Source organism: Impatiens glandulifera, chromosome 1, assembly GCF_907164915.1.
Source record: "Impatiens glandulifera chromosome 1, dImpGla2.1, whole genome shotgun sequence".
Classification (NCBI taxonomy): Eukaryota; Viridiplantae; Streptophyta; class Magnoliopsida; order Ericales; family Balsaminaceae; genus Impatiens; species Impatiens glandulifera.
This window is the reverse complement of record NC_061862.1, coordinates 24,980,232-25,052,320: the sequence shown is the minus strand read 5'-3', so window position 1 is coordinate 25,052,320 and position 72,089 is coordinate 24,980,232. Positions and strand designations below refer to the sequence as shown.

At 28.9% G+C, this 72,089-nt stretch overlaps 7 protein-coding genes across 8 annotated transcripts; 3 read left to right on the top strand and 4 right to left on the bottom strand.

Moving 5' to 3' along the window:
- The first annotated feature begins 4,770 nt into the window (after nucleotides 1–4,770).
- On the top strand, nucleotides 4,771–8,798 carry LOC124921519 (meiotic recombination protein DMC1 homolog). Its single transcript, XM_047462193.1, has 15 exons — nucleotides 4,771–4,779; nucleotides 5,662–5,779; nucleotides 6,223–6,314; nucleotides 6,384–6,455; nucleotides 6,547–6,585; nucleotides 6,718–6,775; nucleotides 6,863–6,908; nucleotides 7,010–7,055; nucleotides 7,401–7,462; nucleotides 7,559–7,625; nucleotides 7,702–7,794; nucleotides 7,888–7,956; nucleotides 8,036–8,114; nucleotides 8,194–8,360; nucleotides 8,453–8,798. Exons 1-15 carry the CDS (start codon nucleotides 4,771–4,773, stop codon nucleotides 8,495–8,497), a joined length of 1,062 nt encoding a protein of 353 aa, XP_047318149.1. The 3' UTR covers nucleotides 8,498–8,798.
- On the bottom strand, nucleotides 8,685–9,847 carry LOC124920955 (transmembrane emp24 domain-containing protein p24beta3-like). The gene is made up of 4 exons (XM_047461546.1): nucleotides 9,566–9,847; nucleotides 9,271–9,457; nucleotides 9,079–9,186; nucleotides 8,685–9,000 (listed from the first exon to the last, which is right to left on the bottom strand). The coding sequence occupies exons 1-4, from the start codon at nucleotides 9,773–9,775 to the stop codon at nucleotides 8,867–8,869; spliced, it is 639 nt and encodes a 212-aa protein (XP_047317502.1). The 5' UTR covers nucleotides 9,776–9,847; the 3' UTR covers nucleotides 8,685–8,866.
- Nucleotides 9,848–19,269: 9,422 nt separating this feature from the next.
- Nucleotides 19,270–28,076, bottom strand: LOC124920966 (dymeclin). 2 transcript variants are annotated; one of them, XM_047461558.1, is made up of 18 exons: nucleotides 27,596–28,076; nucleotides 25,994–26,233; nucleotides 25,364–25,427; nucleotides 25,155–25,284; nucleotides 24,935–25,079; nucleotides 23,377–23,622; nucleotides 23,210–23,294; nucleotides 22,990–23,092; nucleotides 22,338–22,463; nucleotides 22,147–22,260; nucleotides 21,300–21,418; nucleotides 21,075–21,159; nucleotides 20,907–20,999; nucleotides 20,164–20,253; nucleotides 19,953–20,072; nucleotides 19,768–19,859; nucleotides 19,640–19,697; nucleotides 19,270–19,560 (listed from the first exon to the last, which is right to left on the bottom strand). In XM_047461558.1, the coding sequence occupies exons 1-18, from the start codon at nucleotides 27,777–27,779 to the stop codon at nucleotides 19,486–19,488; spliced, it is 2,169 nt and encodes a 722-aa protein (XP_047317514.1). In that variant the 5' UTR covers nucleotides 27,780–28,076; the 3' UTR covers nucleotides 19,270–19,485. The 2 variants fall into 2 exon arrangements, with proteins under 2 accessions (XP_047317514.1, XP_047317513.1); XM_047461557.1 differs by having other exon boundaries at nucleotides 19,270–19,568; nucleotides 19,642–19,697.
- Nucleotides 28,077–33,384: 5,308 nt separating this feature from the next.
- On the top strand, nucleotides 33,385–34,506 carry LOC124921508 (GDSL esterase/lipase At2g30220-like). Its single transcript, XM_047462183.1, has 3 exons — nucleotides 33,385–34,002; nucleotides 34,060–34,258; nucleotides 34,337–34,506. The coding sequence occupies exons 1-3, from the start codon at nucleotides 33,385–33,387 to the stop codon at nucleotides 34,504–34,506; spliced, it is 987 nt and encodes a 328-aa protein (XP_047318139.1).
- A 229-nt stretch (nucleotides 34,507–34,735) lies between these two features.
- Nucleotides 34,736–38,044, bottom strand: LOC124921436 (VAN3-binding protein-like). Its single transcript, XM_047462098.1, has 7 exons — nucleotides 37,654–38,044; nucleotides 37,337–37,435; nucleotides 36,417–36,849; nucleotides 35,987–36,235; nucleotides 35,843–35,892; nucleotides 35,516–35,570; nucleotides 34,736–35,373 (listed from the first exon to the last, which is right to left on the bottom strand). The coding sequence occupies exons 1-7, from the start codon at nucleotides 37,939–37,941 to the stop codon at nucleotides 35,159–35,161; spliced, it is 1,389 nt and encodes a 462-aa protein (XP_047318054.1). The 5' UTR covers nucleotides 37,942–38,044; the 3' UTR covers nucleotides 34,736–35,158.
- Nucleotides 38,045–44,810: 6,766 nt separating this feature from the next.
- LOC124920744 (pentatricopeptide repeat-containing protein At1g63330-like) lies at nucleotides 44,811–48,183 on the bottom strand. The gene is made up of 3 exons (XM_047461296.1): nucleotides 45,830–48,183; nucleotides 45,172–45,283; nucleotides 44,811–45,079 (listed from the first exon to the last, which is right to left on the bottom strand). Exon 1 carries the CDS (start codon nucleotides 48,150–48,152, stop codon nucleotides 45,924–45,926), a length of 2,229 nt encoding a protein of 742 aa, XP_047317252.1. The 5' UTR covers nucleotides 48,153–48,183; the 3' UTR covers nucleotides 44,811–45,079; nucleotides 45,172–45,283; nucleotides 45,830–45,923.
- A 2,055-nt stretch (nucleotides 48,184–50,238) lies between these two features.
- LOC124920010 (40S ribosomal protein S3a-like) lies at nucleotides 50,239–51,899 on the top strand. The gene is made up of 7 exons (XM_047460396.1): nucleotides 50,239–50,325; nucleotides 50,403–50,450; nucleotides 50,553–50,658; nucleotides 50,848–50,985; nucleotides 51,067–51,252; nucleotides 51,371–51,571; nucleotides 51,658–51,899. Exons 1-7 carry the CDS (start codon nucleotides 50,315–50,317, stop codon nucleotides 51,751–51,753), a joined length of 786 nt encoding a protein of 261 aa, XP_047316352.1. The 5' UTR covers nucleotides 50,239–50,314; the 3' UTR covers nucleotides 51,754–51,899.
- Nucleotides 51,900–72,089: the final 20,190 nt, after the last annotated feature.

Here is a 72,089-nt window from a genome sequence, read left to right as displayed (position 1 = left end):
GGTTGGTATGACGAGCATTTGAAAGTGTGAGGTCGGGTGATGGGTTGTTTGTCGAGTGTGAGGTCGAAATTAGTGGTTGGTTTGACGAACATTTGAAAGTGTAAGGTCACGACGGGTGGTGGATGATTTGTCGAGTGAGGTCAGAATTAGTGGTTAGTCAAACGAGCATTTGAAAGTGTGATGTCACGAGATGAAGGTCAGGTGTTGGAAAGTTATTCGAGTGTGAGGTCGGAAATTAGTGATTGTTTGGCGAACATTTGAAAGTTTGAGGTCACGAGATGAATGTATGTTAATATTAAAATTAAATTTAAATTTTACAAATTAAAACTAATTTTAAATTAATTAAATTTAAATAATATTAAATTTATTTAAAATATTTATGAATAAATAATGTTTTTTTATATATTTTTATCCGTGCTTTCATGTTAGTTAAAATTAATAAGCCATATATTTTATTTTAAGCCATATATTTTATTTTACTTTATTTTATAAACATAATATATATAATTAAAATTAAACCTTCTAAATTAAATAATTCAAATAAATAATATACACTAAATAAAATATATTACATAAACCTTTAATATTATATATTAAAATAAAATTTATTATATAAATATTAAAATAATATATATTTTATTTTTACTTAATTTTATATATAAATATAATATATAATTAAAATTAAACATATTAAATTAAATAATCTAAATAAATATTATGATTTAAAATAAAATACCCAAAATAAACCTTAAATAAATTAAAATAAACTAAACCTTACCATTATCAATTTTATTTTGAGGTTTATATAACTCATTTTATTTTTAATATATAATAATTAATCAACTTATCATAGGTATCACTCCTCCCTAACCAGATCTCTCCGTCCAAATAAAACACTTTAAATAAATAAAAATCATAATTCATTAATATATTAGCTTTTAAACATTATCCTTTAGTATTTTGTTAAATATTTTATTGGAAAAAAGCTTACTTAGACGTATGTACTTGTACAACTAGCTCACTTAGACGTATTTACTAATAAAATGTCATTCAAACATATGTACTATCAAAATTTGGCTCATTTAGCCTCTTTTAGTAACCATGATTAACCTTTATTTTTAAATTTATATATTTATTAATTAAATATTAATATATTTTCTCTCTCTTCTTTTCATTAATTAAATTAGGTAATTTATTTTATTTTTAAATTTTTTATTATTTTAATATTAATTTCTCTTTTATATTTCATTTTTTTTATTAGTTTTTTTATTTTTTATATTTCTTAAATTCTTGTTTTATTGTAATATTTTTTTAAGGGTTTTTTCTTATTTATTTTAATATAATTAAAATGAAAAAGGGTTTTTTCTTATTTATTTTAATATAATTAAAATAAAAAAGGATTTTTTTCTTATTTAGTTTAATATAAATAAAAATGAAATTAATAATTTTTTATTTAATTTTTATTCACGACTTATATTAGTAGTAAATGAATTGTTTTATCTAATATTTGATTATTATTCTTTGGTGTTTGATGAATGAGTTTTTATTATTATTCAATTCTTAATTATTAATTAATTTATTTTTGTGTTGAAGGATTTTTATTGTTGAAAGAATTTTCATTGTTATATTCAATTATTGGGATCAAACAATTTTAAAATAATTAATAATTAATGTGAATATAAAAAAAATATATAAAAAAGAAGAAGAAATATAGAGTTAAAATAATTAATAATGAATGCTCATATATATAAAATAAAATTAAAATAATCAATCATAAATACTCATATATAAATAATAAAAAAATTATAAAAAAGATAAAAATATAAGTGGAATTTATTTAGCTATTTTTTATTTTTTTAGAATTTATTTCAAATATTCAGAATTAATTAAATTGGAATTCGACATTGTTTTCAATTCAATTATTTATTTTTATTTCCGTACCATTAGTTGTATAATTATTGTTTAAAGAGTAAAAGTTTTTTCCACGAAATTATTTTCTAATTATAGATTTGAGGTAAGAAAGTAGTGTCTACAGTAATCAAATAATCTTTATTATATCAAACAAGCTGTTAATTGTTCAAATAGTTTAATAAAACAAATGATGATAATAAGGTGTTAGTTTGATTAAAGTTAATTATTATTATTGTGAGAAATTTATTTCTCTTTTTTAATTAGGGATGAAAAAAATTATCGAATTATAAGTATATCAAAAATACAGTACGTAATATATCAAAAATATCGATATTTTTGATATACCGAAAAAATGTAAGGTATGATACCGATACCAAAATTATTGATAAGGTAAAAATATGATATTTTTAAATTTTGGTATATCGAGGTATACCGAATAACAAAATAATATTTATAAATTAAAATTACATATTATATAATACATATAAGGAAATAAATAAATTTGATATTAATTTAATTACATAATCATAATTTTTGAAAATCAAATCAAAATATAATTATATTACACCCGAACCTGGGTGATCTATCAATGATCAGAATGAAGTTTGGGTGAAATTAAGTGGAGGTCCGAACCAACTGATGTTGGACTAGCTTAGTAATTTTAAACTTAAAAGGTCCAAAAACAACTCAGAACAGAAAGTGCGACTGATCCCCGTAAAAGGAAGAAGGTTTTAGGAAATCCCCACAGAATGCGCTATAAGGAAGAAGCCCCTTTGACAACTATACAGGGCAAGGCAGGCCTCGAGGGTTGGGAGGCCCAATGCAAATTTAAATCTTGTGCCCCTAAAATTAAAATAAATATAATAGTTGTACATTTTATCAAAAACATATTAAATATAAAAATTAAAATATATATAGCTAGATTATTGATTTTAAAAAAGAAAAAAAATACATATGGTGGTAGATATTGATATGTTTTTGATGATTTTGAAGCTTTTTTTAATAATATTTGTGATATATTGTGTATGATTTTCTATAATGAAAAAAATATGATACATATTTTAAATTGAGAAGAGATTATGAAGATAAACATAAAAATAAGAACAAATAAAAAAAAATTAAAAGCATGAAAGTGTAAGGATAAAAAACTTTAAAATATTAGAGATGAAAAGACGGATACAATATATAAATAATATAATTATGATTAGTGATGTAAAAGAATTATAATAGAGATGGATAAAAAATAAGTATAATATTAAGGATAAAAAAATACTATAAAAAATAAAAAATCTGTTTATATATAAATAAAAAAATTAATATATTATTATATTAAATATAATATGGAGAGAGAAAATAAATTAATATATTATATATATGATATATAGAGTAATAAGTAATATATTATTATATAATATGGGAAGATAAAAAAAATATTTTTATATATAATATAGAGAAAGTTAAAGTATTATAAAGAAATAAATATATAAAATAGATACTTTATTAACCTTTTTTTAAGTAATTATTTTTTAATTTAAACATATAAATTTATATTAACATTATTGGCTTGCAAATTATTTTTTTATAAGGAGTGAAGTACATGTAGAGAAATTTTATTATTTTTTTTTAATTTCATCTTTCTCTCATTTATTTTTTTCTTTCAAATTCACTCCTCAATTATTTCTCAAAAAATATATTAATTTATCAAAAACAAAAAGGCATAGGAATTATTTCAAATTAATTTATTTATGATTCTATCTAAATGAAAAAACGAAAATCGATAACTGAACTGATAACTTATCAGTTTCATTTTACGGTTTATCTGTTCTAGTGGTTCCGGTTAAATTATTTTAACTATTAAACGTTTCGGTTTTTGGATAAACTATTTTTCTATCGATAATTTTAAATGCATTTTTAGTTATTTTGGTATTACAAGTATAACTAAAAGTGATTTTTAATTTATAAATTTTATTTTTAATTATTAATTTGGTTATATATATATATATTAATTTTATATTTTTTATATTTTAAAAATATATTATTATTTATATAATTAAAATGATAATATTATACATAATCTCATATGTATATTTGAGACTTTTAATACTAATAGCATTATCTATATAATCACAATATTACCAACTTGTTCTTTTCTAGGTTTGCCACAATTTAAATGTTAAAGAATCTCTAAATAAACTCTTTTTTTTTTGTTAGTGTGAATATTCTATTTTATAATATTTGTTACATTTTAATTATCAACTTATTAAAGGAGGAAGTAAATTAGAGGATATTATAATTCATAATGAAGAGGTATTTATTATTATTTTTATTTTTATTTTTTTGGTTAAGTTTGTTTGATTATAAATTTATAATTATTTTGTGTTACTATTTGATTGTGCAACTTTTTCGCCTCATAGTCCTATGGGTGAGAAAACTGAAAATTTAATGAGTCCCACACACTATATTGATAGTACACTATATTTTTTTTAATTAAACAAAAATATTTTCTTTATAAATGAAATTGATGTGCCTAACATTGATTGTCTATATAAAATCACTAGTAATACACAATTGAACATCATTAACACTTTGATCTTTGATGTTTTTAATGTAGTAAAAATTGACATTATTAATTATATGACAAAAAAGGTAAGAAGATTTTTTATTTCTCATCTATTTATTTGCTTATTATCTAAGACTCCATTTCATTTTTTTTATTCTGAATTGTTAATTAACTTAATTTTACAATTTGGATTTCATCTTGATGAAATTAAATATTTGATTTAATGAGTCATCAATGAAACTTTTTTTCTCTTAATACAACTCTAGATTCAAAACATTTAGTCGACTCATTTAACAATTATGATATTTGTAAGTTTGTAACGATATTTTATTCTTATAATTTCACAAATCAAGACATCATTGTTTTAGAGTATAAATTAGTACATTAAAAACTTTATGTGAGGCAAAATTTGAAGTTTCTATTGTTGAGGTGCGTGAAAATTTTTATCAAAAGTAGACGATCAAAATCTTACGTTAGTTTGGCTAAATTGATTTATCTTGGATTGACATTATATTTTTATACTGTTATTATTGAGCGAACATTTTCAGCCTTAAAACATGTAAATACGACACTTCGCAATAAAATGGAGGATAATTTTCTAACCCTCTATATTCAACATAATTTAGTTAAGAATATGAATATAAATTCTATTAGTGATAAATTTTATGATTTAAACTATTGTAGAACTTAATTTATTTGAATTCTTCACCTACTCTTTCATTCAACTTATTTACTAAAACATTTTCAATAAATATTTTGGTATTTTGTTTTTTTTGTTGAAGCAGATTTAATGGTAAAAAAAAATATCAAGGAAGTGAATTTCTGCCTCCCAAAGAATAATCGAGGTGTTATCGGTAATAAAAAAAAATTAAAAAAAATAAATAATTGAAACTGTTTCTAAAATGTTTAGGCGGGAAGGGTCCTAACGGACTCCAGTTGTTATTTCGTTAATCGCGGATTCCAGGTTCATTATATAGAATAATTAATAACTGTCATCAAATCCGCCCTTATAAGTAAATCTGTTTCTGCAAATACTGTTATACACGCTTAATCATCGACATTCATAAACTCGTCCATCTCTCTCTAAAGCGGGAAATATTCTCCTCAGTGAAAATGCTAGCGTTCAAGTAAGTTACTATGGCTTCTTCGTTCATCACATACTTTGTTCAACTTTGTAGATTAGCATGTAGCATTTCTCCAATTCTCTACTTGTAATCGGCTTCAGGTCTGAAGAACACAGTCAGCTGCAGCTTGTCGAAAGAGAAGAAATAGAGGACGAAGATGACTTGTTCGAAGCGATTGACAAACGTACTACTCAATTCTCTCGTAATTCAGTCTTCTATGTGTTATTGATTATCTCTTGTTGACATTAATTATGTTCGCTTCGTTGTTAATGAGACTTATGATGTTCGCATAGTGATATATATGAAGAATTTGCTTCCGATTTATATTAGGTTCACTTGTGAATAGTAATTCAGTTTTAATGTTGTTATTCAAAATTATATCAAGTGAATTGAGTTTTAGTTGCTATAGTTTAGATTTCTGTTGATTTGTCACCGTCTATGTGAGTGTGTTTGTGTCTCTCTCATGCGCGACTGCTTGATTTTCCGTTCTGCTGTTTTTGCATTGCATCCTAGACAGGCTTCTTAGTTCTTCTGCTTAAGAAAACTGAGTTGGATGATCAATATGAGGTTACTGCTTTCAACTCTCAACCAGTTTCTGAGAGGTCATTTTGAATGTGATTATGACAGTTACTACTCATGGAGTCAATGCTGGAGATGTGAAGAAGCTCCAGGATGCAGGGATCTATTCATGCAATGGCTTGATGATGCATACAAAGAAGGTACGCACTGTTTCTACTTCGACTTTCTTAATGTTTTTGGACTGTATTAAGTCAATTTTCGTTCCTCAGAGCTTGACTGGAATCAAAGGATTGTCTGAGGCAAAAGTTGATAAAATATGCGAAGCTGCTGAGAAGATTGTGGTTAGAACTTCAATAGCCACTTATATGTATAGACTTATTGATATTGTTATATCTATTCATTCTTTGACATTTTAAACACAATTTGCTTCAGAATTTTGGCTACATTACTGGAAGCGATGCTCTCCTCAGAGTAAGAACTTCTGATCTGTTTCTTCATAACACTACTGCAAGTCCAGGAAAATAATGAACATCTGCGTGTCATCATAACTATGAACTAGAGATTTTTTCTTTTACATTATGTCATATTATATGTGCTATACAGAGGAAAATGGTGGTGCGCATCACAACTGGAAGCCAGGCTCTAGATGAACTACTAGGCGGTACATTTTTGTAGTCCTAATTAATGTTTTGGTTATTTTACTTGCTATTGAAAGTAAATTTCGAACTTCTTGTACCTCTTTGTTCAGGTGGGATTGAAACTCTTTCAATAACTGAAGCTTTTGGGGAATTTCGGTGAGAACAAACAGTATTGACATGTTCCATTAGTTCCACTAGGAACACTACTTGTTTGAAGTAATTTTATCTGATAACTTGATTTTATACATTCATTTCAGGTCTGGAAAGACACAATTAGCACATACTCTATGTGTCTCTACACAGGTTTGACCTTCAGCCAATTTAGAAAGGAGATCGGTTTGTCGATTCAAATCTAATTGCTATAGGCCCAACATAAGGCTCTAGAACTTGTTAGAGAACTAGCTTATATTTTCTCTTCTCCTCAGAACATGTATTCTATTCTGACACATTTGGAATCATCAACTTATTACACTATGTATTGGCATTAAAGATGCTTAATCTGGAATGCAAATGTGCAAATACTGTTATTATGAAATGTCTTTAGAGAGCCATTCCACAGGGTTCAAATTTATGGATCAGCTTACCTAATGATCATAAATATGTGTTTTGACTACAAGCATATAAAGCATTAAATCTCCCTTTCTGCAGCTACCAACAAGCATGAAAGGAGGGAACGGAAAAGTAGCTTATATCGACACTGAAGGAACATTGTATCCTTTTTTCAATTTAATGGTAGGTAGTTTAGTTTTTACCTATAAGTATGTTACCTCAAACTTGTGAGCTCCTGAACTAAATTCTCTCCTAAGCCGTCCTGATCGAATAATCCCAATAGCTGAAAGATTTGGCATGGATGCAGCAGCTGTTCTTGACAATGTGAGGATTACTTTTCCCTTTTGAAACTAATAGTTTTGTAATAAGTGTAAACTGAGGTGATTAATTTTCATGTCAGATCATTTATGCACGAGCATATACATATGAGCATCAGTACAATCTGCTTCTTGGTTTGGCAGCAAAAATGGCTGAGGAACCCTTCAGACTTCTGGTAGGGATTTTTACTGCCCATCATCTCATCCATGCATTTGAATTTCATCAGTTAAACTGAACTTTTTCTCTCAATTGGTGGTGTTCTACTTAGATTGTGGATTCTATCATTGCTCTCTTTCGTGTGGATTTCACTGGAAGAGGAGAACTTGCTGACCGTCAGGTAGTAATAACTAGATATATCTAACAGGCACCTTAATTAATTCATAATAACATCATCTACCTGTGAATTGCCATTTCAGCAAAAACTGGCTCAAATGCTCTCTCGATTGACCAAAATTGCTGCAGAATTTAACGTTGCAGTTTATATGACCAACCAAGGTAAATTTAGTCAGTTCAACGCTACTTTAAAAACCTTGAAAAGCTTACTAACTAACTAATCAATATTGGTTTGATGAAGTTATTGCTGACCCGGGGGGAGGAATGTTCATATCAGATCCAAAGAAGCCAGCAGGAGGTCATGTTCTTGCTCATGCTGCCACAGTTAGGTTAATGTTCAGGAAAGGTAAAGGAGAACAACGCGTCTGCAAGGTCTTTGATGCCCCTAACCTCCCTGAGGCTGAAGCAATATCCTTTTACTCTAGTTCGCTTTTGCTTTTGCTCTTGCTTTGCATGAGAAATACCTGTTTTATTAGTTTCCCTTGACAGAAGACGGGCACGTATTTCAGATAACTTCAGGAGGAATTGCAGATGCAAAGGACTGAAAAGTATGTCTCTAGTTTCTTTTGCTACTTAATGAAATAACTTACTCATATAGAGAGAGACCACCACCACCATATTAGACAGGTCCTAGAGTCTTACTTAAGAGAGCCTGATATAATTTGATTATAGCTATAATCTTGGCTTTCCTTTATGGAACAGATATATGAAATATTATTTTGCTTTCTACCATAATGAAGAAATGATATATCTATCATCTTGGCAATGAATAAACACTGATTCCAAACAACTACAAATTAGTATAATCGACGGAACATTGTGTTATCATGAACATCAGTTAGACAACTATGATCCTTGACAAATTAAAAAAAAAAAAAAAGATCTTCGAGGAAATAATATTGGAGTAAAACGAATCAAACCCTGTTGTAAGCTACGGAATTACTGAATAGGTGCTTTATGTAGATTCCCTGTAGTGCACTTGCAGCGGCTAACATAATGTATTCACCGATGGTATAGGTTAGAACGCGTTTCCTGGTGCTTTCATTCGCTACATACAACAAGCGAAGCAGAGAGTGTTTAAAAAAGAGAGCTAATAATAATAATGAGTTCAATTATAGTTGCTTACTGTGACGATGTCGAGTGTCGCGGGCAGATAGATACTTCTGCTCAGCTCTAACAGATTCTAAAGCTTCCCTTAGCTCAGCAATTTTGACATTGATAGGGTCCAAATGCTCTGCAGAAGAAGCAGAATAGCCACTAGTAAATAAATAAACATTTAAGAAGAATTAGTAAGAAAGAAAGAAGGAAAGAAAGAAACCGTCTTTAGCTAGGTCATGTTGGTTGGTTATGTGGCCAACGTGTATGTAAAAGGAGACAGTCTCTGGAGTGGAATATGAATTATGGAAACAAAATTTGTACATTCCATTTCTTGGAGCCTTGAACTCAAACTTATCCCCAGATGTCCCCTTTAATGTATGGACAACATTACCAGCTGGAGATGTAACCTGTGTATTGTATTGTATTGTATTGAAATTAGTCTATATTGGAGGAGATGGGCAATTGAAGAAGGTAAATTTTAGGTTTAATAAATTAGAAGAAGAGAGAGATCTTACAGTGAAATCAATACCAGGATGATCAGAACCCCAAAAGACATCGTGATCGACAACTACGAAGTTTCCGGAGACGGAATCTCCCTCGTAGAGAACGTATTCATAGACGCACTCATCTTCAATCACAGAGACCGAAAGGGATGATATTTTAGCCACAAAACTCAGCACCAGCATCACCACCACCAGAAAGCTGCATATCTCTCCCCTCTTCATACTTACTACTGCTCGTCTTCAACTTCCAACTTCAAAATCCCTTGGAAGGAAACGAAGCTAAATTTAATGAATGTGCTTGCTCGGAAGAGAAGAGAAGAGAACTAAAATTGTCAAAAACGCTCGAAACCCCCAAATATTCTAAAATTGATCCCTATACTTATCCCTCATATTTCAATCTCACCCTTTCTCTCAAAATAGTACAAATTGTTCCCAAAACCTTTTAAAAAATACTAATATAATATGGTTGGAATTTAGTTAGAATTGATCAAAGAGAATTTTATTTATTTTAGTAACATGCTTTACTAATGTAAAAGTTATCTCTTACCAACTAACTCATTTAAACTCTTGTGCAACATCTTTTTATATAAATAATATATAACATTTAATGATTAGGCATGTTTTTAATTATTCTCAGGATATTCTTTCTTAATCTACTTACCATTTAAGGGTGAGCGAGGATAAATTCAATTCGTATTACCCAACACATATTCAATCCATATTAAATTTAAATTTAGTTAACCTAAATTATTTATTAATATAGATTATTTATTAATATAGGTTGGGTATGAGTTGGGTGGCGGACACATAAATAATTTTTCGGGGGCTAAATTAGTTATACTTGTACTATTTTTTTTCGATTAAATAAATGTATTCACTAATTAAAACTTTACAATGATAATATAAATCGACAAAAATATCTTAATAAACACAATTATAAAGTTATTTTTATCGATGAGTCGGTATAAAGGAAGATAATTGTATTGTACGAGACTTCATTCGTTGAAAATATTGCAATATTTGTTCATTTTTAATTGTTGAAAACATATATTTTTCAACATAAACTACTAAACTATCATTCATCCATTCGTCTCTCATTCGATTAAGCAAATCAGTCTTCACAGTCTTTATTGCAGAAAAAACTCTTTCAATGGATGCAATTGCAACTGGAAAAAATTAAAATCAGCTCTATCAAACGATAAACCAATATAAAGACTAAATGTTTTTTTGTTACGATCACTGTTTGAGCAAGAATTTCCAAGTCTTTAATTGAAGAAAATTGAAGATCATTCCATAAATTAATAAGTAAGCCTGAAGTTATTTTTGGATATAAATGGTCATTTAATTGATATGGACCTCGAAAACATATTCTCTTCGAGCTTGATCTTGAATAGCAACATTCTTGAATAGCAACATCAAAATTCTCAATTGATTTCATAAATCTCAGATCATTGATAATATCACCTAAATTTAATTCTGCACGGGATTGATTTTTTACTTGTTCAATAACATTATGTTCATTAGTAAGCTCATTAGATGATAGAGGAGGCTCAGGTTGGGAATGAGAGGTATTAAGTATGAATTCGTTTATAAAACATCTCAATATCCTTTATCATATGGAGATTAAGGAGATTTTAGATAAGAGACCAAATTTCCTTTGTCATATGGCAATCCAAGAGAAGATGGTTGATTGTCTCCTCAGAACTTTCACAAAGAACGTATATATTTGCCAAATGGAATCCATTGTTTTTTAGTCTGTCTTGTGTAAGGATGCCATCGTGAATGGTTTATCATTCGAAGAACGTGACTTTCAACGGTAACTTAATTTTTCATAAGTCCTTCCAACGGAAAGAAGATGGATTGATGTTGTTGAGGGAAGAGTAAATATGACTAACCTCGAAGTTTGGAGAGTCGATGAGATTATAGGAGTCATGGACAACGAATTTATAGTAAGTTTAGAGAGAAAATATTTAAGTAAGTAGGCTCTTAGGTTATCGGCTGTTGAGAGACGGGATGGAATTCTCTAAATGTTTTGATCGTTGGATGAAGTGTATAAATATAAAATCTTGATATCTTTTTGGGGATGAAAGCCGAGAAAATGTCGTGAAAAGAGACTGCAAACTTACCATTAAGGAGCCATGAGTCGAGCCATAAGTGGATCATTCTTCTATTTTCCACTTAAAAATCAAGAAGAGGGTGAATGAGGGTTCAAAGTCTTGATGATATATCTCTAAAGATTATTATCGATATATTTTCTTCTCGTAAGGGCGTCAACTCAAAAATCACGATGGTCATACTTTGTAATCAATATTTTAGCCCTAAGACTAGCATCATTTTCTTGAAATCTCCACCACCATTTACACATGAGTGAGGTGTTGTAAAGGGTTAAGTTTTTGAGATCAAGTTCAGCGTTATTTTTGCACAACTTAATTGTATCACATTTGACCAAGTGTCACCTGTGAGGAGTTAGAGCTGTCCCACATGAAATTTCGCATAATAGTCTCCATTCTTTTTGTCGTCGATGAAGGGAGAGAAAAATGTGACATTGTGTATGTAGGAATGGATGCAATAGTGGACTTAATGATGGTCATTCTACCCTATTTGGAGAGTAGTTACTTTTCCAAAAAGCTAATATTTTCTCCGTCTTTTCAATGATGGGATTCCAAATATCGTGACTTTTGATTTTTTGTCATACGGAAGATCTAGATATTTGGTTGGAAAATTTTCAACTTTGAATCCTATGATATCAAGGAGGAAATTATGATATTGGAATCTTTCTAATAAAGAAAATTTTAGACTTATCTATGTTGATCTTAAGACCCGAGCAAGTCTAAAAATGATAAGGATTCTTCTAAAATTGGAAATGTTTTCAATTGACGGTTCTACGAGATAAAGGGTATCGTCGGCCAATAAGATATGCGTAATAATATGGGGTTGACTTCTAATCGTTCCAACGTTAATACCCAAGAAGATGCCAAAGCTGGAAACTTTTTAAAAGAGTTTAGAGGGTGCTTCCATGACGATGGTGAAGAAAAGCGGTGAAAGAAGGTCACTTGCCATATTGCTACCAAAGAAACCGATAACCTATCCATTAATGATGATGGAGAATTTCGACTAGAAAATGCATTTCTTAATCCACTTGATTCATGTATCTCCAAATCACATTCTTTTTTAGCAGGCAGAGAACAAAGTTCCAACTAACGTGGTAAAACGCTTTTTTGATGTCCAATTTGCAAAATTAACCCACAAATTTCATTTTAATAATCGAATCATGCTCTCATTGGCAACTAAAGAAGCATCGGTGATTTGTCTGCCTTGAACAAATACCATCTGATTGGGGGAATAATATTTAGGAGGAGAATCTTTAATTTTTTTGGCAAGAGTGTTAACGAGAACTTTGTAAAACTTGATACAAGAATAATTGGTTTATAGTGTTTTAATTTGATGGCCCCCTAAATTTTTTTAATAAGAACAATAAAAGTTGCATGTTAGCTCTTTTCAAAAGAGGCAGTGTTGTGAAAATGTTTAAAAAATATCAAATACTCGTTTTAAGAAGATCCCACGATCATTTGATAAAGGTCATTGAGTAACCATCGGGACCTGGTACCTTATCTCTGTCACAATCATTAATAGTGTTGAGAATTCTCTCGACATATAAATTCGGTTCGATGATAGCTCGTTCCTTAATGAAAATATCGTCAAAATAGATGTCGTCAATAGTGGGTCTTCATTGGCTAGTCTCAATAAGAAGTTCCTTGTAGTATGAGAGGGTGGCCTTGCTAATAAAGTTCGGGTCCTCAATATTTTTTTATATGATACTTCTAATAAATAATTTCATTAACTTAATTTTAAATAAGTATGAACTTAATATAAAACAAATCATTTTATTTATTGAACTCAATTATATTTATGTTTTCTTAATTATTTTTTTATTTTTGTGGATTACAATGGGAACGACACAGTTCATTGTTATCTTCATTTCGTTATATTTAGGAGATGTTTATTATTATAATATTCGTTCTATTTAATTAAAAGAAATACTACATTTATGCCCCTCCCTATGTGAGAGGGAACATGCATACATTAAGAGCAGAAGACCTGATCTCCTATTCATTAGTATATGCTCATTCATGTCAAGTATTTTGATAGAGTGAAATTGAAAAAAAATGGTTAACTTGGTCCAAAATATCATTCCATCCATTTTCTTTAAAATCTTGTAATTGACGCTTTGAACTCGCAATCAATGACATCGTTTGAACAATATTTTGATCTTTTTTTTAGACAAAGTGATAACTCATTTTTAATTCCCAATAATTTTTTCATCAAATTCAACACAAAAACAAATTCATAATTGTTCATCCTCTTAAGTAAACCACTGGCATGACCTCTATTCGCATTAAACGATGCATCATTAACTATATTTATCAACACTTTTTGTACTTGAGACCACATTGAGCATAGACGAAGTAATGTCAAATAGTGTGATCCCCAACGAGTATCTCGAGGTCTTGCCAAACTAGTTTCTTGATTTCCCTCTCTCAGCAAAGGTTTCTCCACTTTCTAATTCAGCAACAATCTTGTCGTGTTGAAACTTTCTAAGTTGATCTCTTCTTTTACAAGATGCTCGAGATATGTTCACAATTATTGTGACATATCCAAAAATTCACTCACAATGATCGAGGTTGTCACGAGCGACAACAATAAGAACTAATTGAAATTGATGAGAGAAATAATGAACATACATTGCATATGGCTTTTATTGCGATATTAGATATTTTAACCTCTTGAACTCACCGCGCATATTTGAGGCCCCATCATATCTTTGTCCTCTCAATTTAGACAATGACAAACCACGTTGCACAAATAAAGCAACAATAATATTTTTTAAAGACTCAACAGTAGTGTCAGGCACATGCACAATAAAAAAATGGTTCAATCACACATCCTCTTTCATTTACATATCTCAAAACAACTCCCATATATTCCTTCAACGAACTATCTCGAGCCTCATCAATCATCGAGGAGAAGAATTTATCTCCAATATCATTTATTATAGCAAATATGATTTGTGAAGCACAAGCATATGTTAAAACTTTTTGAATTCTTGGAGAAGTCATCTGATTATTTCCGGGAGTATTTTATTTTACAACTTTAAAATCTCTTCATTCTGTTGATTGTACCACTCAATTAATTCAAAAACAAAACCTTTATTTAATGAATTACTTGACTCATAATGTCTTAGAAAATGTAATCCCTGCCTTAATAGAAAGCGTGTCACATCTAACGTGGTTGTTAAACGGGTGCGATAATTAATTTGTATATCACGACTATGTACCCATAAAATATTTCTCACGCTATGCCTTTGATCTTGAAAAGATTCAAATTGTATTCTAGCTTCGTTATGACAACTATTTGCAGTTCTCATATGAGGATTGAATATTTCTAATGCCTTTTCCAATTACTGAATCCATATCTTATAAAGGTATCATATACACTTTCTCTATTTAAATGTTTGAAAAGGTAACACCAAAAATAAAATACTGCAGCTTTCGATATGCTATATTCTAATCATGTATAATTTTTATACCAATTTGCTTGAAAACTCCTTTCTTAATTATCAAAAGTTATTTTTGGATATAAATGGTCATTTAATTGACATGGTCCTCGAAAACATATTATCTTCGAGCTTGATCTTGAATAGCAACATCAAAATTCTCAATTGATTTTCTTAATTCCGGATCACTGATAATATCACCTAAATTTAATTTTGCACGGGATTGATTTTTTACTTTTTCAATAACATTATGTTCATTAGTAAGCTCATTAGATGATAAGGGAGGCTTAGGTTGGGAATGAGAGGTATACGTACGATTTCATTTATAAAACATCTCAATATCCTACGTAAAAGAGTAGGAAAATAGAATATGAAATTTTAAAAAGTCATTTTGCCCAATTTGTTGCCTATTATCAACTATCAAACAATCAATCGGACCAAGTTTTGACCATAAAGTAGTTAAACTTAAAATAGAAAAAGAATTCCCTTCAAATTCATAAGCCCTAAATCATTATTGGATGAGTGAAATTAGAATTGGCATTGGAATTACAATTTCAATATCAAGATATTTGGCATTAAATTACAATTCATTTCCTATATTTGAAAAACTATAGAATTATAATTCAATCTCAATTTTTATGTTTGTAAAAAAGAATATAATAAAATAATTTTAATCTATATTATCTATTTTATTAAAATATTGGTTTGACACAATCAATTAGGATAGTTAAAGGGTCAAGAGATTTTTTTAAGTTTCGATTTTCAATAAAAAAAAATATCGATTCAACATATTAACGTCGTATATTAAAAAAATTACCGATTCGACATCTTAACTTCCTAAATTTAAAAATAAAATATTAGTTCAACATGTTAACTTCTTAAGTTTAAAATGTTAACTTACTAAATTATAAAAAAAAACATCGGTTCAATATTTTAACATCCTAAATTTCAAAAACAAAATTATTGATTGAAACTTTAATCGTGTTTTAAATAATAAAATAATAAATTGTTTTGTTTGAAAAAAACATAAAAGAAATAAAATTTTGGAATTATAATTCCGACCTAAAAAGAATGGAATTGAGAACTATAAAATCACACTAGATTGAATTGCATTTGAAGTCTAATCCAATTTTAATTCTTAATATTAAAGGGTCTACCAAACTTAAGAATTAGAATTGGACCCTCCAATTCCAATATCAATTTCAATGTTACCAAACACACAAATTGGTTACCATTTACCCAAAAGTCAAAACCCTAAATGGCTAAATCTCTAATCCAATGTTATTACTCGACTATTTAAATACGAAATATCTGAAGAGAATAAGGCCTCGAATTATATTCATTGTCTCAGATTACGAATAGTTAAATGCTAAAGTGGTGAATAAGATCACTAGCTGGTTAGCAGCTGAGTGCTGAACTGGTGAGTGGTGAGGAGTCTTTAGACTGACAAACTATTCACTGAGGACTTAAGAGCAGAAGAAGATTGACGCAACTAATATAGTTTAGACTTTTTTAGGGTGGGCTGAAGCTCACCACAGCCCACCCTTTACGTTCGCTCCTGAGTTGAGTTGAGTTGAGTTGAGTTGAGTTGAGTTGAGTTGAGTTGAGTTGAGTTGAGTTGAGTAACCCAAACTAAATTTTGGTTTTTAATTCATTTTTTATTGTTTAACAATTATTTAATTTATTTTCCCGTTTAATACGTTTTTGACTTAATCAACATTTTTTTAACTCATATAATTAATATTTATCTCATTTTGACCCGTTTAACAATTGTTTCATTTATTTTGATTCGTTTAATATGTCGTTGACTCGTTTAATACGTTTTTAGCCTGTTTAACACATATTTGTACGAGGTATATCAAAAATATCATACCGTAATATATCAAAAATATCGATATTTTTGGTATACCGGAAAAATGTAAGGTATGATACCGATACCGAAATTATTGGTAATGTAAAAGTATGAGATTTTCAAAATTTTGGTATATCAATGTATACCGAAATAATATTTATAAATTAAAAAATATATATTATATAATACATATAAGAAAATAAATAAATTTGATATTAATTATTTAATTACATAATCATAATTTTGAAAATTAAATCAAAATATAATTGTATTGTAATATAATATAATTCAATATATGTAATCTTTAGACATTCTATTTTATAAGATATAAAATTAATTTTATTTCATTATAAAGTGTTTGATTTTTTTTCAAAACAGACTTAATGAAGTCTAATATATTGTCAAGTTTATCTTAAATACAAAATACGATTCGAAAGAGAGAACTAATAACTTCAAAACCAAAACTCCATATAACTCCTAAACATAGTAAGAGTATATTTAGGGAATACTATAAAAAGAAGACAAGAGAGTTGGTTGATGAAAGAATACAACCAATCGGGGTATACAAGTACTGTTAAGTTGAGATTCAAGTCGTGTCTGGAAGTACCAATGGGTTGACAAACCAATTATTAAAAATGTGTAAGTTGAGTCCACTCTATGAAACAATTGAGCCTATAGAGGTGATAAAAGTCAAATTATATTGACGAACGAGACGATGGGGCAAGAAAGTGCTTTGGTTCCACATACTTTTAACTAAAAAAAGGTGTGAAATAAAATTGACCGAGTATGTGATCCTCGATGAAATGTCATTTAAAGTTGTCGAAGGAAATGGGTTTGTGAGCTTATTACATGAAGCACAACTGAGGTTCAAGGTTCCTGATCGAAAGAAATTTGCAAGTATGGTTTTTGATTTATTCTTAGTTGAATTATTTTTTTTATAAGTTAATATATTTTTTAGGTATCAAAGGTTTACAAATACCATATCGAAATTAAGGTATACCGAAAGCAAGATATACCGAAATCAAAGTAAGGTAAAGGTATGTATTTTTTCTATACCAAAATTTTAGGTAAGGTATAAAGTATGAATAAAAATTAAGGTATATCGTACCGACCCACCTTACTTTTGACACATTTACCACGTTTTGGTTCATCTAACACGTTTACAAAATGTTTATTATATTTTTTTATCCGTTTAATATTTTAATTAATAAATTAATCGATGAAATAATATGTGGAATAAATAAATAAGGCCTTGATTATGGTAAACTTTATTTATTTTTAAAACTAACTAAATATTAAAGAGATGTATTATTGATTGTCTATATGTTTTAATAACATAACAATTATGATTTATTTTTTCTATTACTGAACTGTATATCAGAAATATATTATTAATAAGTTTTAAAAAGAAAATATTTGTTATTGTTTTACTTTACTAAGTAGTTAAGAAGTCAAATAACAATATAGTGAATGAGAAAGCGTGAATTATGAAAACTAATTAAATAGAAAATAATTAAATTTATTTAATTTGAGTAATTAGATAACCTTAACTCAACCCAAACTAAATTAATTTATCCAAATTAATATTTTGAATTTGAGTTAGAGTTGGAGTTTGAGTCAACCAAGATATACTCACCCCTAACCAATGTTTTAAATGGCGGTAGGCGGTAAGTGAGTGACTACTGCCTCGGGTGCTTAGGCGGTGTCTAAGCGGTTGAAATAATTTCACTATATAAATATAAATAAATTTAAATATAAATATAATAAAGATATTCTATAATTATCATTTTATCAAAAGTCTAAATTAATATTCATAATCAATCTAACATAGTAAAATTAAAATAAAAAAAATAAGACTAAGCAACTAGATGATCAAGCGAGTTGAATGAAAAGCAACCGAGAAACAACTAGATAAGAAACGAGAAATGAAGTGAAAGGTAAAATGTTATTTTAAATAAATATTGAATAAATAAAATATCCAGAGTCAGAGTCCGCCTCATGGGGGATGGTGTAAGATCACCTACATCCTATGCCTGCTTTCTTGCATCTAGAAATCGACCGCAAGAAATTGTAACATCTTATCATAACCTAACTTTCATTCAGTGTTTTGAAACAGTACATAAAATAATACAAATAAATAAATAAACAAAAAAGCACCATTTGCTTATGTAGAAAATGAAATTACTCTTGGAATTTATAAACCAAAATCCATAATAATAATAATAGAGGACAAAGCTTGGGAGGGATGGTCCTTCTATTCATTCCTCATTTTTCCCACTATATATGTTTTGTTTTAATGGAAAAAAAACATAACGAAATGTCTCCTCATCCTCTTCTCATTTATTACAGAGATTCTTCAACTATATTCATATCAATGTCAAATGCCCCCTCCTCCCCAGCTACAAAACATTATATTATGCACATTAAAAGAATCAACACACAACCGTATATATTTCTTCGCTATTTTATGTTATATACATCATCATCATCATCATCCCGTAATTTTGGATCTTCTTCTACAATCAATCAAACTTCTTCTTCTTGCACAGAAACACTGAGCCGGTTCAAGTCACTGCTCTGTCGTTCGTATATCATTTCTTCCTGCTCGTATATAATAACATAATCAGCAGGTAAAACTAAAAAAGCCACTTCTTCCATTTAAACATTATTGAATACTTACGTCAACAGGAACGTCAATTGGAAACAAGTTTATGCTGCTGCCATTAAAACTGAAAGCGCTGCAAGGAAGGATAATATTGTCAGTACCATCAGAAGAACACTTCAAAGGAAAGTTAGGTAGGTCTGTACCCATTTGATATGGCTAGTTGCCACACATATGGAATGAAAAACTCTTCGGGATGGCTTTCTTGCTCATATGTAAAGTGCAACTGAGTGAATATCTGTCACGTATAATTAAGCAATATAAATAATAATCAACGAAAAGATAATTTCCTTCAATGAACAACAAGCTTGAACTGAAAAACAAGCATTACTCTCATGCTTTCTCCTCGCCAGGATCGGGTGGTGGTAATTATAACCTGGAGAACTGTCTCCACAGACCATTCACCACCTGTTGTGAGTGCATCCATGCGGCTATTGAAGAAATCCAACACCTGGAAATTTTCAAAGTGGAGGTTAAAAGTTAATAGGAAACAAAAATAAAAAAGTAGAAATTAATTAAATGATAGTTGGTTTGTAGATTACGTTATAAATATTCTCAAGAAGCTCATTAAAGCGTGGGTGATCTTTGAAAGGCTGGAAAACCTCTTGTCTGTGCATGATTGCGTATACCACCTGCTCAAAATGTAGATGAAATATCAATTTGAAAGAAAATTAAAGTGGAAAATGTGATTACTATAGTTAGAAATCACATGATCTAGAATATGATTTGAATGCTCATCAAACGGAGGAAGAATCTACATTTGTTATGTTTGTTAAAATTCACAATGATCTAGAAAAGAATTTGTTGCTCATTCAGAAAAATCTCTATTCGGAGCTTGTTTGATGTGGGGTTATTTGAAGAAAAAAAAATATTGCTTATGAAATAAAATCTTGTTTTATGAATAGGTGGGTTTTTTGGATTATATTACTAAAATGTTATTTTGTATTTAAAATTTAAATCTTATAAAAATAAAGGGTATTTTGGTATTTGGTGAATTAAGTGATTTGATGGTTGAAACGATATGTGATAAAAGATTTTTTTTTTTTAAATAACTCAAGATCAAACAAGCTCCAAATTAAGAAGAAAATCATTCTATAATTAGATCATGGTGCAGAAAATAATCTGGATCAACATCCAAAAAACATCTTATACCATATGGAAAAGGAGAAAAAAATCACTTTCCATAATAACATTGGCAATTACTTTTCCTGTGACAAATACCATTTCCAGATAGGCTCAATGTTGACCTTTATCGCGTATAAAAAACATATCAAAAACACAGTACCTCTGGATTTCGCGGTAGGGCGTAGGTCAAAATTGAATTCAATATCTCCAGAACTATTCTGAGGAAGTCAGTAAATATATGCAATTCTGTTGACTGAGGCAAACAAAAGATACAAATGAATAAGATAAACGGCGACATCAAATATAGGTATAGAGTTTCTTTTAGTACCGTATCTTCAGGAAGGTTATCTTCTACCAATTCCCCGTTTTCTATAGGAGTTTTGTCAATTTTCTGATCTGATAATTTGTTGTACCTGTAAATGTAATAACACAACGACATCAATGGATGGCCAGATATCCTCTACTGACACTGCAAAATAATCAGAATATATATATATATATATATATATATATATATATATAGAGAGAGAGAGAGAGAGAAAGAGAGACATACTTGCGTGCTAGCATATCGAATAGGCTTACTAGCCTCTGCGATGCATAGGAACTCAATCGATGGACATGAGGTGCCATATTAGCCAAAGTAGCAAGGCAATTGGTATGCAGGTAGACATCCTGAAGCCAATAAATACAACCAGAAATATTTGTAAAAAAATTTAGGTATAGGTACAACTTAGTAATTTAAGTGTTCATTGTTAAGTAAGATTGAATTGATTTAAACTTCAGAACTTATTTGTATCTCTATGCTCACGCTATTTAATTAAGGAACCACTTGATAAAAATGAAAATTAAGATCTTAACATTGAAAATTAAGACCTACTTTAAGTCAATGAATATATAATTTTATATCTAGTTCTTAGTAGATTTCAATTAAGAAAGATGAATTAACTTAATACTATATATTTATTTTCAACTCTACTTTTAAATGATTAAGTCACATTTATAATCAGTTATAGCAGTACAGTTACTAAATAATCTAAATGCTAAATACAATTATCACAGACCATCTAAGCATACTAAAATGAGAATGATAAGATGGATATTCAAAATTAAAATAGAAATAATATGAAACTTGCATAATTCTTGAGGATAGGAAAATTAGTGAGAATGATTTAGAAAAGAGACCCTTAATAGTTTTTACTGCTGCATCTATGACTGATGGGTAGAAAAGGTTTGACTTTGAGAAATATTACCATGCAAATATGCTCATGCATAGCAAAGATTTAGTTCAGGGACTAGCTCATTGACCATAAGTGATGTGGTACGGGAAAAGGCTATGCTTATTTACATGCAGATCTTAAACAAGCATGCACTAAAAAATCAATAAATTCTGGGAATCTTACACGCATCTTGGATAGGTTGTACTTCACAGTCCTGATGAGGATTATCACCATCAATGAACCGAGAGATGTTTGGTGGAGGAGACGTTCTTTATACCATGGAACACTGGAAATTGTCTGCAAGAAGACACTAACACAAATGAAATCTAATTCTTTGAAATTTAGGTAAAATCCAGTACTAAGGAAGTTCTTACCAGTTTGTGAATGCTTGCATTGAAAGAGGAGTCTTGACTGAGTATTAGAAGAATAATCAACACCATGTATATCTGATTTGATGTTCTTTTTGATGCATTATATAAAGTCTCCAACATGGGCATCAACTGTGGTTCAAAAAAATATAAAGAATGAGCTTGAAAGAAACTGAAGCCATGCAAAGCTTGTATAATCCATATCCATAAAGACAGCTAACTGAGGGCTAAGAAGGGATTCATGAATACTGAGAGTAATGAAATCTTGTAAACATTAATTCATATTGTATCTAAAAGGCCACCTGTCCAATCTGTTATAACAGATTGATAGCTGGCATAACTGCCAGGGTAAGTTTCTACAAGAACCATTCTTGAGGAGCTTATTAATAATAAAAGTGCATACATCTGTCCATCTTCTAGAATATTTCCTTTGTCTAATCCCTTTCCAATGCTTGTGAACCCTCAAGTGTGTATATCAAAACCCATACATGAATTCTAAACAAAATCTGCATAAGCTTTCTATCCCTACAGAGTTGTCTATCTTCAATTAATTAGTCCTTGCAGAATGTCCAGTCTATATACATAATACATTTACAAATATTAAAATAACAAAAATGGAAATCTTACACAAATTAAAATGGTAGTTTCAATAACATACCAGGGTATCAATATCTGTTCTCACTAAGACATATTCCAGAAAATCTGCATTCCCATGCACGAAAGAGTAAAGTAGTAGGATAGCAGTCTCATCAGCTAAAGACCTGAGTTAACAAAAGTATTAGAGTTATACTAGCATGACCACTAAATGAAATCTAGCCAAATAACAGAAAATTAAATCTGGATAGGGAAGCGCTAATAAAAGGTCAATAGATACTTACATCCCAAGGACATCATAAAGAGATGCAAAGGGAAATCTGACAAGAGGGGCACTATGTGCATTGCCTTCAATATCTGTCCGATCAACTGCAAGCAAAATTTTGATTCATTCAGCCCGAATTTATAAAACAAATAACCACTCTAAAATAAGACTGATCACAAGTCTTACACTCAACGTCCCTCGCACTTTCCAAGGCCTTGCGATAAGGATTTTCAGAAAAGTAGGTATTTTCTCTATGGGCCAAATGTGGGATGGCAATTTCTTCATTTTGGTCTTTCAATGGCTCCTCTTCCAAGCATTTATGATAATGGATCAGAATGAGCAAAAAATGCTGACTGATATCTGCCAGTGGACTTCTTGAAGCTTCACTGCTTGAACGACTGAAGAAATTCAACGGCAATAACATGATATTTGCTGCAAACCATCAAGAAAATCAGAAGACCAGGCATGAGAAACTAAAATTAAACTAACATGTCAACAGAACAAAAACTTCTTTGAGAGAACCTACGTCTACAGAACTATAATGTAGCTTAGGAGCCCATATATTCTAGAAACAGAAGAAAGCTTAGTGGCAATTCCATGGATGTATTAGCCCCACAGACATGCAAGAGAAAAAATGTGTTGAACAAATGAATTAAAGATCATACCAGGAACTGGTTGAAATGATGTAGGTACTAGTTATGTCATTGAAGGAGCAAACACCCAAGAAAATTTGTTGTGGTGAGACAAAAAGGAGTGAGGACTAAATAAATTTCTTGGTGTCATTCCTAAGAAGAGATAAGACTAAATCATCACAAATTTCAGGGACGAATGTTGATGAAAGATGCTCTCATCCCATTTCATGCAGTGTGCAGAGATAAGAAAAGTAGATGATTAAATTTGTTTATACATGACACTCTTAACTTTTTGTTCAAAATTGTAAGTTAAAGAGGTAATGTACTAAAAAATATGTGAAAAAGTTATTGATGCCATTCAAAAACATTGTTGATTTGATTTAACAAAGTCATAATTAGAATGACATTTATAATAAATAAAGTGACACAAATATAGGGCATACAAGTCAAATAAAAAGATAGAATAATTTTTATAGAAGTTGAAATGTGATGATAGAAATTGAGATGAGAAAAAGGATTCTGTCCCCTATATAGTAGCAGCTATTCTAATACTAAAAAACTCAAAATAATATCTTCTAGTCTAACAATTATCCTGTTGAACTAGAGAGTCACGATGAGAGAGTCCCTGCCCTCCCCTCAATGTGGTCCTCCGACCAACGCCTCCCTTCTCAGCTCCAGCACAGACAGACGACGAGAGAGAGGCAACCCAGCCGTATCATGACTCTCTAGTTCAGTAGGATGATTAACTATAAATATATCTAAACAAATGGAGCGAAAGAGGAAAGTAAACTATCCAATCTTCCTTCACTTGTCTCCATTCCCCTTAGTGATTATTTTTCCTTCCATTCTCTTTATAATCAAACGTAAGAAAATGAACAAACCCCAAGAAACAAGAGAGTGAAAGATAACACCTAATGAAGCTACAAATTGCAAAATAATGATGTTGCAACTTGATGAGCTCATGTTTAATGAAGTACAAAAGCACTGCAATGATAGAGACTATCTCAACCCAAAAAGTGTGTAGATAAAAAATTCACTTCTACATAGGGGGGGAAATAAATACAGTCTATTAAATTGCCTTTAGAAAATCAAACAGTTATAAGATCACATACCAGCTGCAGAACTAACTCTCTGTAGCACACCAGGCTGGTCTCCTTCAGGAAAAATCATAAATGATGCACTACTATAAGTTAAGAGAGGTCGAGCAATATAGTTAAGCAGTAGCTTATGGACCACCAAGCCAACCAATGTACTTTCCTGCAACCAAAAGTACACTTTAGAATCACCATCAATTGAACTTAACACTTTGATATTCAAGATCCATGTTACCACCTGAGACATTGCAGCATCAATAAACGGGTGAACATCCATGGGACCTGGTGATGGCCCAGAGATAAGCTGAGTTGAAAAGGCCGTGAGCAAGAAGACAAGCAATTGTTGGTGTAGTTGATATGTGTTGGGGCTTGTGAAAATAAATGAGAAAAATAAGAAGCAAGATCAAACTGCAGAAGAAATAATACATTGGGTAACAAATTACATACCTTACATCTACTTTACCAATATAGTTAAGGACGGTACCCATGACAAGATGAGCAATATCATGATCTGCAGTGAAATACGGGAGTCACGCCTCAAAATATAAACACCTATCAATGCATAAATAAGTTCTGAAAAGTGATCTTGGAAACAATGTTGCATTCACTTCTAAATCTCCCACTAGATGCAACCTTTTGAAGTGCCTTGTGATCATGCAAGAAGCCACCAATAAAGGCCATTGCAAAACACAATACCTGACAAATGAGGACTAGAAAAGTCCTCATTAGCGCTGGTTGTAATGTCTCACTTTTTTTTGTTGGCTCGTGTTACTAAAATTGTACCATAAGCTTGATACACAGTGTTCATAGAAAGTGCTCAAGTCAAATGGTCAGTTACAAACTCCACAAAGAATACCAGAAAGCAAATGCACAAATGACTTTAACTTCAATAACTCAGCATATAGACAAGTTATAGGTAATGAAAGCTGCAGGTTCCATTCAGCCAATCAGGGAAATAGTTAAGAAAACTGCTCCATTGTCCTGGACAGTTATATAACATCCTTTGACAAGCAAGATATAATTCAAATAACAAAATGGTAAAGGATATCCCGATCCCATGAGTTTTAAAGTACTCACCTTGAGAGAAATTACCAGCCTTTGCTTCATTCTCATCCAGAGACATGTATAATTCCTCAAAAGTGCAACTGTTGGCAGTTTCTATCATATACTTTAGAAAGATAGATGAGAGAGAAGCCGCATTGATAGCCTTCAAGAAAGTTGATGGCGGTGCATCAGAAGTAGAAACACACTCTTGCAAGGACCATGCCAGATGAATTAAAATCTTCGCAAGGTGCCTTGTGTAGATGTTGTTATGGGCTGCAACAGAGCGAAAAACATATGTGAAGACCCATGAAAAATGGACCAAAGAACTTCTAAACAGGCAGCAACTAAGAGAACCACATAGACAGCATATAAATATATCACCACATTTCTTTGTTAAATCAAAAGAAGAAGCATACTATGGATCAGCATACAATCATATTCCAGCGCTATGGACAATCAATTAATTTTACTCGTACTATTTAATAATGTGGTCTCTTATCCCGTTAGGCCTGCATAATCTCACTCTTGGTCCAATTTAATGTAGGTCGAGACCCTACTCATGCCTCATAAATGAACTCAATACAGTTTTCATGGACAATCATGATACCATCTCTTGTTGAGAAAACCAAAAGAAGCAGATCATGACAGGAGGAAAACAGGTGAGTGACCTTTGCTAATGAGTTTTGGCGTAAGAAAAAAAAACAACTACAAATTGTAACCATTGATTTCTTTCCAAAAAAAATTAAAAAATGTGACCACTGATCGGGTGTATCTGCTAGAATGGAACAGTTGCAAATAACAGCAAATCATGTAGGACAAATGGTGTCACCACTAGTCAATGGTTCCTCAAAAAATGACGTAAAACTTTCACTTCTAACTTCTCTCATTAGTGTGATGCATGAGACTTGGAGCCACTTTGTTGTCTTAATGAGATTTCACATTCATTCAATAGCGAGATTTACAAGATATCGACAATACATTTTGGAAACAAATTAAGGAAAGACATATGTACCAATATAATCCGATACTTACAGCTACTTATATGGTAACTTAAAAACTGAACAATTGCTACCTCGCATAAAATAATGACTCTACTCGCGAAAAACAAGGAACCAGGGCTATACACTCATAAATTCTCTACAATAGTCTTAAGTCGACGATAAGCAGACAAATTCCCCAAAAAAGTATTAAGTTAAGACCGGAAGAACATTCAAAGAGCTGAAAGAAGTTGATGTGCACATTAATCAAGCCATAATAGCAAATATGATTTAAACTTTTACATGGAAAGCAAGAGATCTCGCAATGATGTCATTTTTCCAGCCCATAAAGTTTCAGTTTCTAAGTAAATTGATGAGTCTACAGAATGAATATCCTCCTAGATAATTAACTAGAGAAGTCTGACAACAAAAGAACGGATACTAAGTATATTCTTTAAAGAAATATTCGACTTGTAATTCAAATTCCATCGATCCTTATCCCCTGACATTCGAACTACACAGTAGGAGCTACAGATCCAAATGTCAATAGCTTAAACAGAAAATGAGGATGCCAATACGATTATAACTGAAAATAGAAATTGCATTACTACGAAAAGAAGTTGTATCAAAAGGCAGAAGATCGAGAAATATTACTAACCAAGAAGATCACAAGCTTGGTCAACACGATGAGCTGGCCACTCGAGATTCAGTGGAAGCTCGAGCAACTTCTGCCAGTAACTGGAAGAAAGAGGGAAAGATTTCTCGCCGACAAAAGTTCCAATTAGGTACTCCGCCGAGTCCTGAGGCCGCGTGGCTCGCGGCGTCGAGGGGACTGCCCCCATCGCCAACCGAGCTTTATTTCTCTAGCACTATGTCCGAGTTACCTCTTCTTGAATGTAGCAGAATTGAAGGCAGGAACTACAGCTTCAAGGATCGAAATACTATGGGCATTGTGAAATGAGAAAAGGATGAATTTGGACTGCCAGATCGAAGCTTGATCCTTAGAAAGAAGACGTTGATTAAGAAGATTTATAGATCGTAGAACGATTCAAGTTGCGACTGGGCAACAAGCACCGAGAGAGAAAGAGAGAGATAGAGATGGAAAGCAACCTTCTTCACGACGTTTTGATTTTTTTGGTATGATGATGGATCAGTACCTACAAAAGTCAGATGTTTCTATTCCCCCAAACTATGCAAAATGGATTAGTAAAATAGAAAAAAATCAAAATCTGTTAAAATTACTTCTAAAAGATATTTTTAATTTTTTTCTATAAAGGATATATATTTATTTTTTAATAATTGTAAACTTTTCATTAAATAGAGAATTAAATGCGAGAAACATTCTAAAAGAAGACAAAAAAAAATGAAGTATTTGATCTTAGCAATGTTATTTTTTCCTTGAAAAATACTACGATTTATTTATTTATTTCTTTTCAAATAGACCACTACATAATTGAGACGAGTGACTTCTAGTTTGTATCGATATTGTTTGGAGTGCTCCAATCATTCCATTGGAGATTAAGGAGATTTTGGATAAGAGACCAAATTTCTTTTGCCATATGGCAATTTAAGAGAAGATGGTTGACTGTCTCCACACTTTCATAAAGAAAGTATATATTTGTCGAATGGAATCCATTATTTAATTTTTAGTTTATCTTGTGTAAGGATGTCATCGTGAATGGTTTTTCATACAAAGAACGTGATTCTTGACGATAACTTGATTTTACATAAGTCCTTCCAAGGGAAAGAAGATGGACTGATGTTGTTGAGGGAAGAATAAATATGATTAATCTCAAAGTTTGGAGAGTCAATTAGATTTAAAGAGTCGTGGATAAACGGATCTATAGTAAGTTAATAGAGAAAACCTCTAAGTAAGTTAGCCCTCAAGTTCTCGGTCATTCAAAGACGTGATAAAATCTTCTAAATGTTTTGTTCGCGGGATGAAGTGTATAATATGCAATCTTGATATCTTTTCAGGGATGGAAGCCGAGAAAATGTCATAAAAAGAGACTGCAAACTTACCATTGGGGAGCATGAGTCGAGCTATATGATCATTCTTAGATTTTCCACTTTAAAATCAAGAACAGGGTGAATGGTGGTCCAAGTCTTGATGATATATCCCTTAAGACCATTGTCGATATATTTCCTTCCTAAAAGGGCGTCCACTCAAAATCGCGATGGTCATACTTTGCAATCAACATTTTAGCCCTAAAAGACTAGCATCACTTTCTTAAATTCTCCACCAACATTTGCACATGAGTGAGATGTTGAAGAGGGTTAACTTTTTTAGGCCAAGTTCAATGTCATTTTTGCACAACTTAATTGTATCTCATTTGACCAAGTGTGTCGCCCGTGAGGAGTTAGAGCTACCCCACAAGAAATTTAGCATAATGGACTCCATTTTTTTGTTGTCGATTAAGGGAGAGAGAAATGTGACAATGTGTATGTAGGAATTGATGCAAGAGAAATGATGGTCATTCTACCCTTTGTAGAGTAATTAATTTTCCAAAGAGCTAATATTTTCTCTATTTTTTCGATGATGGAATTCCAAATATCGTGACTTTTAATTTTTTGTCCTAACAGAAGATCCATATATTTGGTTGAAAATTTCCCGACTTTGAAACATATGATATCAACGAATGAATGATGATTTGAAATATTTCTAATAAAGAAAATTTCAGATTTATCTATGTTCATCTTAAGAATTGAGCAAGCCTAAAAAGGATGAGGATCCTTCTAAAATTGGAAATATTTTCAATTGACTATTCTGGGAAACAAAGGGCGTCGTCAGCGAATAAGATATGTGTAATAATGTAGGGGTTGGCTTCTAACTGTTATAACGTTAATACCCGAGAAGATGTGAAATCTGAAAACTTTCTCGAATAGTTTATAGAGTGCTTCCATGACGATGGTGAAGATAATCGGTGAAAGAGGGCCTCTTGTCGTAACTACTACCAAAAAAAGTAACTTATCCATTAATGATGATGGAGAATTTTGATTCAGAATTGCATGTCTTAATCCCCTTGATCTATTTTTCTCCCTATCACATTTTTTAGCAGGTACAGAACAAAGTTTCAAATAACGTGGTCAAACACTTTTTCGATGTTCAATTTGTAGAGATAACCCGCAATTTTTCTTTTAATAATCGAAGCATATCTCTCTTTGGCAACTAAAGAAGCATCGGTGATTTGTCTACCTTGAACAAATGACATATGATTGGGGGAAATAATATTTAGGAGGAGAATCTTTAATCTATTAGCAAGAGTTTTAGCGAGAACTTTATAAAAACTTGACACAAGGATAATTGGCCTATAGTGTTTCTAAATTTTCTTGATAAGGACAATAAAAGTTGCATGCTAATTTAAAAGAGGTCATATACTCGTCTTTAAGAAGATCCACGATTCTTTGATATAGGCTATTGAGTAACCATCGGGACTCGGTGTCTTTTCTCCGTCACAATCATTAATAGCGTTGAGAATTACCTCGGCATAAAAATCTGGTTCAATGATAGCTCGTTCCTCAATGGAAATCTCGTCAAAATAGATGTCGTCAAGAGTGGTCTTTCTTGGCTAGTCTCGGTAAGAAGTTTCTTATAATAGGGTCAACCTCAAACAGTCCCAAAGTTTAGGGAGCCTTCTGTGAAAAAAAAATTGTTCTTAACTTGTTATATTTTATGTTATATGGTAAAGATTGATAATTTTATATTATATTTAGTATAAGTAGTTTAGTTTAATAGGTTAAATGATATAAATATTTTTTACAATCCTACCTGATACTTCTAATAAATATGTTTATTAATTGAATTTTAAATAAGTTTATGAACTTAATATAAAATCATTTTATTTATTGAACTCAATTAAATATATATATATATATATATATATTTAATTACAAATCAAATGAAGTTTAAAAATATTATCTAAGTTTGATTCTTAATTTTTTTTAGATTTTAAATAGAGATGACAATGGAGGTGAAGAGTTTCCTTCTCATCTTCACTTCATTCTATTTAGGAGATGTTTTTTTACTATAATTCTATTCGTTAAATTAAAAAAATTCTTACGGGAAACTATTTATATTATAGTCTCTAACAAATAAAAAAATATATGATAAAATTATATAAAATAATATTTTTATATAATATATATTAAAATTTTATATTATTATAAAAAAAATTAAAACTCTTATAAAATATATAATTAAATATATTTATGATATTATATATTTAATTGTATTTATTAGTGTTCAGGACCAAGAACACAAATATTATCATTGTTCAATCTCTGGTCAAATAAGATAATTCAGCTTGAATACACAGCGAGACGAATTATAATTGTCATCCCTAATTGTAAGTTATATAAATTAAAGTAAGTAAAATATTATTTTTGAAATAAAATAGGTATTATATGTAGAGTTGACCCCGAGTTTTAAGCCCCATATAGAAAAGGTGTATTTTTTTATTGCATTAGGTCTAGTTTATAACAATGATAAAAAAAAAATTGTTATGAGATTTGAATACATAACCAAATAAAAATTCTCAATTTTTATCTTAAATTACCGTGATACAACTTTTTATGTTTAAAATATTAATGTCTTATTGTTTTATTAAATGGGCTGCCTTAATTTTATATATACGTATATAAATTTTTACTTGAATATTTTATTTAATAGCTTATAAATATTTTTAAATTAACAAAAATATTACATTTATTTCTCTCTCTAAACAAAATATTAGACACATAAAAAGTCATTTTTTATATATTTTGTATCATGTTTAGTCCAATCAGATATTTATAATTTAAATAATAGTCTCATTTTAATGTGGATAATTTATTGTGCTAGTTATTTCCTCACTGTTTTTATTTCCTCAAGCATCTGATTATTTTTATTTGATTTTTTTTTTTTTATGCATTTCTCATTATTATTTTGATATATATAGTTAGTTATAAAAAAATATTATTTATAGTATTATTTATTTTTTATCCACTCACAATTAAAAATATTTTCTTTGTTATTACAAATATTTGGTAGAGATTTTTTTGACCAAGTTTAATTGATTTATTTTCACACATCCTTATCGAACTCAAACCAATTGTCTTTGAAATCACAAAATTGTTTAATCTGTATTATAATTTTATTTTATTTTATAAATTTGATATATTGTTTAATTGTTTTGATTTTTAAATATTATTTAATAATTAATTATATATATATATATTTAATTGAATGTTAATTAACTCTTTATAAAAAAATATTTATATAAATAATCAATTATAATTCTCAAATAATTAACTTTATGTTAGTTGGTTTTCTAATATGAACTAAATATTTATGATTTTATTATTAGATAAATTTAAACCCATAAGATAATGTTTTAACCTCTTCTAAATAATAAAAATTTAATTAAAAAAAAGTTAGATAAAATTTGTTTTCATTTATTCATGTCATGCTTAATTTTTCATTATACATAATTATTTTTTAAAATTGTTTTCAAAATGATTGATTAAATAATTATAAAATAAATATATATTAATTTTAAAACTATCCAAAGTACAGAAAATTCTAACTATATATTGTTTTTTTTTAGATAATCCATCTTAATATATATATATATATATATATATATATATATATATATATATATATATATAATCTAAAAATATCTTAAATATTTTATATTTGTTTTGTTTTGATAGTATATTCAATATTTAACCTGTGGTCAGATGACATTATTTAAAATTCTATTAACACTAATACCATTTTAAATTGAAATCACTCAATATTCTATTTTACATAATAAATTTTAATTTAAATAATAACAAAATATATTCAATATTTAATTAATTTTAGATAATTTCTGTTTATAATTTGATCAAAATTAATAATATTTCATTATTCCACATCTTAGAAATGAAAATTCTCACATGTTTTATCATTATTTTTCATAAATAGATATCTTGACTTATAAGGTACTAAATTACTAATCATGTTATTAAGTAGTGAAAGTAGTTTTGAATCTTGCCTCATAATATATTGACTATTGACCAAATACACCAGCTCTAAAAGATGCAAAATAATCTATAATTTTACAAACATGTTCATTTAAACCCATAATTTATTCTTTAAACAAGTCATAACTTCCATTTCAAATTAAATTTAAAATATTTAATCTCTTATTGGAGATGTTTTTCAGTTAATAATTAACATGACATAAATTATGGTTTCACATCACCCACCATGACAACCGTAGACTTTTTTTTTTTACCTTCTTTTCTTAGGCAAACTAAATCTAGTCGATTACTGATAATAGAAGATAAATTATAACAAGAAAATCATTTACTATAAAAAGTTTTTTTTTGCTAAAAGAATATAAAAGTTAGATTCATCAAATACATAGTCTTATGCCCGCCCTTTTCCCATCAATATCTAAAATAAAGAATCGATCTGCAATGGCTCATAAAGAAGCCTTGTTGATGATTCTCCTTTCCCAATTAGCAATTACAAATACTCTAGCTGCGTTACCAAAATTCACGTCCATTTTGATATTCGGAGATTCTTTATTAGACACCGGCAATAACAACTTCTTATCGACGAATGTAAAATCCAACCACACGCCATACGGGAAAGACTTCCCTGGAGGCATAGCCACAGGAAGATTCTCTAACGGAGTCCTTATGTCGGACATGCTCGCATCGGGTCTCGGAATCAAGGAACTCGTTCCTCCCTTCCTCGACCCGAAACTTAAAGACAGCGAACTTCGAACCGGGGTATGTTTCGCCTCGGCTGGATCGGGGTACGACGATAGAACTGCGACTAACAGAAACGTGCTGCCGGTGATGCAGCAGCCGGCTTACTTGGCGAACTATACCAAGAGGCTAAAGGCTGTGGTTGGTGAAGCAGAAGGGAATAGGATTGTGAAAGGGTCTTTGGCTGTTGTGTTCTCCGGTTCTAATGACATGATTGCGAGTAGTCGTCGTCATGAGCTCGGTCTAGATTCTTACGATGATTTTCTTTTGTCAAAGGTCACCGATTTCATCAAGGCATTACTCGATCATCACTCCTGTCTTGTACTAATGTAATTTTATAAAAAGAATGGATGATAATCTTTAACAATTTCCATGCAGCAATTATATGCACAAGGGGTGAGGAACATACTTGTAGGAGACATCCCACCTCTTAGAGTGGATGCGCCTTCATACAATAAAAAGCTTAAGGAGTTGCTTCCGAAACTGCAAACGCAGTTACCAGGAAGTAAACTGGTTTTCGCAGATCTATCGGAAGCTTTGACAGAAGTATTGTTGAAAGGTTTCCTAAGGGGTTCAAGTAAGTGAAATTGAATTGGATTGGATTAAAATAAATTTGGATTGAATAGGATTTTAGAATTGGATTATTGATATGCAGGTATTACAGACTTGCTTGGTCAGTGCTGTCCAGGATTATGCACTGCTGAGCAAAAGCCATGTGAAAATGCAGATAAATTCTACAGATGGGATACTTTTCATCCTACTCAAGCTGTTTATAGACTAGTAACCAAATATTTGCTTGAAAATGACATTCCTAAATTTGCATGATTAACTTATTTTGATTAATATTTAGTTAGATGTCACATATATAGAGGTAGTTTTGTAACATTAGAAAGTGAATCTGTTAATATTGATTTATGACTCTTCCAATAATTTGTTTAAATTAAAGTGGGTTATTGGGAGGTGTTTAGTATATGCTGGTCAAAGGATGAACTCATCATCATGAATCATGATGAACCCTAATTAATTAATTAACTTAAAAGAGTAGAGACAAAGATAAACAATAATCAAGCAATCAGAAACACCTTTAACCAATTCCAATGACACAATTAAATAATCAACACAAATTATTCACAAATCACTATTCCTGAAACACACAATACAACACAGAAAACCCTAAATTTTTTCATTGGTTTCATCCAAAATGAACTAGAAGGGGATATATAATAAATAAAATCACATGGGTTCCTTCTAAAAGTTTAGATAGGGTATATTATAGGGGTATGACAAAAAAATACCTTAAGACCCCAAATAGGAATTTTATATTTCAAACTCCCACTTCTTTTTACAATAGGAATACCAGATTTTATGACCCAACTTAAAAAACCCCCACACTTTCCCATCTTTTAAGGCCAAAATATGACTAAGACATCATCATCATGATCTTATGTGGATATTGTTGTTAGTAAGCTTATTACACTCAATTTCTATTTATACCTCTTCTTTCTGCTGCTACGGCTAGAAGCCTCGATACACCCTGAGTCCACACATCGTGTTCTCTTCGGTTCCTGCACTCGAATTCCACAACTCCTCTCCCAACCGTTCTAAATGCAAAGTAATGGCGATCCTCACCTCCTTCAAGTAAATGACGCCCAGGCCAAGCCGGAATATTTTTCAACACTTCCAAGACCACATCTGAAAAGAATTTTTCAAAATCTTTCATTATTTCCATATTAGTGGCTCCTTTCCTTACTTTCTCGAATCCCTATACATAAGAAAGAACATCCACGTTTGTTCTACTTTAATTTAAATAGTCAGATAGAAAAGAAAATTTTACTCTTTTTCTTTTTGGTGATGGTCCCAGCTAGCCTACTCTTCATCTTAAGCATAACCTATACACAAATAATAACCCATGATCAAAATCTCACAATTAAATAGCAAAAGTAAATCTTACTATGCAATAATTCATCATTTTGTTTTCTTCTATGTAAGCAAAAGTCTCAATAACAGAGTCAAATCATGTTTGGCATTATAGACACAACCAAATTCAATCAAATACAGAAGCTGTATTATTGATTGCGAGAATATTTCTTCAATGACCCAATTTTTATCTCCATTCTCAAAGGTTGATTATGTTAAAAACTGTCTATGATGAGAAACACACCTGACCCATATTGTTGATGTAGACCGAAATTATCTTCCAGTGAAGATCACCTGAAAGAACACAAACACAACTAGTATTATTAAGTAATAGTAATTTATTGATGAATCTGAATTCTGGAAAGAAAATTGATGGAGAAATACAAACCTTTTCGAGTTCTCTTAAGAAGCTCTGAACCTCTAGCTAACAGTTCTTGGCTACAGATGCCAAGGAAATTCTCTTCAAGCGCAAATTCGCCACTGAAACTACTACTCGAACTCCCATTGCTACCATTTTCATCACCACCACCACCGTTAACTCCTCTTCCTCCCCGCCCTTTGTCCACCGGTATCACAGCCGCTATATTCCACACTTCCTTCAGAGTCCTAGCCTTCAATGTAGCCGCCCCACGCAAAGCTACGATCAATCACAATTATCAATCAAAATCATAAGAATCAACTTCAAATTCAAATCCAGTCATCATATAAAGTCAAACAACCTAATTCCATTGTCCATGATTGTACTGTTATTAGGGTTTATCATATAAAGATAATATCATAATCAACCGTGATAGATTAGATTAGATAAGGAAATATACCAGTTGCGGCGGCGGCAGTTAAGGTCATGATATCTCCAGCAGATCGAACATTAACAGCAGAGCTAATAACAGAGGCAAGATGCTCTCTCTCCGCCCCCATGGCTTCCGCCGCTTCAACGCACTGAGCTGCGACTAACGTAGCTGCAGACGCCACCGCCATATCTGTCTTCGCCATCTGCTGATCCTTACCAGATCCAGAAGTGGACGCGGAGGCAGCGGCAATAGCAGCAACGGCAGCAGCCACTCCAGCGACAGAAATCGCAGCATGAAGCTGCGCATTATGAGCCCTAGTATCTTCCTTCTTCTTCTCTCTCCTATCCTTAAGCCAACGGCCCACAGTCCTTCCCACTCCTCCTCCTCCGGCGCCGGCACCGGCGCCGGAAGTAGGTAGTCCAAATGTGTAAGGATAATTGTTATTGTGGCGACAAAACAGCTAAAATTAATCCAAAATGTGTAAGAGAGTTAAAAATTGTGGGACCAATTTATAAATAAGGCAAAATGAATTACAAAATTGAATTGATCAGGAGGATAGAATTGAGTGCTTGGCGGTCCATCATTCATTAATGCACCTGTGGTTAAGCACCACATGATGATATGATGGAGCCACCAAATGCTCACGATTAGATTTCTGTTACATCAATCACAGTTATGATCATTATTATTATCGGGATCACGCTTATTTAGTCTGATATTGATTGATCAAAATTGACGGTTTGGATTATCTTTCAATTAAATAATATCCCTACTGTCATATCATCTTATTTTCATATTTATTTCAATTCAATTATATATTTATTATAATGGGTCATATGAAATTATTTTCCTATAATTCACTAAATTATCATTATTTCATTTTTATTATTTTATTTAAATTATCAATAAAACATTATAAACAATTGAAACCAAACAGAGCCTAATACCTTGATGTCGTCATTTTCCGGAGGGGAGACGGGAGGGCTGTCGGTGATCAAAGGACCACTGCTATGAGAGAGTCTACCGGAAGTAAGTGGTGATAACTCCTGTTTTAATTTAAATAATAATAATTAAATTAAAGTGGATAAAATCAAAGAAAAATAAAATGTCAAAATCGAAGGACTCAAAAGAATGCTTGTTTACAGTCAAGAATTTAAATGCTTTATAGTTCCAAGAAATAAAAACACTTTTTTTCTTTTTTTCTTTCTTTTCTTCGAAGCAAACAAAAAGAAAAATCTAAAATTTTGTCTATACTATTACTTACAGATTGTGACATTATACGTTCCATAACGAGTTGACAAGTTTGGGAAGAGGCAAAAGAGAAGGGATTGCCGGAGACAGTCGTCGGTGACTCTTCTATTTCTCCGGCGATGTCTTCAGGTATTGAATCAACAACTCCGGCGGAGAGAATCTGAGGCGCCGGCGATGGGGATGTGAGAGTTTTGGAAACTTGTAAGGAGGAGATACTCCAAGAACGGGATAAGAACTCCATTGGTTCTCTTGGAGTCTCCGGTGGCTCGAAAATGGGGTTCTGATGAACGAAAGGGTCCATTTGCTGTAAAGAAAACAGAGTAGATTTGGGTGTTTGTTTTTATTAAGGAGAGACAATAGTGCGATTGTCTGTTTGGGGTTCTCTAAAGAGAGAAATGTAATGGACAAAAAAGAAAGACCTTAAAGATTTATATATTAGACTTATAAAAGAGTAGGATGATATGGGTTTGTTTGATTTCACTTATTCTATTAATATCTTGAATGAGTTCAATCAAACTGGCCTAACATCTCTTTTTAACACTATTTTCTTTTCAATTAACAATCCATTATTATTAACCTTTTCAATTAAAAATAAGAACTTTAGATCATTTGGATGGTATGAAATATATTTGAACAATTAAATTTAATAATAAATTGGAGTTATTGATTAATCAAACTAAAATTTATAAACATTTGCTACAATAGTTTAGCTAAAATATTTTCCATAGGCCTTCTAAGTATTTTATTTACATTTTATTTATTATATTAATCAAAATAATAAAATATTTTCTATTTAAAAAATATATATTATCATTATATATTAATACATTTATAAAAAAAACTTTAAAATAATTACTCATTAATATATTTTAAATAATCTATAAATTATTTTAAAAACTGATTAACTTAAATGGAAGACTCTTGGATTTTATCTAACTTAAATATTTTGTTTTGACATAAATTATTTGGAAAAAAAAAGTTATTAAATTAAAAATATTGTTTAACTAAACTTTTTATTGATTGGTATTGTTTATTTATAATAAAAAACAAATTATTGGAAGTTTGGAACTATTGAGTGATGTTGATTTTTTGGAAGAAAAAAAATTATTATAAGATATTTTTGTAATTAATTGAGTAAGATGAATAATAAGGGTAAATAAAATAATGTTGAATTAATGTTAAATTTAAAATAAAAATTAAACTACGAGAATACATTATATTTTAAATTATAAAAAGTTGAAATAAAAATATTTTAATTAATTTAATGATTAAAAAAGAAATTATATAATAAAGATTTTTTGAATTTTTTTTAAAGAAACGTGTTAGTAGATTATATAATATTTTTATAATTAATAATAATAATATAGAAAAAAAATATTTGAATTTGTAATTAATTAAATTATATTTTTATATTTTTAGTTTTATAAAAAAAAATGTTTTAATATTTTTTCTATAAATCTATATATGAATCAAGATGGAGGTACTGGATTCACTGATACACTACTCTACAACATTACGCTAGACCTATGACAGACAATGTGAGTACAGAGTGTAAGGACTTGTTTGATCTTCATTTATTTAAATATAATATTTGAAATATATAAAAATGTATGATTCGAATAAAATATTATTATTTAATATTTTTAAATATTATAAAAACTAAAAAACATGAAAATAATTGAGAAATTTTGGAAGGTATTGTTTTATCATTATTATAATTATTTTTAAAAAAAATTCAAAAATAAAAATAATTTTATTTGTATTTAGTATAAAAATTATGATTAAAATAAATAAAATTTTAAGTAAAAATATAATAAAAAAATTATATAGAAATTAATTTTAATAAAGTTTGTAGAAATGTTAAAAAGAAGTGTAGATGATATTTTCTTATCAAATAATTTTTGATCACTTTAAAGAGATTGTGATAAAAGAAAACTTAAATTGTAACTAACAAAATTATGGTTTATTTAAAAATAAGTTTCATTCTAACTAATATAATATTTTATTTTATTTCTAATTTGAAAACAATATTCAAATTAATATTATCTAATTCTTACTATTTTTTTTTTGTTATTATTAAAATTATATATGCACAACTCATTATTAAATAAAATTATTTTTTATTATTTTTTGTTTATTTAATTGATAATCCAGGTATATTCTCACCTTTCCCAACGAAAATAAAATTATTTTAGTGCAAATATTTTCATGCAAAAATTTTGTTTTTCAAGTAAATGACCAACCATATATATATAATATGATATTTAATTTTCAAAATGTTTAGATTGCCGGGTCGAGAGTTGTGGTTAATTTTGAAATATATATGAGAGTAAATTAATATTTGGGTCGGATTGTGGGTTGACCCGCACATAAATTTAAAACGGTTAAAAGTAAAATAAAAAATACTATGGGTATGTTTCGAAGTTGCAATCTAACAAAAACAAGTAAAACCCTTTTAACCAACTAGACTAAGAAGACTTTATATTTTAAATTCTACACCAAATTTGATGAACGCGTGACGTTTTAACAATATAAGTTTAACTTTTTAATTAACTAATATATATATATATATATATATATATAATGATGCTTAATTTTTAAAGTGTCCGGATTATCGGGTCGAGAGCTGTAGTTAATTTGGATATATATGTAAAAGTAAATGAATATTTGAGTCGGATTTTGGGTTGACCCGCCCATAAATTTAAAATAGTTAAAAATAAAATTAAGAATGCTATGCGTATGTTTCAAACTTGTAATCTAACAAAAACAACTAAAACTCTTTAACCAACTAGACTAAGAAGACTTTATATTTTAAATTCTACATCAAATTTGATGAACGCGTGACGTTTTAACAATATAAGTTTAAAATTTTAATTAACTAATATATATATATATATATATATATATATATATAATGATGCTTAATTTTCAAAGTGTCCGGATTGTCGGGTCGAGAGTTGTGGTTAATTTGAATATATATGTGAGAGTAAATGAATATTTGGGTCGGATTGTGGGTTGACCCACCCATAAATTTAAAACGGTTAAAAATAAAATTAAAAATGTTATGAGTATGTTTCAAATTTGCAATCTAACAAAAACAAGTAAAACCCTTTAACCAACTAGACTAAGAAGACTTTATATTTTAAATTCTACACCAAATTTGATAAACGCGTGACGTTTTAATAATATAAGTTTAACTTTTTAATTAACTATATATATATATATATATATATATATAATGATGCTTAATTTTCAAAATGTCTGGATTGTCGGGTCGAGAGTTGTGGTTAATTTGGATATATATGTGAGAGTAAATGAATATCTGGGTCGGATTGTGGGTTGACCCGTTCATAAATTTAAAACGGTTAAAAATAAAATAAAAAATGTTATAGGTATGTTTAGAGAGTAAATTAAAAATACTATCAGATTTTAACCGTAATTTTTTTTTCTCAATTTTTATATTATTACTCGTGCAAATGCACGGGCTAAATTCTAGTTTAATATAAAATGCTAGACTTTAAATAAATTATTTGTGACAATTACAAGTAATGTTTTAATTCAATTATTATTTTGTGATTAGTAAAAAGTAAATAATGTTTTTAATTGGTTAAGACATATATTTGAAATGATATATATATATATATATATGTTTCAAAATTTATTATTATGCATATCAATACCATATATATTTAATACCATAAACATAATTTTCAATTGAAGTTGCTTTCTTACAAATGATCTCAACCCCCTATTTATCATGAATTTTATTATCAATACCATATTTTCAATTACTGAATGAGATGGGATGATAATGACCTTTATTTATTTTATTTTATTTATTTATTTATTTAATTTGGATATATTCTTTAGAGCAAACTAACATACAAAGTTATTACTATTATGAATATGCTAAAACATATTCTTCTTCTATTGAGTGTTATTGTATTTTTCTATTTTTATCAGTTTTATGTATATTTGTACTAAAATATGTATTCAATATGAATAATTAAATGCATGTAAGAATATAATACAAAATAATAAACAGTCTAAAAACAACTGGGAATAGATAAATCTAACTATTTCATTCAGTTTGTTTATTATAATTTAGTTTATTAATACTGTTTAATAATTTAATCACTCTGTTAATATTTTTTTCTTCAAATTATTAAGTTTTTTCGTTAAACGCTAACGTATATTTGATTTAATTTATAAAAGGTAACTTATTACATAATCATAACATTTTTTTAATTCTTTTAAAAATGTATTTTTTTAGTAAAAATATTTAAAAGTATTAATATTTAATAAACAAATATTTTACAAAAATGAAATAGAGATTATTTTAATATTTTTGTTGATAAATATTGATGCGGGATTGAATAAAAAAATGTTAGATTTTTAAAATCTATTTTTTAAAAACTCAACCAAACAAGGCTGACTAATTTAGTTTTTATTATTATTATTATTTATATTTGATTTTAAATTCATATTATGAGTAATTAAAAAGTATGACTTAATTATATTAATTTTGTATATAAATTCAGATAGATACAACTAGAAATGGTAAAAAAAAACAAAAAATTGAAATAAAATGATTATAAGGATGGTAAAATGTGTCAAATATAAAAGACAAATGCATGTTTGTATTATTATGTACGTTTAATAATATCAATAAATTTGATATAATAATAATAATATTGAAATAAAAGAGTGGGACCCGAAAAGAAAAGAACCCGACCCACATTGTGAACTGTAGCCATCTGTAGAAATTTATTGAATTGGGTCCCAAATCCATTGTCTCTACGAAACATCCTCATCGCCTTCCTTACTCATCAGGTTATCATTCTATTCTATTCTTTTTATTTATTTCTATTACTTGGAAATTAACCATTTATTTACTTTTTATTTTTCTTAGAGCTAGAAAGAAAGAAATGGCCAATCATTAATATATCAGAAGGCGCATGCAATATGATAATGCACTTATATATTAATATATATTACACACGATTTCAAACATTTATTTTTTCAAATGATGTTGTTTTATTTTAGCAGTTGTAAATTGAGTATCTATTTAATTAGAATTTCATTTCATATAATTAGGGTTGGCATAGTTGAGGCAAAAATTGCCTAACCAGAGACGAATCAATAATTTAATTGGTTAGGGATGAGTTTGAAATTTTATGAGGGTGGACTTAATTTTTAAAAAAAAAAATATGAATGAAATTGGTAGATTAACGTACAGTTTTCTTAAAACTAGAAAAATAAATAGTTAATTAAATTATAAAAAATTAGGTGATTATATATATATATATAATATATATATATATATATATATATATATATATATTTTTTTTTGAGTAGGATCAAGCTCACCTTAACTTTAAGTTAGATCCGTCTTAAGCTAGTTTATTATTGTATATTAACGACTGAGACAGTAAAATGATTTATAAGAGACCAAATATTACGTTTTGACTCACTTAAAATACCTACATAAACAAAACCATTTAAATTTGAGTGATTGAGATTCAACAATTAGGATGTCCTATTATGAGATCTCCGTACCCCTCTACAAGAGGGTAAACTAATTAATTTTTATCTTTTTAAAATATGACTGTTTTACTCTTCTACAAGAGGATAACATGTAATAGAACTAGATATTCGAGCGTGGATGAAAACTTAAAACATGATAAAAAAAAAAAAACCCACCTAGATAGAAATGGTAAAATTAGATAGTATGTTTAGGAATTGTTTGGTTTGGGGTTATTGAGAAATCCAAAATTAGATTTAACCTCAAGTATTACACAACCCAAAATGCTTTAATTAATTAAATAGATAACCCAAATTAAAATAAACTCAATAAATATATATTTATATAAGTAAATTAAATTTCCAAATTAATTAATAATATTAATAACCATGCATGTATAAAACAAACAATCCCTAAAATGATTTAGAGGATGGAAATAGAGTAGAAATGTTGAGTGGACGAGCGCATGAGGTTGGTTTTGAGAATGAAATGATTGTGTTCTTGGATACACGAACACTATATTATTATTATTCAACATTATGTCATATTGGGGGTAAATAAAGATTCCTCACCAACCTCAAGGAATCTATCTATTACTTTTATATTTTAATTAATTAACAAATAGATTATCATAAATTTCAAGACCAGATTAATAAACATGGGCTAATTCTGACCAAGAAGCTTTAAGTGTTAAAATAATAATAAAGGGTCTTTCCATTTTAAAAAAGATTAATTAATCAATGTTCAATACAAATTAAGTGGTATTTTTTGTAAACAAAATCTCATGGTTAGTTAGAAACAATGTTAACTGGGGTTAGGTTTGGAATGAAGTATGTGGTGGCGATACAAACATGGTTCTAATCCAATCATTCCTAAAAAAAATTATTGGTCTAGAATATTATTTATGTTGTATTTGTCGACACAATAAGTATTATCAAAGCAAAAAGTAAGAATTTATGTTGCAACATGATTGATGGGCACGATAGTTACACAACCAAATGGTTCTCAACTCCATCGGAGCATGATAGAAGCGACATGTTATGGGATATGAATGAAGAGAATAAACTAATTAATTAGCGTATATAATTAAAATAATTATGACCCAATTATTATTTAATTAATCTTAATTATAAGATATAGTCAAATGTCACACTCACCGTGTAGTGGTGGTGGTGTAATTGAGTAGCTTATATAGAATCTTCGATGGAAGTCCATCTAATCAATGTGACCCCGCATATATCTTCTTGGTCCATCCATCCATCCTTCCTTAATAAAATAAATAAAAGGGTAATTAAAGCATTTGTTAATTAATTAGGTGGGGTTAACACCACCGATTTTGGTGGAGGAAATAGAGATTTATATAGATTACTAGTTAGTGCAAGAACATTTATTATGAGATGGATATCTATATCGGAATTTTCTTATCCATTCGAGATACTCGATTGTAAGCTTCTACGTGGGGGTGGATCGACGCCATATATAGTAGAATTGTTGCGGGTTTTAGAGGAGGTTGAGATTTTGGTGGTTCAAATTATGATTTGTTAATAGGAAAAACAAAGTAAAAAAAATGAAAAGATACACCAATTAACATGCATGCAAAAGTGTTGCATTACAAACCGATATGAGATAGATAGGTCAAAGGATTTACAAAAGAAGATCTCAATAGTTGCAATTTCAGCTGGAAATAGCAAAACATGGTAATGTAAAAGGATATTCTGTCCTACACTATGGTATTGTATTCTTTTGAATCATCAACTGTGACGAAAATACAGAATATTGTCCATTATTATAAAAAAATTGCATGAGAATAAATTCTTACCAGGAAATATCTGAAGATCAGTTCTGCTGACTGTTTTGTTTGAGTTTTTCTTCTTCCATGTCCTTGTTTTCCATCTTTAATGAAACTTTCTGGATTCTAGCAAAAAAGAAAAAACCCCCCATAAAGTACAATTATAGAAACACAAGTATATATTGTTGATAACAATTGCCATCATGAATCCATTTTACCTTAACAGCAGCAGCACCTCTAAGGTATCATCTAAATGAATGATAGTAGATCCACGCCATCTCTTTGGATCTCTCATTCACAAGGTATACATAAAGATCTCCAGGAAGAAGCCTGTAGAAAGAAAACCAAGAGATGTCAAATCTTAGACATATGATGCGATTGTAAAGAAAACCAAGAGACATTTTCAAGTGGCTCTCAGATTATATACATATTGAAAGCTAATTTTTTTTTCTTCTAGAGTTGAGAATGTAAACAATATATAAGATAGGCTGCTTTCACCACAAGTACGCGACTTTCGCTATTACACGGAATAATGAAATTGTTACATCACTAATTTAAAAAAAATATATATACAAGATTCTAAACAGAAAACGGATAAGTCTTCCTAATTTACTAAAATTTAAATATTCCATAGTCAACAGTATTAAGCTTAGCTGAAAGTTATTGTAGGCAAAACTTCTTTTCAGTTATTGTGGCACACATGGAATGCAAAATTCCAAGTGAGGACCAGAAAATTAGAAACACACAATAATAGAAAGTAATTAGACATAAACCATACTTCTATTACAAGAAGAATATAAGAAAGCCATCCCATAGTAAATGAACTGCAATAGAACATCAAATGGATAAAGAATCAAGCATTATCATAGTTCATACCTCAACCGTTTCTGAGAGAATTTCAATACGAAAATTGCAAACGGTTGCAATCTGTACCATCAGGTCATGTAGTAATTTCTTTAATTAGTTTCCATTATTTCTCCTCGATGCCAACCTTCCGTCTAAGACCTTTCAATCTATAATCGGGTAGAACAATCCCATCCTTCATCATTTCCTTGAACACATCATAAACTCTATCCATGTCTCCTAATCGACGATATCCCAAAATGATAGAATTGTACATGATGTCGTCAGGTGGGACCCCATGTCTTCTCATATCGATTACCAACATGTCAACCACGTCCATACGACCTATCTTACACAATCCTTTGATCAGACAAGTATAAGTAGCAACACTTGGCACAATGCCTTGCCGCTTCATTTTATTGAACAATGACAAAGCTATATGCGTGTTATTCCTTTCACAAAACCCAAAGATTAACGATCTGTAACAAATCTCATCCGGATGCAGACCCTTCCGAATCATTTCAGGAATCAACTTATGGGCAGCAGCCATTTTATCCTTGAAACATAGTAACTTGATTTGAATTGTATACGCAATGTTGTCGTTTGCAACTCTAGCTTTTAACATTCTTCTGTACAATTTAATAGCCTTCTCTGGATTTGGTGTTTTGTAAAAACCATTTATGATGGTGCTGTAAGTTACAACTCCAGGAACAATTTCACTTTTAAACATCGAGGGGAGAACACAATAAGCCTTTTCAGGTTTTCCCACTCGGCAAAGTGTTTTAATAATTGAATTGTACATATATTCATCTGGGCGAACACCTCGATTCTTCATCTCATCTATAAGTCGTAAAGCATTGTGAATCAGGCCTTGTCTACAATACTCCTCAATTATATAACCGCAAGCAACACTGTCTGGCATTGCATTTCCTTCAAACATTAACCTTAAAATCACCAAGGCTTTACTTAACAAACCTTTCTTACAAAATCCACAAATCAAACTCCTAAACGTATAGGCACTTGGGGCTAAGTTTTTAAACACCATCTCCTCAAGAAGTTTCTCAGCGGTTACCAAATCATCTTGTGAAAAGAATCCGTCTATAAGTATCTGGTAAGCAGTCTGGTCGTAGTCGTAACCTAAGCTCTCAATCTTGCGAAATATATCCAGTGAGATCTCCATCATCCCATAATTAGAAAATCCATGCAAGAGGGAAGTGTAGGTGACCAGAGTCGGTTTTATGTTTCTAAGCTCCATTTCCTTCAACAGACAAAGACCCTTATTTAAATTACCCTCCTTGCAGACTCGTTCAATCAATATCGTGTAGCTGTAAGCATCAGGTGATATTCCATGATGGGTCATCTCGTTAAATAAGTTAAAAGCTTTTTCCACTTCATCTTTGTTGCAAAGACCCCATAGAACAGAATTATAGCAGTAGGAATTAAGAGGCTTATTTTTATTTCTCAGTACCTTAAGAAATTCCAATGCTGAATCGACACATCCTACCTTACAAAGATAGTGAACATATGTACAGTATGTTACAATAGTTGGGTTTTCTCCACTCCTCTCCATTTCTTCTATGATGCAAAATGCTTCACTGACATTTTGATGTCCATGACAGTAAAAGTTCAACATTATGGTAAAGCTGAATGTATTTGGTAAAGGACCTGAAATCTTCATTTCGTTAAATAAGCTAACCACATTTTCCGTTCTTTTTGCTTCTGCCAAACACTTGAGCAAGAAATTGCATGCACGTATACCTGGATTTAATCCCATTTTCTTAGATTGCCAGAAAACATGAATTGCATTCTCAGGCATGGAATTTGCAGCAAAAACCTTTATGAGTTCATCGAGTATGATTGTTGATCCAAGAGGGCAATCAGATGAGTTCACTAAAGTAGGGAACAAGCCAACCAAATTAAAATTAATTTTGTTATGGAATCCAACAACATCTCTCAACAAAATATATACTTCTTTATTCCTCTCCAGTATAGCAAATATATGAATAATGACCGTAAGAGCATGCATTAAATGAGAATAACCGCATTTTTTTGCAGCCATGGCGAATCTTATTTCTCTTGCAACCTCCCAACTAGAAGTTTTAAACACTCTGACAATAACTGGAAATAACATGGGTTTTCTATGGGTTATCGGATCAACAATATAATCTGTGAAACTACTATCATCGGACATACTAGAATCAGCTGACAACTCATCCACTAGCAAAGCAGAAGAAGCAAAGCTGCGGCTATAGAAAAAGAATGATCTTTTAAGAATTCCCTGAAATCGTAACAGACAAAATTTAGAAAAAATTACCAAATGGTAGATCAAGAGCCTTAAATTTTGGAAAGTGCACATGAAATGTAGTTAGGGAACACAAATATGTAAATTTAAGCTTAGCTCAACTCCTACAAATAAAAAATGTGCACGATGCTCAGTGCCAAAGTGAGCTTAGCCGCCCTTAGTGGCTGTTTCTTCCTTACTCTATCTGGTCGACAAACTTCATTCAATTGTATTTGATCTGAACACTACTAACTCATTTTAGGGTCAACTTGGGCTTCTATTTTTTTTATGGCAGGATGAGGATCTGAAATTAGATTTTTATTTATTTATGTGCGAGTAGAAGCTACCTAAGTAGAGAAATCAAGGACCACGACAATCATAGTGCTTTCACATTTATTTGTATATTTTTTTGTTTTCTTATTTGATTGTTTTCCATTTTTTGGTACTATTAGACACTAGATTCCGCGCACATAGTTCAATTGGGTTGAAAACATTTGATTAGTGTAACTTCAAAATATTTGCACCTAATGTAAAACCAAAGCATGAAGAATATTTTGACATAAGATTCAATTAAATTCTCTTATTTCAATAGATGTCACATATTCAACAATACTTCATTCCTTTGGGTATAATGTTGTGGTTCATCGGATAATATGTCAAAGTTTATAGAATTGAATTAGACATTAGCACAATCAATAGATGTCACATATTCAACAATACTTCATTCCTTTGGGTATAATGTTGTGGTTCATCGGATTATATGTCAAAGTTTATAGAATTGAATTAGACATTAGCACAATCAATCATTCATTGAAAATGAACAATCCTTTCCTTTTCTCCTCTTTTTTTTTTCTGCTACCTTTTCCCTTGTTTTTATTATTACGAGTGTTTAACTAAATATGCTACATTGTGCAATAGATCTTAACATCCAAATGTAAACAAGCCTACATATCATCTACATAATAAACATGAAATGAAAACACAAGTAAATTAAAATTCAAACAAACAACACCTAATAGTATATTATCTTAATCCAATGCATTATCAATACCGCAAACAAAGCAAAGAGAAAAAACACTTACCTCTTCTGCAGGGAGGACATGCGGGCTGCTCTTTAGACGACACCAACTCCTTAACAACGTAAACTCTTTGACAAGATGAAGTCGTCTCCCTCTGGTGAAGTTCAAATTCACTTTCATTCTGTTAGGAGAAGAGAAAGGCAGCTTCCACCAGAAGCCAACCTTTAGTCAGCCAAGAGGTCATTTTGGCAAGATGATTATTATGTCCAGTCTAGGTTGAGAAACTAAACTGAACAAAGTTACCTAAGAAATAAATAGATTTTGTAGATGAGAAATATAAATAGAGAAGAGCAGACAGAAGAATAGAGAATTAAAAGATAAACAGAATGGATGGAAGAGAAGTAGAAACCAAGCAACAATTGCCAAAATAGTTAGCTAAAGCTATTGAGCATGATTCCTTGAAGAAGGATAATAATGACATTCAAGAACGTAAAGACAGGGAATGGATGTTGAAACTGAGTACACAATCAAGGACCATCCTCATCAGGATTCTGTTTGCAAAAACTATGTGTTTGGTAAAGAGAAAAAGAATAGGAAAAGGGTTAGTCCCCTGAGTCTTTCTGTGTGAATCCTACATCTATGGGTGTTTGATTTGTGTTCATTCACAATCAATCTACCAAACCCAAAGACACCCCTACTTAATAATTGCTCTAATAAATAATTCACTCTGGCAAATTGCAATATAATTCCATTGATGGGTCTGTTTAAAAAGCTCTCAGTCTCAAAGAAAGGATCTTGAATTGCCACTTTTTGCTTTCAATACCATTTTTGACAAATTCACATCCAACCAATACAGTAATTCTCTTCTCTAATCATTCAAATCACTAATTAAAATAGAGAAAATTGAATATAACCTCGTTTTTCTCCTCTCTGCTTCCTCTGCCGCCTCTTCTTCTCTTCCGTTTCCCTCTCTATGAAAATAAAATTTAAGTGGTTGTTTAAAAAGTTTAAAAATATATTTGGGCTTTTTTAACATTAGAAGCCCAAAAGAAATGAGCAATAAAGTCCAATAGATTTATAAATCTAAAAAGCCCAACAAAAGTCCAATAGTATAAGCCTTAGAAGCCCTATAGCCGCATATAAAATATACAGAGCTAGGGTTTCAAGTCGCCTCTGAACTCTTCTCTCTTCTGCAGAAGCTTTCCCCATCCTCCAACCATGGCCGTCGGGTATTTTCTTCTTCTTCTTCTATGTAATTAGGGTTTGTTATTGAACTTTCTAGTAATGTTACTTTCATTTTATACAGAAAGAACAAGAGGATCTCCAAGGGAAAGAAAGGAGGCAAGAAGAAAGCGTAAGATAAATCTCAATTTAGCTAGAGCATGTATCAGTTATTGATGAATTCGTAGTATGTTGACCTGATATCATTTTATCATGTTCTATTTTGATTGTTTAGAACCGATCCCTTTGCCAAGAAAGATTGGTATGATATCAAGGCTCCTTCTTTGTTCAATACCCGTAACATTGGAAAAACCCTTGTGACTCGTACTCAGGGTACTAAGGTAATCTAAATCTCTATCCTTTTTAGTTATTTTCAATCACTTAAATTGGGAGGAAGTGAATGGTTATTTCATTGTCGTGATTTGTCTTCAAACTGGTTCAATTGAAATGACTATTGTTTAAATTTTTTATACATGTTTACTATACCCTTTATTGGCTGTAATAATGAGTATACTTGAATTTACTGTCAGATTGCTTCTGAAGGTCTCAAACACAGAGTGTTTGAGGTGTCCTTGGCAGACCTGCAAGGTGATGAGGACCACTCTTACAGGAAGATCCGTCTGAGAGCTGAAGACATTCAAGGAAAGAATGTCTTGACTAACTTCTGGGTACATCCATAAATCTTGATTGCCTATTTTATCTGTATTTTTTGTGAAATCACTTGTTCTTATCTTTATTGAAAAACTCAGGGTATGGATTTTACCACGGACAAGCTGAGGTCCCTTGTCCGCAAGTGGCAGACTTTGATTGAGGCTCATGTTGATGTGAAAACCACAGACAATTTCACTTTGAGGATGTTCTGCATTGGTTTTACTAAGAAGAGACCAAATCAGCAGAAGAGAACTTGCTATGCTCAGTCAAGCCAGATCCGTCAGGTACTCAATTTTGTTTTGAAAAGATTTGATTGTTAATATAAACTGTCCAATTTCCAATCATGAAGTTGGAACTTGGATGATCAAATATATTTATTAATTTCACGTTTATGTTTACCAGATTCGCAGGAAGATGACTGAGATTATGGTAAACCAAGCCCAATCATGTGACTTGAAGGATTTGGTTCAGAAATTCATTCCTGAATCAATCGGTAGGGAGATTGAGAAAGCTACCTCAAGCATCTACCCCCTTCAGAATGTATACATCCGCAAAGTGAAGATCTTGAAAGCACCCAAGTTTGATCTTGGAAAGTTGATGGAGGTATTATTTCTTTATTTTACTTAAGTGAATGTGATTTATGGTTTTTGTCAAATTTTGTGTCTGAAATGTTTCATGTTGTGATAAAGGTTCATGGTGATTACTCTGAAGACACTGGTGTGAAGGTTGAAAGACCAGTTGAGGAGGAGAGTGCTGAGCCAGCTGTTGTTGTTGGTGCTGAATAATGAGACCATGAAGTTAGAACATTTCCTTAAATTTCCATATTTGTGGTTAATTTTGGTGTTCATGATGAGATATTGTTTCTTAAGTTGCTTTTAGAGATTTTCAAACCTATTTAACAATTTCTTACTTATATTTTTGGATGATTTAATGGGTTATTTCTTAATTGTACTGGTTTTTATAATTAGCCTAAAAATAATTATTAACTTTTATATATTTTTAATCACAAATTGTTTTTTAGATAAATGTAAAATTGTACCCTATGCAATTTTTATTTGTTTTTTATATATCTATTTCTTTTAATTTACAAAAATAATTTTAAATTTTAATTTTCACTTTTTAAATTTAATATTTAAGATATTTTAATATATATGTTTTATTTTAAATTTAATACTCTTTCTATGTTTTTAATTAATTTTAAAATTATATTTTAATTATAATTCAACTTTTTTAACATATTTTTATTTATTTTTTAATTTTTATTATTAAAATGTTTGAAATATTTATTTTAATTTTTTTTATATAAATTTATTATTAAAATAAATTACTAATTACTTTTTATTGTACAAGGTTGAATTGGTAATTTAAATATGAATTAAAATTAATTAACTCAAATGAAATTCACGTTAAATTCATATTGAATTAAAGTGAAATTTAGTTTAAATTAAAATAATTTGTTAATTTTTACAATTAATATTAATACTTTTTTTGTTATAATTGGCATGATAAAGACTATTGTATATTTATTTTATTTTTATAAAAAATTCTTTATTTTAATAGAAAAATTTGAAAATATTTCATAAAGCTTTGGTATAAATATTTTTATAAAAATTTAAAAGTCATCTAGTTAATTGATTATTTATAATATTTATTTATTTTTGTATTTGATTAAAAAATAAATTATCAATAGTCTAATTAATTGGAATAATTAATATTATAATTAATTAGTTATTGATGTATTTTAGAGAAGTTTTTGTTTAATGATATATGAAGTAGTTATAATATAAATGAATATATTAAATAAAAACTTAGTTAATTTGATATTTTTGAAATCAAATAATTACAAGAAAACGTCTTGCTTGATTTGAGAAATAATGTGGTAAAACGTGTCGATATTAAATAAATTAAATGTTTAAGCAACTTCGACTTCGGTCAAAAATATTTGAAACATTTTTTTTAGAAATAATATGATATGGTGAATATTTATTTGATTAAATATTCAAATTTCTTTTATAGAAATTAAGTGTTGAAATAAATATTTTAATTAATTAAATATTTTAAATTTCTTATGTAGAGATTTTGTGAAAATTGATTTATATATGTATAATCATTCTAATCTCATGTATAAAAACGATGTTTTATTCAATTAAATATTTATAATTTAGTTATCTTATTAATTGTATGATAAGTATAACAAAAGGAATTTGTAAAAAATTTTGTGACAAATTCTTGATTAAAAAATCACTGATTTAAATCATATAAATGTGTGTGATTTAAAAAAATGATACCAACATGAATGTGAGGACAAATATTTTTATTGATAATAACACAAAAATAATTGTGTATATTATGTAAAAAAATAATTTATTGTTAGAAAAATATGTTCATTACAAAAAAATAAAGTTGCGCAATTTTACAAAAAGAAATAAAATAACAAGAAAATGTTTTATTTATATTTGCTGAGTCGGTGCTTAAATCAATATTTTAAATTTGAGAATTTTGAAATTAAAAAACGTGTCATTATTTTGACATTATTTTCATAAAACTTTGAAGAACCAATGTCTTCAAAAGGATTGTACGAAATAAATAAAAAGAAAGTTTATAAAGTTTTCATATAACTCATAACAAATTTTATAATAATGATATAAAATTTTATTATACTTTTATTAAAAAGTGAATGTGACAATTATATATATATATATATATATATATATATATATATATATATATATATATATATATATATATATATATATATATATATATATATATATATATATATAATGAAGACAATGAAAATTGTTTCATTACTTGTCTTTTGTACGATATTTTATTGTTGAAAATTAAGACAAAAATAATTAAATTCATTAAAAATGTGAATTGCACTACACGAAATATCATGTTGTTATCAAATGATATACTGATATTCGTAAATGAAAGACTTTACGTCTACAAATGAATATTTTTACACTTGAAAGTGCAATCTACGTACGAAAATCTTCTTAGAAAATTATGATCGATAGATTAAACGTTATAATCTATAATTTTAACTCATGTCGAAAAATAAATATTTTATACAAAATATATAATCGTTTACACAAAGACAAAATAGTTCAAAGACATTTTGTCTACTAGTTAGCATGGTAAGCATGTACGAATGACTATGCTTCTTATTAGAAGATATTTCAAGATTATCTAAGAATGTATCAACGAAAGTTTCTAATTATTGTGATAATAATTTGAAAATTGGATAAGATTAAAGTCTATATATGACAAGTCTTGACATAAATATCTTAGACATAATGTCATTAAATTATACTCTCTAATAGAGTTATCACATTTGACTATGTTAGTCAAAGATAACATTGTTGATATACTAATCAAATTATAGAATAAAAAGTTAGTTTGAAGTCTTTTGAGACTTTAAGCTACTATAAGTTGGTACAAAGGAAAACCCAAGCTATGCAGATTAGACTTTAGAGATCCTAAGAACTAGGTTCAATGGAACAACCTAATTGTACTGACTTGGAAAGTTATTGTTTATGATCAATCCTATAACAAAAAAATATATATTTTGACGAGGATAAACATATCGTTTTTAATGATTTTTGTGAAAAAAGAGATCACTTATGTGAGGGAGAAGTGGGCTGCTTCGAAGAATTTGCATGGATCAATTCTAGACCCTCTTACAGAATTAGACGCGTATTCCACGATAAAAAGGACACAACCATGAAAGCTTGACAAGTATAAGGGAGAATTTTATGTGAAAGTGTGTAATCGTTTACACAAATGGCAGAATAGTTCAAGGACATCGAATCTACTAATCAACTAGTAAGTTATATACTTTCATAAGGAAGGTTTAAAGGGTTACCCCTACCTATCATATGTAGAATTCAACTATTGAACCTTTCACCAGGTTAATATTTCAGTTTCCATTAATGTGGGGGGATTGTTGAAATTAAACTAATTCCATTAATTAAATAGAAATGATATTTGGACAGATGAAATTTACACCAAATTTAAATGTCAATTAATGGTAAAATTTATTCCAAATGAAATTCACACCAAATTCAAATGTGAATTAATTGTGAAATTTAATCCAAATGAAATTTACACCAAATTCAAATGTGAATTAAAGTGAAATTAATCCAAATGAAATTCACATCAAATTCAAATATAAATTAAGATAAAATTTAATCCAAATGAAATTCACATCCAATTCACTATGAATTAAAGTAAAATTTAATCCAAACGAAAATGAATTTGTTAATCGTTACAATTAACATTAATGCCTTGAATGAGACAATTAACAAATAGTGTTAATTGCTGTTGTAACTATAAAATACTTATTGTTGGATGTAAATTACAAGGATGATAAAAAAGCAAGAAAGGACAACCGTTGGATGAATGAATGGTGGATTAGTGGTCGTTGGATTAAAGAATTGTTATGAATTTAATTTTTAACTATAAATATCCCTTCACCTTGTATTCCTCTAAAAATATCATTTCATAATTTCTCATTCAAGAATTCCCAAAGTCCTCTCTTTATTTTGTGAGTAATCTTCGAGTTCTTTGCTCGACATTTCCGTTGAACCCGATGATAGTTCAGGTACACTGGTCAAGTTCGATGAGTAGTGATTTCAGTGTAGAATCACTACTAGATTCATTGTACTATGGGAGACAGTCATCTGCAATAAGCTTCAGCATAAACGAAAAACGATGAAACTATTTTAAAGGAAATGTGTATAACACATGCCTCAAATTAATATCTCATTCAATCGGTGATTTCGTTATTCGTATATTTAATTTATTTGTAACATTGTATTGTTTATATATTTTTGTAATTTAAATACAAGATATCAAACAATCATGTCATTTTTTTCTCTATATAATTTAGATAAATAAGAATAGATAAAATGAAAGAAAACGAAGAGAGATGAAGTTCAAGTGAAGGCTTCTCGGTTTTTGTATTCAATGGAAGAACTGTTTAAATCTTCTAATTTATCATCAATTAATTGTTTCTAAAATTCATGAAACTGTAAATCATGAATCAAAATTTCAAGTTAATTTGATTACAGATGATTTATTGAAAGGTTATCATAACAGAGTAAAGGAAATCGACAGTTATGCTTACGACGTATTAATCAATAGTTACTACGATGAAATAAGAAGTCTAAATGGAAACTTAGTTTGGGGCGTGGGACAAAAAATCATCAATCGAAAAAAACGAATGTTTGAAATGGCTCGATAAGCAGAACCCATCTTCCGTCATCTACGCATGCCGTGGGAGTCTCAACAACCTCCCGTTGCCACACCTGATGCAACTTAGATTTGGAGGCATCGAATCGTCCGTTCATCTGGGGTTTAAACATGGAAGAATCTGTGGTGAAGAAATGAATTAGGGAAGACGATTTTAAAATAAGAACGAAGGGGAGAGGGTGTTAAATTCTTGAAGAAAAAGTGTAAACTGAAATTGTATTATTGAAAGTTGTTATTTCAAACAATTACATCTCCCTTATATAAGAGTTTCTTTATTAACTACAATTAATAGAACTAACTAACAACTATTACACTAATTAGTAGTTTTAGTTACTAACTAATTAACGGTTTATTAAACCGTTAATTATTATTTTTACATCCTGTCCTCAAGGAGAAATTTAGTAAAAACAAAGTTTCACCTTGACAAAACAAGTCAATAAAATATCAAGCTACGATCATGCAACCATTGTCTTCAGCAATCCCAATTCAGAAAGCTCTATTTTTTTAGCTATCCAATTTAGACAGCCGAACAAACCTAATTCAGCAAGCTCCATTTTTTTCCGAACTACCCGATATAGATAGCTCAATCTTCGTTAGTCCATCCACAACAATCATCACTAATGCCCTTTTCTTCATTAGCTGTCAGCTCTCAACCTTTACAACTTTAGTTTTTTTCTTTCAAAGAAAGCCAATTTAACATTTTTCTTGGTATTGACGAATCGTATCGACAAACTTCCATTTTTTGGCGATTACAAGGGAATCTTTCTCGATGGTTTGAAGAACTTTCAAAATCTCATTTTGATCCGATAAAACTGTCATTGCATCGACAAATATTTTTCAAAGAAGTCAATTTAGCATTCTTTCATTTTAGCCAGCCTAATTCAGGCGGCAACTCCATTTAAACTACCCAAATGCAGATATCACAATCTCCGAGAAATCTTGGACAATCGTATCCATCTTATCCTTTCTTGAAGATGTGACTTAAGATCATCAATCAGCTTTTACAAACCAACAATCATCGCATCTTTCATATCCTCAGAAACAGAATCATAAAAAATATTCAAATTATCAAACAACTCTCTGATTTCAAGTGCTAAGAACCAATATTTCTCTCCTCATTTGTCAGAAGTTTAAGAGCATCAACTTTTGGTTTCCAACAATCTATGGCCAGCTGATTTTCCATGGAAAATTGTGTAGTGTCCACCTTTATTGTCTTGGTAACCTCACTGAATTTCACCCGAGCACTTATAGTTGCATCTATCTCAACCAACTATTGCTCCAATTTTGATCTTTTCCTTCTCTAATTCTATCTCCTCCCACAGTTTCACTTTATGCCAAGATAAACCCAACAAGAAAAGAGAAAGAAGACACGTTCCCTTTTCTTAAGATCCTCAACACCTCTATAGGCTTTGAAACTAGACAATATTTGGAATTCTGCGAAATATACTCTGATTAAACAGAAACCATCATGTTATATAGGAACGACAATTTACATTTTTGCCATAGGGGAGTTAGGCCCATATCTACAAGTTGATTTCAGGACACAGACCGAATCACCATTTGGATCTTCTTTCATCAAGATCTTAAATGGACCTTGATCATCATCATTCATCACCAATGTTCATCTTCTTTGTAATAATAATATTACAATATAGAATAAAGCCCTCCACCAGCGGCTGCTTTGGCCACCGACAGAGGCAGGGGAAACCATCCAAGAACTCTTAAACTTGGATCTCTGATACCATTTTAAATTCTTGAAGAAGAAGTGTAAATTGAAATTGTATTATTGAAAGTTATTATTTCAAACAATTATATCTCCCTTATATAGGAGTTTTTTTACTAACTACAATTAATAGAACTAACTAACAACTATTAAAACTAATTAGTAGTTTTAATTACTAACTAAATAACGGTTTATTAAACCATTAATTATTATTTTTAGAAAGGCTGATCATCCGTGGTTGGATGTTGTAGTTATTAATAATACTATCCCAAATTGTCGTTAGCGCATTTTTGACACATTGTGGATGGAACGGATTTGTTCAGGGCTTCCACAGATAACAAATTCATTGTCTTGGGACCGATTTATAAACAAGAAGTTAATTGTGGAGATTATGGGAATTGGAGTGTCTAAATCTGCTTTGAATATTGGTAAAGTGGTTAAAGAGATTGAGGTTTCCGTCAATAGAAGATTATGGCCGGAAATGGAGAAGGCGAAGTTAGAAGGAGATGGAGAGAGATCGAAGGGTTAGTTCAATATTATCCACACAGGAAGTGTCTATATCTACTAAGACACCATCACCTATACAAAGAGAAAAAAATCAACAAATGAGGAGGACGATGCTTCACTTTTATGTATAAGTGTCATTTTATCAGTGGAATAAAGACACTATTTGTATGTATAACATCGAAATAATCAGATCGGAGAGAGACGAAGAAAGTAGTTGAACAAGGAGGCTCATCTCACGTGGTAATTTAAAATAAATAAAAGAAAATGTCACATAGGACACAAAAACTGCCTTAGGTTCCATTAAAAAAAAAGCCTCTAATTTCGAACCCCATATATATATATAATGACCAAAGTAACATGTAATTGGGCATTAATATATATAATTTATTTTAAAATTATTTATATATGTATTATAAATAAATTATATATATAATTTATTTATATATTAATTACAAAAATATATTTATAAATTTAAATATAAAATTTTCTCTAAAATTTTGTTTTATCAAGTTACTTATTTTTATATACTTTTTTAATTTTTTATATATTATTATTATATATATATATAATTAAAACTCGATTAAATTAGATATATATATCTATTTGTTTTGAAATTAAATAACTAATTATTTTAAATTATATATTTTTGAAATAATATAAAAATATACAAATGAATATTAAAATTTAGAAAATAATTAATTAATAAAAGTTTATTATATAAGTAATTAAATTTAGCCACTCTCTTTTATTATCTTGTCTTTAATATATATATATCTAATAATAATATTCATTTGTATATTTTTATATGATTTCAAAAATATATAATTTAAAAGGCTTGTAAGTGATGAAATTCTTGAGTCCCTTATTTTTTCTAATTTTGAGGTTTGTGTTGGAAGTGTTATGAGAAAACAAACAAATATAAGAAAATTGGATGTCAATAGAACTACAGACATCTTAAAACTCATACATACTGATATTTGTGGGCCATTCCTTACGGCCTCTTAGAATGGTCAACGCTATTTTATTTTGTTCATAGACGATTATTCAAGATATGGTTACCTATACCTCATCAATGAGAAGTCCCAAGCACTGAACGTATTTAAGGCATACAAAGATGGAGTAGAAAACTAGCTTGGTAAGCGAATTAAAGTCGTTAGATCTGACTGTGGTGGTGAATATTATGGCCAATATGATGGATCAGGAGATAACGTTCATGACCATTTGCTATATTCCTAGAAGAATGTGAAATTGTATCTCATTACACTATGCCAGGTTCTCCTATCATGAATGGCGTATCTAAGAGACAAAAGATAACTCTTAAAGATATGGTAAGAAGCACGATTTGTCATTCTACCTTACCTGAATCTCTTTGGGGAGAAGAAATAAAGACTATATCTTATATTCTCAATAGAGTTTCAACTAAATCAACAACTAAAACTCCTTATGAGCTTTGGACTGGTAAAAAGTCAGTCTTAAAGTATTTTCATATTTGGGGATGTCCAACAGAAGCAAGGCCTTATAAGCCATACGAAAAGAAATTGGAATCCAAAACAATTAATTGTTACTTTATTGGATATTATGATAAATCAAGGGTTTACAAGTTTTTTGTTCCCACGAACATAACTATTTTTAAGACGGAAAATGCGGTGTTCTTTGAGGATTTTGAGTTTGAGGGGAGAAATACTAAGGAATTTGTTCAAATTCTAACTATTGCTATTGATGATAATCATGAATTAATTTATCATATTAATCAAGAAACAATTCCAGAACTTCAAGACATTAATACAAATCTTCCCATTGAAAATGAGGTTAATATTCCTGAAGAACAAACTCAATAGTCTCAAGAACAAATGCCATTATAAGATCCACAAGAGAAAGGAGAAATGCTATTTCGGATGACTATGTTGTATTTCTCCAAAAACATGAGGATATCATTTAGATAATAGAAGATGATCCTATCAACTTACATCAAGAAATGTATAGTTCTAATTTTCATAAATGAATTATTTCCATGAATGAAGAAATTAAGTTCACGAAAGACAATGACGTTTGGGATCTAATATTATTACTTGAAGGTGCGAAACCTATTGGTTGTAAATGGATATTTAAAACTAAAAGAGATTCAAAGGGTGATGTAAAAAGATATAAGACACATCTTATTGCAAAGGGTTTCACTTAGAGAGAAGACATTGACTGTGTATATCATAAGTTCAGTGAGAGTAAACATATTTTTCTAATTTTATATGTTGATGATATATTGCTTGCTAGCAATGATATTGTCTTATTGCATGAAACTAAGAGATTTCTTTCAACTAAGTTTGAGATGAAATATATTGGTGATGAATCTTTTGTATTAGGAATACAGTTATATCGAGATCGTTCTCGAGATATACTTGGATTGTCACAAAAGAGCTAAATTAAAAATGTACTAAAGAGATATGGCATGCATAAATTAGGAATTACCTAGTTGTTAAAGGAGACAAATTTTGTCTTCAACAATGGCCTAAGAATGATCTTGAAGTTGAAGAAATGCACAAAGATCCTTATGCATCTGTAGTAGGGAGTTTAATGTATGCACAAGTTTGTACACGACCAGATTTGGCATACATTGTTAAAATGTTAGGCAAATATCTGAGTAACCCTGATATGGATTTTTGGATAACAGTCAAGCGAAATATGCGGTATTTGAAAAAAACTAAAGACTTCATGCTCACATATAGGGATGGAAATGGGGCGGTTCGGGGTGGGGAATGCATTTACCATCCCCGTCCCGTTTTAATTTTGGGGATTTTTTTTAATACCATCCCCGCCCTGTTCATTTTTTTTGGGTTTCGGGGAATCCGCGGGGATCCGTTAATAATCTTTTTTTTAAATAAATAAAAATTATTTAAACGAATTTTTTAATATAATATATATATTGTAATATATAAAATTTTATATTATTATAAAGAAATAACCTTACTATTCTTATAAAATATAGTGAATAAATAAATATATTGGTTATTTAATATATTTAATTATGTTTATGGTGTTAGGGGCAGAATCGGGGTGAAATCGGGGCGGGTCGGGGCGGGGGACACAAATACCATCCCTGCCCACCCCTGTTCGGTTTTGGGAAAAAACCGTCCCAAACGGGACAATTCGGTTTGGTTTTTGCGGGGCGGTTTCAAATTGTCATCCTTATTCACATATAAGAAATCAGACCGACTGAAGATCGTTTGATATTCAGATTCGGATTTTGCTAGAAGGCAAAATAGTCGGAGATCCACTTCAAGTTATATCTTCATGCTTGCTAGAGGAGGAATCTCATGAAAGAATGTTAAAAAACCATTCATAGCTTTCTCTACTATGACCACTGAATTTATAGCAAGTCATGAGGCATCTAATCATGGAATGTGGCTATGGAATTTTGTCACTGGACTGAAAATTGTGGAAGAAATCGAAAGGCCATTAAAGTTATTTTATGACAATAAATCACTAGTCATGTATTTGAAAAAATAGGAGTTCAACCTAGTCAAAACACATTGACATCAAATTTCTAGTTGTTAAAGAAAGAGTTCAGAGTGGTCATTTATATATAGAACATATTGGTACAAACTCTATGATTGCAGACCCGTTAACTAAGGGGCTATCACATATGGTCTTTTCGGAGCATACAAATCGAATGAATGTTATGTTATTTAAAAATATTCAGGTTTTGTGGGAGTTTATTTATATATATATATATAATACATACTTATTGACTTATTGATTATTGCAGTTTATGAATAATAAAGAATTTTACTACACTCTGTTTTCTTGAAAACTTTGATCTCATTATGGACCACTTAGAAGTTGACATGATTGATCACATTATATGTCATTTCTATGTTACACATCTATACTATGATCTATGTCATTTAGTTATATTGATATTCATGATCATTGAAGGGTTGAATTACAAACTAATGTAATTAAAAACGCTTTGGTCCAATGTTTATATAATTAATGGACGAGATTGATTTGGATTGACTTTAAATTATGATAGCTACATTATTTTTGCATAAAGAGTAACATAATTAAATACATATATTGTTCAAGTAGGAGATTGTTAGATTTCTTGGACTAATATATATAAATAATGTGTTTGAGCTATCATTTATTCAAAACCCAATTAATAAAGTGATCTATTAAAGTATTTAGTTATTGGGTTAAGTCATATTTGGTTCATTTCTCATAACTTTTATCATTAGAGAGAAACAAGAGAGACGATCTGTAGATTTGGAAGATCCAACATGTGGTAACTCAAAAGCTTTGAGCAATGAAATCAGGTACGCCTATGCTTAGTTTATCATCTCGACTTATTGACATAGAGAATCATGATCTTATTTTGTCTAGATAAACACTAATATAATGTTTAGGATTATAGATTATGACCAAAGAAAACCATCAAATAATTTAGACTAAAATAAGATAAGAAGATAGATCTAACACAAACAACCATCAAGTAAACAAATGAATACAAACAACAAGTAAGCAAGTTACATCATCTCGCCTTGAACAACGACTATTTTGTGACTTCTTCAAACATGATACTCACTTTTGAGAGATCTCCCAATTATCCGAAGTAATGAGAGTCTTTCTCCAAGTATGAATTAGGGATAGTCCATCAAACACAATGACGCTCCATATTTGATCTTCATTTTTCCAATCTGTTTAGAAAACTCTAGCAATCCTCTCCATCCCAACATGATAAACTAAAGTTCCATAGATGAATTTGAAAATATTGGCGTGAACATTATCTTTAGTCTTTGTCAGCACTAAATTTTTTATATTACTTTAATCATCCCGGAAATTTTATAGACTGAAATTGTTGACAAACTTTCTAAAAAAACAAGCGTGAATGCACCATCACCACATAAGTGAGGAATCGTCGGAATTGATACATAAAAGCTCATATATGGATTGTCCTAAACCTGTTTATGCGATCCTTGTCTTTAATATTATCTTATATATTTATATTAAAACATTTAATTAAAATATTAGGAAAATAATAATATTTTATTCTAAATAAATTAATTATATATATTAAATATTAATATACATTGACCTTTTAAAAAATAATAATAATATATATATATAAATAAAATTAATAATATATATTCAAATATAAAATAAAAATAAATTATTATTTTTGATATATTTTTAAAATTATTTTCTTATAAATATATTAATAAAAAATAATTTATGTCGAGATTTATTTAATATAATATTTATTTTAAAGTTTGAACTAGTTATTTAGCCACATATTTTCATTGATTAAAATTTTATTATTATTATTCTTATTATTATTTATTTTAGTTTTTTTAATTATTTAGTTTATAAATTTATTAATTAAATATATATTATTTTTTAAAGTTTTGAAATATATATTTAACATTATTTTAATTAAACAAAAAATATTTTAAAATGTATTTTATACTATTTTAAAAATATTAATGTGAAATAACATATAATGAAATCATAAATTTAAAAAAATAACGTTTTAATTAAATAGTAATATTTAATAAACTTATTTATATATGTTAGAAAAATTAAGTAAGTTAATTTTAACCCGATCAAAGAAATTAATTAGTCTCAACTTTCATGTGTAGGTACAGATCAAGTCACATCAGACCGGTTGAAGCTCCTGCTTAAAAATCCGGTCAGGATAAAGAAAGTCCGGTTGAGCCCTTCTAACCGGATCGGCTGAAAGCGAAAAACGTCATTATCTGGCTGGTTCAAAATATCGAGGATCATAAAGCTAAAACGGAAAACTATGTCAAATGATGAATCTGTGAAGATGACGTAATATGATATTTCATGGAAACACGCAAGAAGAAAGATCCGGATCAGAAGCATGCAACTCAGCAATGATGACTATTTATCTAAGTTTGCAAGCAACATCAGATTCAGGCGGCCGACCTAATGCATGTCTGCCAAATGTCCAAAATGGCAAGGCGTACACGCAATCTTTCTGAACCGGCACGGTTTCCAGCGACCAATCTCCTGGAGAGAAAAAAGATGACCGTTGTCATCCTTTCACTATAAAAGAAAGTCGAAGCATCTCCAAAAAGAGAGAGAAACAGTGAAAAAGAAATCTTACACGCGACCTTGAATAGTGATTGAAATTCCCAAAATTGTCTTGCATTATGTGTATTTACAAATTTGTAAAAGTGTATTACAAATACTGTGTGAGTATTGTAAAGTGAACGACGAGCAGTAAATAAGACTGGATCGTGTTGTGTTGTTGAATATTCCTTAGTGAATATCCTTCTCACTGTTTGAGAAGAAGGGGTGGCGTAGGAGAGTTTGCTCCGAACATCCATAAAAATCTGTGTCTTGTATTCTTCGTCGTTATTTTTCCGGCTCACTATCATCAACCGAACCGAAACACCTAAATATCTCAACCGAACTACTTCATAACTTCTTTAACCGAACCGGTTCTCTCCTTACACCGAGTCCTTCTAAAACACCTTCCAAACCTTATTGTGTACGTTGCTTCAGATTGAAACAAACATTTTCGCCCCTGAACCCGGTTCAGGAGTTTGTGACAATCTATGTAGTGTTAAGAACGGTTCTAGTCTTTAACCGGATTAGTTCCAATTTGTGTTGTGTGTTGTGTGGTAAATGATTACCGATTAGTCGGACTTCGGTCCCCTATCGGCCATCCCGATCCTAACAATACATTTAATTTAAATTTATAATTATATATTTATTATTATATGTATATAATAAATGAATTTAAAATAAAAATAAAATAATAATAATATATAAAATATATAATTTAAAAAATATATATTAATTTATAATTTAAAAATATTAATAATATTAAATATATATTATTTAAATATTAGATTTATCTTTTTAATATATTTCTAGCTTTCTTATTTTTTTTAATATCTTCTTCAAGTTTTTATACAACTTTTATCTTAAAGTATATTTTTATAATATATATTTTAATAATATTTAAAAACATAATTATTTTATTAAAATAAAAATATAATAATTAATATTTTAATTTTCAATTTTTTAATTAATATTTCAAAATGAAGATAAATGTTTTTTCAATTTTCAAGAAGAATGAATTGATATGTAATAATTATAAGTTTTAAAATAAAATAAAAATATACTAAATAATATTTTGATTTTATAATAAATATTTTAATTTTAAATAAATTATTCTTATATTATTTTCTTTGTATAATATATATATAAAATATATTAAAATAAAAAATATATTAAAATAAAAAGTATTTTAATTTATTAAAATTATAAATTAAAATAATAAATATAAAAATTAAAATATAAAACTAATAATAATAAGTTATACTCATTAATTTTTTAAAAATGTTTTGTTATATTATATATATATATATATATATATATATATATATATATATAATATAATATAAAACTGAGATTAAATAAGATATATGTTTTGAAACTAAATAAATATAAAAAATATATTAAATATTGTTATTAAAATTTAGCATTATTTTTTATAACAAATAAATATTAAAATAATTAATTTTTTTTAATATAAAACCAATATAAATATATGATATTTTTTATTTATTTAATAATTTATTATTGGTAGAAAAGATTAAGGAATAATATATTTTTGGAAAGTATTTAAATTAAAGAGTATGAAGTACTGTGTTTTCGATGAGAAATAAAGGAGATTATACATCAACAACCAAATTGGAAAAATTATAGCTCTTGAAATTAATATTAATTTATAATATAATAATTTTAAACAATTTAATTTAAAATAAAATATATACTGTATTTTATTAACCATAAATATTAAATAAATAATAAATAATATTTTAGGATAAAATATTTTTATTTTTTTAATTTAATTTGTAGAACATAAATTTTGTTATTGTTGCACTTATAATAAAATTAAAAATTTATAAATTTTAAATAAATACAAAATTCAAAATATAAAATTAATATATGATTTTTATAATAAATTATAAAATATTATATATATATATATATATATATATATATATATATATATATATATATATATATATATATATATATATATATATATATATATATATATATATATATGATAATATATGAGTGTAGAGAATAAAAGTTTATAAAGAATACTATTTAATTTTTTTAAATTTTTAATTAAAAGTTATAATGTTTCACAAATAAAAATAAAAAATTATTTTTAAAATAAATTATAGAATATTAAAATATATTTACTAATTTATAATTTAAAATATTAAAATTTATAAAATTAATTTTCTAATTTTATTATTAATATTGTTAATTTTTTATTAAATATTTATTATTATCAATTTTAAATTTAAATTTAATATTTAATATTTTAATTTATAATATTACATAAATAATAATATTATATATATATATTTGATATTCTATATATTTGATATTATAAAAAACATAAGAACAATTTATTTAAAGTTAAAATATATATTATAAAATAAAAAATATTAATTATGTTTATGAAATTTATTTTAAAATTTATTTAAAAGAAAAATATATTTTATAAATTAATTTTAAAAAATTTATTTGTAATATGTTATTTTTATATTTTATTTTCTCATATAAAATACAATATATTTAATATAATAGTTAAAAAAATATTCATAAATACTCATTTATTAATATAAATAAAATACATTTTATTTAATATTCTAATTGTTTTAATAAATAAATATAAATTTATTATTTTAATTTTTTTTAAATATATTATTTTATGTGTAATACTAGCATGATGTTGAAAATATATTATTGAATAAAAATGAAGTATAAAAAATAAAGCAATAATTTATTTATTTATTAATTATTACAATATTTATCTAACCTAAATATATTTTGAAAAAGAAAATTAGGTAAATTTAACAAGTTTTTAATTATATTGTTTAATTTTTTTTCATTTTTATTCAAATATATATCAATTTTTCATTTTTTTTAAAATTTTAAAATTTATTTTTATGTTTTTTTATGTTTAATAAATAAATTGAAAACTAATATAAATTCCAATATAATATATTATTATTGTTTTACCTTATTTTTTAAATGTTATTTTAATAAATAACTAAATTTTATATATTAAAAATGGGTTATTTTAAGATTTGTTTAAATAAATTATTAAAATATTATTTTTATATTTAAAATTTTTATTTAATGAAAGTAAAATTTATATTTTGTTAATTAATTTAGTAATTTGATAAATATATTATTTATTGTGTTAATTTTCAAAAACAATTATAATTAATTTAATATATATTCATATTTCACTTAATTTTTATTTTGAGTAATGAAATTAAAATCAGAAATATATAATTAATTAAAATGAAAGAGTATTATTTAATTAATAAATATGTAGGTTTAATATATTAAAAAAACATTATTATAACTTAATACACAATATTTTTTTTAATTTACTTCTTTAATTTAATATATATTCATATTTCACTTAATTTTTATTTTGAGTAATGAAATATTTTAAAATTAGAATTTTATTTTAAATTTTAATATATATATATATATATATATATATATATATATATATATATATATATATATATATATATATATAATCAGTAATAATTTAAAATAAAATATTTTAAAATAATTTTATTAAAAAATAAAAAATATAATATATTTAATTTAAAACAACTATTAAATAAATAAGAAATAAAATTTTGGATAAAATATTTTTAAATGATTTTATTTAAAAATAAAATATTAATATATTTTTATTAAGAATAACTATTAAATAAATTAGAAATAATATTTTAGAATAAAATTTATATTTTTTTTAATAAGATAAACAATTATATATATATAATTCTTTTTAAATTTAAAATACATGCAATTCTTAATTTAGTAATGACATTCTTTAATAAAAAAATTATTTTTGTAATATGTTTCAAACTATTAAAATAAAATTAGTATTTTGTATTATTTGAATGACTTAGTTATTTTGGCATGTTAAATATTTATATAAAAAATCACAATTATTGTTAGAAAATAGGGTGTTGTTAAGGCTTAAAAAATTATAATTAGTGGTGATTTTTAAGAAGTTAATTTTTTTTTTGGTAATTTTTAAAAGTACTAATATATAATTATAAAATAATTTATTTATTTTTAAATTAAAATATTTTAGTAGCAAAATTCAGTTAAAAGAATGAACCATATAAATAGTAAAAATGATGTTTATTAGGTGATTGACGAATGCAAATAAGAAAGAGGAAAGAATACCAATTACTTGTTTAATTTTTTAAACACAATAACATATTCTAACACATTTTACATACAACCAATATATATATATATATATATATATATTAAGAAACAAAAACTGATAGATCCTTTAGAACAAACCTTCCAATAATAATCTAAACCTTATTACCACATCTAAGATCTAAAAAATATTATATTTGTGGGGGATTTTACTATTTCGAAACAAGAATCAATCACATACCTATTATGGACCGAGTACTTGAATCTTGGACGAAACCCACTTAGAAAAGGTTTCTTTCTTCTTTGGCTGTCGTTTCCAATTCTGAATAGAAATAACACTAATATCTCTACCCTTTCTTTCGTCCTCTTCCTCCTGAGTTTCATGACAACGAACTGAATCTTCGCAAATTCCATTTCCAACCCCTTTACGTGAACCAGAGGGAATCTCTTCTAAGTTTCTCTTAAGCCGACTGTTCAAACACTCTAACTGTATAACTGCTTCCTCTACTTCTGTCAGCTGTTCTTTCAATGCCTCAAAGTCGATCCCTTTCATTTTCTTCATCTTCTTCTTCGTCTTCTTATTCCTCTCGCTTATCGCTAACTTGATTAGTAGACCGAGTGTTCTCATCTTGAGGTTTGCCAGCTTTTCAGCATCCGAAGACAATCTTTCCAAAATATTCCATCGAGGCTGTTCTACATTGTCCACACTCATCTCCTTCTCGATTAGCAAGTCAAGAGAGCCCGAGTCGTCAAGTGGAGTATCATTATCTTTATCTTCTTCCAGTTTCAGTATATTTTTCGTCACCATCATGTCAACTGCTTCAGTACTATTCTCTTCCATATAACTGCTTTGGTTAAAATAAGTAGCTCAATTCATCTGACATTTTTCTCACTCTCAAAGTATTAACTACTCTTAGTTTCTTTCTTTTAAAAAAAAATTCTCTTTGTTTTATCTATTTTTATTATTATTAAATACTTATTATTATCAATTTTATATTATTATATTATTATTTATTATTTTTATATAATATCTATTATTTTAATTTATAATATTACATAAATAATAATATTATATATATTTGATATTTTGTATATTTTATATTATATATATATATTTAAAAAAATAAGAATAATTTATTTAAAATTAATATATATTTATTACAAAATTAATTAATATGTAATAATAAATAATATTTAATTTAATATGTAATTATTTAACATAGTTTTTTAATTAAAAGTTAAAAATTTTCAAAATATGAAATTTTATATGATTTTTAAAATAAATAATAGAATATTAAAAATTATTTTTTGAATTTTTAATTTAAAAATATTAATAAGTATAACATCACTTTTCTATTTTTATTATCAATATTGTTAACTTAAAAAATGTAATGTAGTGTTTTTTTAGTCCTAATTACCCTCTCATATTAATAGGATCAAACATCTTTCTCATTCCCCTTCACTCAATATTAATTACTCTTAATTATTATTTTTTTGTTTTAAAACTTCTCTACTCTATTTGTATTTGTATATTGTAATGATCGGGCTAGTAGCTTTTTATATAAGAAAAATAAATCATTACACACTCTATGCAAATTAGCATGCATATACACTGGGTGTTGCTACTGGTATAATGTTTTAAATTAAATGTTTTTGACTTCAGAGTAAGTAAATATTAACTAAAAAAATCATAATGAAATATTAACATTCAGAAACAAGCATTGAACTTGGATCCGAGATATTTTGATATAATATTCTTTTGCTAATAATTATTATCATGTATTATTTTTTTTTATAGTTTTATGATTTGTTGTGAAATTTAATAAAAACAATAATATTGAAGGATAAATGTTTGAATTTTATTTGAAATAATTTTCAAATCAAATCCAACTATAACAAAAAAGATTATATATGATATAATCGGCTTTATCGATAGAGACGGGGTCTGGCTAAGGATGAAGACTTATGAAAAACGGTTTGAAAGAAATCCTGTTAGGGATTTAATTCACTTTATATTCTACACAAACACTTGTAAACACTTGAAACAAATTCAAGACGTAATTGTTTACTTGGGTTTGAAGCACAAGATGAAATATGAAAAGATGATAGAAATGAAAGAACACAGTAGTTTGTTTATGGCTGTTCGGAGAAACTCTTCTACGTCACCCCTTCTTCCAACCACCGGAAGGATTCACTATAATATGATTCAAATCAAATACAGTTTACACACACTTAGATCACTATTGAACATAACACTTTCTGTTCAATTACAAGATGAAGAATATCACTCAGCTAAAAGTGTTTTGATTCTAGCTCTCTCTTGATTCACACACAGTACAATCAGAAAGTAGCTTCACAGTATGAGTTCAGTAAGCAAGATGATTGAGTAGTTTCTCTCTATGCAAAATTAGATTGCTTGTTCGTTGTACATGGCTAATTCGTAAGGCTAGCAGATGTGCTTCTTAAGGCAGATTGTTCGTTGTCCTTTAGATTTGTTAAATACTGAGCATGAGCTAACGGTCGAATTATTTAGAATGATACGTGACACTCTTCCATTGGAAAACCTCCATTGTACACAGCAGGTTCTGAGCACAAGGATCGTGGCCGCACATCACTGGTAGTGCACCGATATTCCATCAGGGATGTACTTGCAAAACAAGTAATGTGAGGAAAATTCTCTTACGTGGCATTCCTTGGTTGGTTGCATATAACTGTTGTACTAATCTTCACTAGAAAGTGGAGCAGGAGTAGGGTATAGCTATAGCACGTGGGTAGGTAAAATGCTAGCTTCAAGCATACTGCTTAAACTTTGCATTAGACGTATTTCAGTTAGACGGATTGTAAAATCTGTCTAATGAAATCACGCATCTCTTTTTAATATTAACGTCTATTAGACCGCCTGGTCTAATAGAATTAGACCATACGTCTAATTATCCAATAACCATTAGACGGTACGTCTAACTCCACTGAGTTAGACTACACGTCTAATTCCGGTTCTACCTCAGACTTGTCTGAAGGAGTTAGACGCACGTCTAACTTTCACTAATCAGACCATACGTCTAATTATCCATTAACCATTAGACTGTACGTCTAACTCCACTGAGTTAGACTACACGTCTAATTTCGGTTCTACCTCAGACTTGTCTGAAGGAGTTAGACGCACGTCTAACTTTCACTAATTAGACTTACGTCTAATTGCAATAACCATTAGACGGTACGTCTAACTCCACTGAGTTAGACTACACGTCTAATTCCGGTTCTACCTCAAACTTGTCTAAAGGAGTTAGACGCACGTCTAACTTTCACTAATTAGACCATACGTCTAATTATCCAATAACCATTAGACGGTACGTTTAACTCCACTAAGTTAGACTA

What these genes read in the sequence shown, in the direction of transcription:
- LOC124920955 (XM_047461546.1), bottom strand. Translation starts at nt 9,775, where the DNA reads ATGAAGAGGGGAGAGATATGCAGCTTTCTGGTGGTGGTGATGCTGGTG. An exon ending in ACATGACCTAGCTAAAGACG is followed by an intron (nt 9,187 to 9,270) that starts GTTTCTTTCTTT and finishes CTTCTTCTGCAG; the next exon opens with AGCATTTGGACCCTATCAAT. An exon ending in CGACACTCGACATCGTCACA is followed by an intron (nt 9,001 to 9,078) that starts GTAAGCAACTAT and finishes TGTTGTATGTAG; the next exon opens with CGAATGAAAGCACCAGGAAA.
- LOC124920744 (XM_047461296.1), bottom strand. Translation starts at nt 48,152, where the DNA reads ATGTGCACTTTCCAAAATTTAAGGCTCTTGATCTACCATTTGGTAATT.
- LOC124921436 (XM_047462098.1), bottom strand. Translation starts at nt 37,941, where the DNA reads ATGGACCCTTTCGTTCATCAGAACCCCATTTTCGAGCCACCGGAGACT. An exon ending in CGGAAAATGACGACATCAAG is followed by an intron (nt 36,850 to 37,336) that starts GTATTAGGCTCT and finishes GATTAATTTTAG; the next exon opens with CTGTTTTGTCGCCACAATAA. An exon ending in AACTGCCGCCGCCGCAACTG is followed by an intron (nt 36,236 to 36,416) that starts GTATATTTCCTT and finishes GATTGATCGTAG; the next exon opens with CTTTGCGTGGGGCGGCTACA.
- LOC124920966 (XM_047461557.1), bottom strand. Translation starts at nt 27,779, where the DNA reads ATGGGGGCAGTCCCCTCGACGCCGCGAGCCACGCGGCCTCAGGACTCG. An exon ending in CCAAGCTTGTGATCTTCTTG is followed by an intron (nt 26,234 to 27,595) that starts GTTAGTAATATT and finishes GCTCTGTTGCAG; the next exon opens with CCCATAACAACATCTACACA. An exon ending in CCCTACCGCGAAATCCAGAG is followed by an intron (nt 20,254 to 20,906) that starts GTACTGTGTTTT and finishes CATTTTGAGCAG; the next exon opens with GTGGTATACGCAATCATGCA.
- LOC124921508 (XM_047462183.1), top strand. Translation starts at nt 33,385, where the DNA reads ATGGCTCATAAAGAAGCCTTGTTGATGATTCTCCTTTCCCAATTAGCA. An exon ending in TCGATCATCACTCCTGTCTT is followed by an intron (nt 34,003 to 34,059) that starts GTACTAATGTAA and finishes ATTTCCATGCAG; the next exon opens with CAATTATATGCACAAGGGGT. An exon ending in AGGTTTCCTAAGGGGTTCAA is followed by an intron (nt 34,259 to 34,336) that starts GTAAGTGAAATT and finishes ATTGATATGCAG; the next exon opens with GTATTACAGACTTGCTTGGT.
- LOC124921519 (XM_047462193.1), top strand. An exon ending in CTCTATGTGTCTCTACACAG is followed by an intron (nt 7,056 to 7,400) that starts GTTTGACCTTCA and finishes CCCTTTCTGCAG; the next exon opens with CTACCAACAAGCATGAAAGG. An exon ending in ATCGACACTGAAGGAACATT is followed by an intron (nt 7,463 to 7,558) that starts GTATCCTTTTTT and finishes TTCTCTCCTAAG; the next exon opens with CCGTCCTGATCGAATAATCC.
- LOC124920010 (XM_047460396.1), top strand. An exon ending in AAAGGAGGCAAGAAGAAAGC is followed by an intron (nt 50,451 to 50,552) that starts GTAAGATAAATC and finishes TTGATTGTTTAG; the next exon opens with AACCGATCCCTTTGCCAAGA. An exon ending in ATGTCTTGACTAACTTCTGG is followed by an intron (nt 50,986 to 51,066) that starts GTACATCCATAA and finishes TGAAAAACTCAG; the next exon opens with GGTATGGATTTTACCACGGA.